This window comes from Corvus kubaryi, unplaced genomic scaffold (genome assembly GCF_017639235.1).
Source record: "Corvus kubaryi isolate FWS band 111438036 unplaced genomic scaffold, C.kubaryi_AGA036_p1.0 37334, whole genome shotgun sequence".
In the NCBI taxonomy this organism is placed as follows: Eukaryota; Metazoa; Chordata; class Aves; order Passeriformes; family Corvidae; genus Corvus; species Corvus kubaryi.
The window spans coordinates 6,882,529-6,954,617 of record NW_024581108.1 but is presented as its reverse complement, the minus strand read 5'-3'; the positions used below and the strand labels follow the sequence as shown (position 1 = coordinate 6,954,617).

The 72,089-nt window shown below is 38.2% G+C and overlaps 1 protein-coding gene across 2 annotated transcripts; it reads right to left on the bottom strand.

Moving 5' to 3' along the window:
* Positions 1-12,405: 12,405 nt before the first annotated feature.
* Positions 12,406-67,793, bottom strand: OLFM3 (olfactomedin 3). Of its 2 annotated transcripts, none has more exons than XM_042030000.1 (6): positions 67,440-67,793; positions 28,607-28,753; positions 26,026-26,181; positions 22,690-22,909; positions 15,081-15,187; positions 12,406-13,748 (listed from the first exon to the last, which is right to left on the bottom strand). In XM_042030000.1, the coding sequence occupies exons 1-6, from the start codon at positions 67,506-67,508 to the stop codon at positions 13,071-13,073; spliced, it is 1,377 nt and encodes a 458-aa protein (XP_041885934.1). In that variant the 5' UTR covers positions 67,509-67,793; the 3' UTR covers positions 12,406-13,070. The 2 variants fall into 2 exon arrangements, with proteins under 2 accessions (XP_041885934.1, XP_041885932.1); XM_042029998.1 differs by lacking the exon at positions 67,440-67,793 and adding an exon at positions 33,691-33,862.
* Between the last annotated feature and the right edge of the window lie 4,296 nt (positions 67,794-72,089).

Sequence of the window (72,089 nt, the reverse complement as noted above, 5' to 3'; positions counted from 1 at the left end):
ACATGGGATTATTTCTTTTAAGGCTTTGAATTGCCTGTTCTCCTTCATGTTACTGACTACATTTAGTACAGTCTTTGAATTTATGCTTGGTATAGTCCCAAAAGGGTAAAAATAGAATGCAATTTTCTGCAAGTGAAAATGATAAAGGTGGGTGAAATAACCAGCATGTACTGGGTACTCCTCCTCGTACAGTCTGAGCCCCCTCCATAAGATGTGTGGTTGTTATCAGCCGTGATCCTGAGAATGTCTTCCACTCTCCAGGAGTGACACATTTGACACAGCTGCTACACCCTGGTGTGACAGCACAGATAGACATTAAGCTGGAAAACTGACCATTTATATAGGTTTTTGCTTCCACAAGGTAGCTGTGAAGCTGGCAGACAATTTATTTCCCCCAAAAGGCCTCAGCCTTGTGAACAACATGACTGATACAGTCTGGCAACTTCAGCTTCCATAATGAATTATTAACATGAGAAAAGCTATTTAGTACCTCTGGAAATTGTAGCTGAATGCTAGGATAGCATCTCAGACAGTATTGTTGTAATTGATACCGATTAATGGGTTCTGTAAAATTGAAATAATGGAAGAATCTTTAGAATATTAATGCAGTAAAAGCTGTCTGTCAGATGAGTCAGTGACAGAGCAACACTTTCTTACTTAGTACAGGTTTGGAGATTCTTGGAGATGGTTTACTGAGCCAGAAGTTTGTCTAATAAAGTGACTTTTTTGTATAGATGTTTTCTATAAATTCATGGTTATCTGCTAAATTGTAGTCCATGTAATTTTGTAAAATAGTGTGAAAGGTATTTATTTCAGCCTTTTCTGCTGAAATCAGATGGATGGGCCTGGATCATTTATTCAAAAAAATATTTCCTGAAGAAGTGATAGCTATTTTAGAAAGAAGAGAACTCAGATACCACAGAAATAATCAGAAAGGCGAGGCTGGTGTCTTCATATATTCTCTTAGAAATATTTCTGTCCATAGCATTTTAATATAGTGACTTGGAAGCTGAGCAGACAAAGAAAATATTCTCATTGGACTACTATTGCATCTTCAAAGATGAAAACAAAACAAAAAACAAAACAAAACAAAAAAAACCCCAATTAAAACAATTGGGTTTCTCTCTTTGATAATGAAATTAAGTGGAAATATGGAGGCCTCTAACTCACTCTTATATATTTTTGAAATTAAAGGTGGTGGCTAGGAAAGATGGCTGTTATTTGCAAGCATCATCCAGGCACAAACCACAGTGATTCAAAAGCAAGTCGTAAATGTGTGGAAGTAAGGGTCAGGTTATCTGGTGGCTAGTATCTGCCAAGATTCTCTGGCTTGTGTTTTTTTTAATCTGTTTGGGTTTCTGTAAGCTATGCTGGGACAGGGTGAGTCCCCTGCTTGAGATTTGCTTTTTCTGTTGGATAGGCACCCGGGCAGGGCAGACCACTCAGGAGAATCACTACTGTGGGGACTGGTGGAGTTCAGACAATCCCTGTAATGCTTCTCTCCTTGCCTAAAGAGGTTTACTCAGCCTAATCTATCAGTAGCTCATCATGATCTCCTCCTACATAGCCATTGTAACATCTTTTTTTTTTTTTTTTTAAATGAAGTCAGTTTTCTTAAATTTCTCCAAAAAAAGAGAAAGTCCATTTGCTGCATCCCACTGTTGTGGTTCTTGCTTTAACATTTAAATTCCACGTGCCATGGTAACTTCACAATAGTCAAGATAGAGGCCTGGAAGAATCTATAATTCAAGGTTGCAGTCATGTCCCAAAATCTTTCTTTTCTGTTTAACTTACTTTATAGACCAAATCAATGAGTGCCACTTTTTCAAACTGCATGAGACACTTATGGCTGGTTTTGTGTCTATGTGGCAATGTCTATCTAGCTGTCTATGTTCTGTATTCCCCCCACCTTTTTTCCTGCTTAACTCTAGATTCCATTTATCAGTCACACAGCACCACAGTTCTATCAGCTCAAATAGGCTGGGAGTAGTAGCAGGGTTGGAAACAGACAGCAAAAGTAGGAAGCTGTTTAACTGGATTTACTAGTACCGAAATGAAATGCAGAACTATGCTCTTTAGAAGCTTGTGATCGCAGTCTTGATTCCTGGTAAGTCTGTAACAGTCACCAAAAAACCCAGAAATCGTTCTACAACTTTTACAAGTAAAACACTTTTCTAACATACTCCCAGTTTGATTTTTATGTTAATGGCAATTGTTAAAAATGGATTAAATGCTGGTTGACGGGTTACTTGCAGCAGCATGCTAGCCACAGAAGGAGCCTGGAGGTCTAGCTGCACTCCGGCTGGTCCACGGTGGCACACACTAAAGGGAGACTGAGAGCGAGCCCCTCACCCAAGGGAGCTACTCCTGGGCTGGATGGAGGGTGCACAGGCAGAGAAGGAGAGAGAGGGGACTCTTCGTATAGGTTCCACACAGAACGTTCACACACCCGAAAGGATGAGGACAAGAAGACCAGGATCTGAGGGTGTCCAGGGATTTTATAGTGGGGATGGAAAGGCAGGGATAAGGGACACAGCCAATGGGATATGTGACAGGAGGCAGGGTTGAGGTGGGGGGAACCAATGGGATTAACACAAAGGAAGGACTTAGGGAAGGAACCAATGGGGCTGTCGAGTATCACAGAAGCTTCTAGAACTTATACATGTTAACTTGAGGGAAATGAATATTAACTTGAGGGAAATGAATATTAACAAACTGATACATAGAACAGGGAGGGGAAAACATGAACCGACCATACGAAAGTATGCAGATGACAAAACTGGGGGATTATGGGCTCTCACCCTAACCACGAGTGTGGCGTTAAACTTCAGTGCCTGACCACCGCGGCTTGCAGCTGGTTATGTCTTCAGGGGTCAGGGTGGCTGCAGCCACCTGCACCGCCACAGCTGGCATCATACACGTTGCCTAAAGACAGTGCAAAGTAATCACTGTTTAGCATTATCTGGTTTTAAAAGCAAAAGCTCACAAATGGTTACTCATAACTTTCATGTGACTTTCTAGATCATTAATTTCCATAAGTGCAGGAAAGTCCAAATCGATGGGCCAATTTTTAAATGTTGACCTTTTTATATTTCTTGAAGCATTGCTGTGTGTTTATTCAGCCTGTATAAATCTGAATGGAAGAATGCACCCAAAAGTGCTGATAAATGCTTTAGATCTAAATCTGTCAGAGATTCATACAGTCACAGTTTAAATCTATACTGAATAATGCATTACCTAATCTGACCTTTCCTATTTCACACACCGTTACACTTCTCCAAAATTGACTCCTGTATTGGTTCTTTGTTGAGCCCGATAGTTTGGGATTGACTGAAGCAAAACGGAGGTGAAACTCCCAACCGTTCACGCATTCTCAGCATCATTGGGTACACAAATAATTCAGTCAGTTCTTTTACAGCTTTTATTGGTATAAAAATATTTTCAGATATGGTTTCTTAATGCCCCTTTTAAAGTTAATAAGACAGCATTATGTAGCAGGAAAACAGAGTATTTGTTGAACTGATATCTAATTCATTACTTGAAATGCTAAAGGCCCTTTTCTGTAACTTAGTTACACACCTTGTAAAAGGGTTCTGAAATTTTACAGTAGTGTCAGTGAAAGATAATTTAGCTGTTAGTATTGATAGGTAGATTCAGACATTTAAAATGATATCCAGGCGTGACAGTGGGGCTGATTTCTATTTCAATATATGTAAGTGTATGCTATTTTAAATGAGTTATTTGGCAGGCCAGAGGAATCTCTATTTAGTAGCAGATGAGTAAGGTATTCCAAAAGAATACAAATTAGAAAAAAATGGTAAAAAAACCCAATTAGCATTTCTAGACTTGCTGTAGCTATATGCTTATTTATCAGAATTTCTGTAATAAATCTAATAAATCTCCCCAAACATTCTCCCCTAATTCCTGGGTGGCCATGTGGTAATCATGGACAAAATGTTAATGAGTCTGTGCCACCAAGTGGACTAGCTACACAGTGGCATAAAGCTTGGCAAACTACTTAAACAGAAGGTGTTTAAACTAAGATTATTTTCTTACAAACCTGTCACACTGTACAGTTTGCTTGACTTTATGGCAAAGGTTCCTTTGATTATTCAGGTAACCATTATGTGCAACGTTAGGATTTCTCAGGACTATCTGTTGAGGGCTTTACAGTTTCCACAGGGTGAATATATTGCTGTTTGCACTGGATGGTGGCAGCTGCCCAGACACTGGGGGCTGTGGCTGTCCCAATATCTCTGGCTGGCTGCAGCCTCTGCAAGGCATGACTGATTTTGTTCCAGGTAGAAGAAATATCTCCATTTTGGGAAGTCTGGCTAACAAGGGAGAAGTTTCCTTATGTTGCATATTTGATTGTTTTCTAGCTGTTACTGCTTCAGTTAGTATGTAAGCTCTTGCCCAGACATTCTGTATTCTCTCCAGGCATGGTTATAAATACCATGTACAACCCAGGTACAGTCATGTATCTGTACTTACATCTGCATCTGACTATATTTTCTGTAAAATTGGTTTTGTGATTTTTGTAAATGCAGTTTGGAAAGGAAAACACAAAACTGAAATTTATGTAGCTCTTTCATCCATGTGTATTTGATGCACTGTATACACAGATTTCTAATTTTTATCTTTAATAGAAGTATCCCCCTACACTGTGACATAAAATATTTCTATTTCAATGTGTTTTCCTGCTCTAATTTAATATGGCATGTTCCATGCTCATAATTATAGGATTTTTTGAATTTTTTTGAGTCAGCTGAATGACATAAGTATCAATTTTTATATGGTACATAAATATCCAATTCCATAATTACCTAGGTCTGTAATGCATACTATTATTCAGTAAATACCAATAAAATCAACTGAGCTGGTATTTAGTATATTCTGTTGAAAAACTGAGTGTTATTAAGCTAGGTCATATATTGGGAAACACTTAATTGGGATAATTTTTTTTTTTTTAGTATGTTGTATTTTATAGTGTTATTGTCTTTCAGATTAGGATCCCTGCTGTGTGTCATTTTTTTGCTCTGTATCATGATATGGCATTGCTATTAGAATAACAGTATTTCAGCATTTGCCGTAAGAGTGCAGTTTAGACTTCCAGAGTGTAATTCATTCCTGGGCACAGAGCCAGGATGAGGCCTGTGAATCTCCGAAGTCCTAATTCAGCTCCCAAATAAGTGCCAAAGCATTTAAAAATTCTCATGTTTTCCTCCCTCATTTGGCCTGGTGAACAGAACTGCTTTTGAATATACTTTGATGAGATTTGTGTTGTGAAGAGAGCTAGTCCAGAAATGTAGGAACCTAAAATGTGTTTAGGTAGGCACCCACTGCTCCTCCTGAGCATGGCTGGGTTCATGGCAGAGCTCTGTGTCCAAGGTTATGCCCATCCCTGACACTGCCCTGCCATGGGAGCACCCTTTGGATTCCTCCTTCATAAAGGGAACAAAGTAACTCCATATAAAGTGACATTTTTTCCCTCAGAAATTATTGGAGGCAGTCACCCATGGCAGGCATATCATGACTGTGAATTAACCAGCCACCTTACTAATGGACACAGGCCTCCTTATTAGGCCAAAGCCAAAACAGGCAAAGCATTTAAAATCAGTGTAAGACTGTGGGACCTGAACTTTTGGATACACATATTTATCTCAGCAGAAGTGAGCTAATGAGTGATACACTGACTTGGGAACTGAAAATCTAACAGGAACTGCTGGTGAGCCAAAGAAGCTCTGCTGGGCTTAAGCTGAACACTTCTGTGTCCAAGCTGCTCAGCCTCAACAATGAGATTCATACAAATGTCCTTTCTTTCCTGACAGAGTGGGAAACGGTCTAAATTAGTGTCCGTAAATTACCTTGCAGTCCCAAGGAGGTGGTGGCTGCAGGAATGACAGGTGCTGTGTGCTCTTCCCTCAGGAATGAGCTGCTGTCAGAGCCACAGTAATGAGTTACCGCAGTCCTCCTGCGCTCTTCACCTCCAAAAGGCACCTGTCTCTCCCAGTGCTGTCCTGACAGGGACGGGCCTGAGCCCCCATGCGGGAACTCATGCCTTCTGATCAACGAAGCAATACGATTTCACAGGAGCTTCTTATTGTTTAAAACACACTCCACTCACACATCTCACAACTTTGACATCATGCCCTACTTATACACCTTGCTTAGTTATACATTCTACCTACTTACCTTATACTACTTATACATATACATATCACTCTACTTATACATTTTCTTACTTATACTTTTTACAACTTCTACATAACACTGTACTTATGCATTTTACCTACTTATACATGTTACTCTACTTATACATCTTGCAACCTTTACATGGTACTCATACATTTTACAACTTATCCATAATACAGTACGTATACATTTTGCAACTGATGTGCATGAGGTTTCACATTGCTTGATTGGTTTCTCTAGTCTGTCCATGAGCTCTGCACACACTTTTTGGATAATATGATTGGTTTTAATCTAGTGTGGCACAGTCCTTTTCATCTGTTCCTTGCTGTCTTGGTATTTAGTTTTTCAGCTTCTTCTTTCTCAATTCTTTTCCAGTTTAGCACAGTTTACCTTTCAGTCTATGATTAATTCCTGAGGGCTCTAAAAGGTGGGGCTCCTGATCCAGGCAAGCAGCGTCAAGATGATGACAGCAACAAAACCCATCCAGCGATCAGCAGCCAAGTTAGTCCAGGAAATCCAAACAACAAGACAGCAAAGGATAGAGAGCAGATATAAGCCTGTCCCTCCTCTCCCCTTGAGCCTTCAGACTGGAGCTTAAAAACCCTCTTGGGACTGATGTGCTGCAGCTGAAGGTGGAAGGCCCGGTGAAGCCAGTGAGGATAATTCCAGCGTGGTCCCACTCTGAGGGCTCTGATAAGAATAGCTAAAGATGGTTTGGCTGGGGCACACTGTCAAGGTTCAAATACCTTACAACAGCACCATCAGTCTGGTATATCCTTCAAGGTGACAGTAAGCCAAATTTACCAAGATGAGGGAAGCCTAAATGAATGGACTGTTTGCATGGTGTGACACAGACTTGGAGCTTAACTCAAAAGGCATAAGGACCTTTGACAGTGTGAATGCTCAATTATTGTGAGACCTGATTTTTCACAAGTTGGAAGTGCTGCTGACCACCTTGAGGCTGTCATCCAGAAAGGAGAAATGGATGTCTAAACCTGCTGGGGACAATGATGAATTTAATTTGAATTAATTTCTCACCATGGCAGATACAAAACAAAATATTTCCTTTAAAATAAATAAAAGGGGAGAAAGTTATCTTGAACCTGTTTTAAATTATTTCTGTAGAGCAATCCATGATATAAAATCAGTATTGCTTGTAGGCAGTTTTATGGGCATACTAGAGCTAAATTTTACGTAACTGGAAAAATAAATTTATGCCTTCTCCGGATGAAACTTGCTGTACTATAAATCCTCTGTGCAGTTTGGGTTCTATCTGAACAGCCATTCATTAAACATACTGCAAGATGAGAGGGGTTGGGGCAGGTTTAGGTGAAGATCAAGAAGATTAGAACTAACAAAAGAAGAGAAAATGCAAAGAAAAATAAGCTGGAGTGGTTTGTGCATGTGGCTGATACTGTGTGAGGGGAAAATGAGTATTTCTGGCCCAGTAGGTTCTTCCTGTTCATGTTCACCACAAGAGCTGTGTAAATAGGAATTCAAACTTCTGTACAAAAGGCACAGTAAAATAGATTATGTTTTGAGATGTCAAATCTGACCTGTTAGCTGTCATTTTAATATATCTTCATATACTTTTCTGTGCTGCTATGGTATATCAGTCACACAGTTTCTAGGGAAAATGGGACTTCTGTACAATGGATGCAAAGGTGGGGCCAGAATGCCACTGATCTAAATATTGTATTCATTTATAGTGAGCTGTGTTTAAAACTCTGCCACTTTTGAAAAAAAATCCTGAGGAAGATTTGTTTCACTTGGCCTGTTGAAATGTTTCTGCAATGTAATTATTTTAATTGAATATTCTGAAGCAGTAGATACAGGAAAACTCCACAGGCTCTTCTGCTGGTGCTCAGCTGGCAAGAAGCATATGAATTGAGTAGAAATTTCTGCTTCTCAAGAAAATGTGAATTTTCTTCAGTGTCTGGATTTCAAAGACAATATCCTTGGTCTTTCGGAGGCTGCATGCTTTTATGAAAAGCTGGTGCAACTCGTCTTTGTATTAAATCAGTAAACATGATTTGTATTTTAAGAGTAAGGATTTCCTCCAGTGGTGGTGTTGGAAGAAACAGAGTTTTGATATCTGGAGTCAATCTCTACATTTATGAATAATCCCTCCTGACTCTAATGAGAGCTGCAGAAAGGATGTATCCCTTGTGTTCATCACCCTCATGGCCTGACACAAGATGTGTTACATGTGTGAGAGGCTTCTGAGGAAAAAAGAGATGTAGGAGTGTAGAAGTTATCTTGAAATGCTTGCTAAATACAGATAAATAACAACTAGAAGTCTACAGGAGTCTAAAGATTATAAGAGTGGAAATTAATTATAATACCAGAATATTTTGGATGGTGGATGATCTGTTCGCAGTTTTGGGAAAATTCCTGCATACCTTAGTTTAGTGAATCTGTGGTCATAGCTACTGCATCAATATAGTACCTGTTTTCTAGGGCCAGGTAAAAGCCATCCTATACAAAGTAGTCATTTTTGTATAATTTCTACAACTTGGTGCTGGGTAACTGTCTTTCCTCAGTTTCCCATTAAGTCAATGTAGAAACCTTCATATCTATGCATAACCTAAATGGTCTCTTTTCTGTGGGAAAAATAACCTTATTATTCTATAATTTTAGGATTAGTTTGTAGTTAATTTATTTTTTTGCATGTTGATGTCCATGTATATGATAATCTGTTGGAGAATTAATGAGGAAAGCTCATCTTAGAAAACAGGCTTTGCTTTTAGTTCTGGCAATAAAGTGGTCTCTGCTCTTGGTGGGGAGGTGAGTTTCAGGACTTGGCTTTATGATCTATGGAAGGTAGTTTGCATACTTGAGTCCTTTTGAGTGTGAGCTGGTGGGATGCAGTTGTGACACTGTCATGGTGCAGGAGTTAGCCTCCTGGGAATTAGTGGTGTGGGGAGCGTGTCAGCACAGCAGGTTGTGATGCAACTCTGTCCCAAAGATCTGCAGTTGCAGCCCTCATTTGCCTTTTATAGAAAATATGCCTAAATGCTCAGTATTGCCTTCTGAATGTCAAGGATATGAGATTCACAGCAGGGAATGCTTGGGTGATTTATAGGAAGAGGTGCTTATCCAAATAGTTTCCACAAAATATTTTCACTGGCGCAAACATCAGTATGTATCAAGACTGTTCCCTGGCAATTCTTGAACTGGAACAGGATACAATTTACTAGATGAGTAATTTGCTGTGAATGGTTTGTTCATCTCTACTCCAGCATTTTCTAAGCAATTGATTATGACAAATTACCAGGTAACAGGTTTATTCAGGCTGTGCTTTGAAACAAATAGCCTTTGCTGTGGATCCAGCCTGCTGAGCTAAGTGACAGCTAGTCACTGAGCCCCTGAGCTTGTCTGGAAAGGAATATTCTTAGACATATGCAATCTGTGATTAAAACCTTGTATCAATCCATCTCACTCAGCTATTTTCTCTTCATTTTTCAAATTTAATACCATCTTTTGCTAGCAGTGACTACAGTGCTGAGTCACAGAGTGACCCTTCCAGTGGTCTGCCGGGCACGCTGCGACAGACGGGGCAGGCTGAACAGCCTTTGTGTGTAACAATAGACTTGGTAGTTACTCACTGGCACAAATTGCCAGAAGGGACTACAGAGGATTATTACTGTGTAGGAAGCTTTCTCTGGGGAGCTTTGTTCTGCCCATTTTGTCCTGGGGAGTAGTTGGTCCATTCCAAGGAGAGTACTATGGGCTTTGTGGTGTGCATTGTTCACATTCCTTAGGGTCCCTCAGGACAGGCATGCCTGGAGGATTGGCAGACTTGTGTTCCTGGGCTAGATTTGGGGTTGTCTGTGTCTCTTTCTGCTGCCAGCATAGCTTGGTGAAATTCATGTATTCTGCTTTGGGTGGAGGAGTGACATGATCCTTTTACATGTTTATCCCTTGAAACAGGAGGTCATTAAGATATTGAAACAGACTCTACAATTAATTTCCCCATGTTTAAGGAGATGTTTTTTCCTCCCACATACTATTGGTACCTTATTATCATAATAAACAGCATATGCTTCACCTATAAGAATAAAGCTTGTATGTTGCTGCTACATTATGAAGATTTTCTGCTTGTGCTGCTTAATTAGGAAGGCAAAGCTTGTAACAGAAATCGGGTTATATTGAGGCATGGTAATTTCAGCCTTCTGGGTATATTACTTTGGAATTCCCAATTTTGAAAAGACAGGTGATCAACACATTTGCAGAAAAACGAGTTCTCCTTAGCGGGAAGTTGTGTTACTTGATAATGTCTTGCCACATTTTGTACTGATTGTATGGAAGCTGTTATTTCAAGTCTAAATACTGGAATCCAACATGTTGTTACTAATTTAGAAGGGCAGGATTTATCTCAGTATGACAAACCACCTTACGAAGGTGCTTTTCCTACCCCTCTTATCCATCCATCTCTAGCACCCTGTAGTAGTGTTGGTTTCTTTCTTTCCTTTGACTAATAGGAGTGTGTTACCCTGTCAGTGCTATTGAAATCAGGTGAGATTAATTTTACTGTAAGAAGTGGTATCAACCTGTACTAATACATGTAGGCTAATTACACAGTATGAAATTCTTATAAAGAAATATGGTAGTAATCATTGTTTTCACATAAAGTGATCATGACTATTCTTCTAGTTTATGATGATACAGTAGAAAGATGTTTAATTTCTCAATCTAATGACTAATGTTTTTATAAATGCTGTATTGGTTGATAAAACTTCTATTTTGTTGAAGTTACTCTGTACAGGGGAAAGGCTGGGTTTTTTTAATGGCTTTTGACAAAAATCGGAACATAATCCATTTTCATAAAACATCCCTGTATGACATAAAATACCTTTTTAATGAGTAGTCATATACATTTTCACATGTCACAGAGGAGGTTTCATTGTCAATACAGGAAAGCTGGTTACAGGAGGGAAGTGATTTGTCTGTTTAGCTGAACTGAGTCTCTCCAAATTCAGTGTAACTGACTGTATGGGGTAATAGCTACCATTTCATCTAGACAGGAGAGGGAAGCAAGAAAGTAGTTTTTCTCTGGTCATGTCATAATGTGTTTTTGGTTTTTTTGTCCTTTATCAGTTCTTGAAACCTTATTAGCATTTTTTGTTTTGCAACTGGTTTGAAAAACAAGGCAATTTGTTCAGCTTCACACAGGCTTATATTATATAGCATACTTGTAAACATATATAGACACATTTATAATAAGGAAAACATTAATGAGCCTTAAGGTGGTCTCAGACGGTCCATTAGGAGAACCAGAAAATAAAATATCTGGCTTTTCAGTTTTAAAGGATATAAAGAATAGGAGCTCAGATAGTGTAAGAAACACAGCTTTCACAGAATTTTTCAGATACCTGTCCTTTTGCATTATGTTAGAGCCCAGGTGATAAAAAAGTCTGATTACTAGTGCTTAATGTTACTTTCTTTCCATTTATGCCAAGAGATAAATAGCACCTCATTCTTTTTTTCTCAGTAAAATATGCACACCTCTCCCTGCCCCCCAGTTTCTAATGAGATACTACAGCAACCCACACAGCTTTCAGAAATACTTGTTTCTTGAAGGCATCAGTTTGGGTGCAGCAATTCTGCTGCCAGAAAATCCCAAACCTCTTTGCAAGAGGTTGGCCTCAATGTTGTTTCCTAACAAGAATTATGGTGGCTACCAGGGGCCACACTGATCATCTGGGCTTTGTACCTTCCCTGTTGTATTTTCTGTGATTACTGTCATCCCAGAGAAGAGTTTTGTCAACAGACAGATGTTCTCCTGTTACAAGTAAGAAGACAGACAGATAAAGGAGAGCAGCGTGGCTTGTACCATTGCTCCTCAGTGCCCCAGAGCAGCTCAAACATGGGACTCTCGGCTGCACTCCCACGCTCGCTTGTAAAGCCCAGAGCAGGGATAGGCACAAACAGGGGCAGTCAAATGGTGGGAGGGAGGAAAGTAGGCAAAAAAGAGATTGAGACAGAGTGAAGCCTGCAACAGGCTGGACAGGGCAGACAATTGTAAAGCTGGAACTGGTGTGAAGCTTCAAAGTTGAAAATGTGCCAGTAAGCACCACTGGAGAAGGAGGGGATCTAGGAAGCAAAGCTGAGAATAGAAATTATGCATCTGAGAAGCTACTGGTCTTTCTCAGAAATAACAACCTTTTATCAGATTTTTACCACTTTCAATTGACTCATAGCCAGAACTGCAATTCAGCTTCAATATATTTTATAAAAAATAGTACTTAGTTTACTTTCACGTAAGTGAAGAGATACAATTGCACAATGGTGGTTACAATGGTAGAAATACATACTGTTGATAAAATGTTTGCAAGAGATTTAAAAACATACTGTACAGCACCACATCTGAAATTGGATGATGGCAAAATGAATCATACTCCTTGTCTAAGTAAATTAAATTCCTAAATCTTTCTTTTGGAATAAATAAAAAAATACAATGTGCAATATGTGTCTGACACTACCGAAATGTTTCCTGAAGTTAAGCAATATATTAAAAAAAAAAAAATGAGGTAAAAAAAGACATTCATGCATTTAAGCCACCATTAGTCTCTGACTCTAAAATAAGGCAGATCATAATCTTTTAAAACTGTCTTTAGCCATTTAAATCCTCTTTAGTGCTTTTCAAGACAAGGTCTTGACAGACCTTGCAGAATCATGAGTTAAGATGCTTTTTATTTCTGACAGGTCATTTTTGACAGGTTCAAGCCATATTAAAATGCATTACATAGTAGAAAATGTTGCTTTTGTTTAATGAAGAAAGAAATGTAGATTAAAAGGAACTGAGAGAGATGGATGCTTTTAGAGTTAATCACAAATGAGACTGCTTTGAGGGAGGGAGGTAAGGGAAAGAATTATGTGTCATCCTCAGTTTTAATGACGTGGAAAAGGGTGACGTTAAACAGGACTTGATGTCCATTATTCCAGGCATAGAGAGCTCTATCTCTTGCATTGTAGTCAAGCATGGATATATGAAAATACTGATTATGGAAAGGAATGTCTGTGTACTCATAAGTGGAGGTTTTTGTGGAATAGGAATAGTAGACCTTGGCTCCTGTTAAGTGCGAGTTAGTAACATACAAGGTGCCACAGATCATGAAGGATTCTCCAGCACTTCTCTTTGGGTAGCCTGTGCTCCAGCTCTTCAGCACCTCCAGTGTATCCTGGTTTAGCTGGCTGATGACAATGTTGCCTGCATTCTGGTTGGTGGCATACACAGCCCACAGCCCAATTTCATCTGCCATCAGGTCGATATCAGAGAAGCCACCCCAGGTGTAAGGGTAGACATTGTGAAAGCCAGCGTACTCCAGGCTACGCTGTGCCAGCACCCGCCCTGTGTCAAAGCTGTACTTGATGATGATGTTGCTCTGATACTTGTTGAAATAGAGGGAGCCATTGTAGACAACGTGGTTGGTTCCTGCCCATTTGAATGGAAGGTTGTATGTCCTTGATTCAGCCCCACTGACGAAGTCGGCGATTGATTTGTATTCGCGGACAATTTTATTGTTAGTGTAGCTATCCATGTACCAGACCTGGAAAGAAAACAAAGACTGGGAGTAAACATCTTGAACACAGTGTGTGGTATGTGATCATGATATGGCATGATGGAGACATTGCAGAAAAAGAAGGAAAACAAGTTTTAGATGTGCAGCAGGCTGTCAAAGTACAATATTGCCCACATTCCTGTTACAAAAGCAGGAGGAACTCTTTAATTTGTGAATCAAAACTTACCTTGACAGGTGAACTCTCAATACAACTGTTACTAACTACAGTGTCTGCATTTTCAGAGAAATTTAATTCTGGATTATTCAGTGTTTGGGCCTCTGCTATATGGTGCTTGCTTAAAGATATTTCTAGAGACTAATATTCCAAGAGAGACATGGGAAACGTCACGTGAGATAAACTTGAATTTATACTTAGGAATAAATGTGGTTAAACTTTTTTCAGCTGAATCTCTATTCAAAGAAACATAGTCTTTTCTTAGTAAAGGAAACAAAAACAATAGCAAAGAAACTAGTAGAGTTTCAAAGCCATTTTTTCCCCTTAAAGGAGAATTATTACTTCTTTTTAATGTTCTGTATGGAACTTCCATTCCTCCATTTTTCTCCTTCATGCATTTTTCCTTTTCTTCTTTTAGTTTCTAAGAGTTTGCTGCTCTCCTAAAGGTAATTGAGATTTCTGGACTAAGTAGCAAACCTGCATGGACACAGTGGGCAGAGGAGAGCTGCACATAAATCTTTATTTGTTGTCATTTTTATGTTGTCTTTTCCGTTGCCTTTGGTTTTTTTCTGTATTCAAAAAATTAATGTTGCGGGTCTCATACAAATGACACCTAGTGTTTTGACTTCCAAAGGCCTTTGATGGAGAGAGCACCTTCTCAAAACTGTTGCCAATTTGAGATACTATTGCAGATCAAACAACAAAACAATACCATAACTTGGACATGATGGAGCAAATGGTCTGACTAGAGCCTATATGGGACCTAATTCTGCCAATTTTAACTGTGCTGCATTATGGGTCCTGCTCTTGGGTAAAAGTGTTGATGTTTGTTTTAGATTACTCTGGTTCTTAAAAGACCCAAGCACACTTAAATATGTTACAAAATAAAAAAACTGTGTTGTCAGTTCAGATGTTTGTCAAGCCTGAAAAATTTGAAGGAAACAGCACAAAAGCGCTCAGTTAACTTTTGTCTTTGGATGTTTTTTCAAAAATACTGTTGCTTTTTCTCTGAAGATGTTTGAGTGTGAAAATGACTGAAGTAGAAGAAACATGCTTGCGAGTATCTTTTAAAGGGAAAGTATCTTTTAAAGGATTAAAAGAAGCCAAGTAAGACTCCAGGACACGAAGATAATGCCTTAACATACTCGGTTATTTTTCTCTGATGCCAATGGATCTGTCATCCAGGCTCCAAATCGGGTTCCAGATATCTTCACTGTAATGGGGCCTGTGATTTTCATCAATTTGCCACATGCTGAAATTAAAAAAAACAAATGCATTAATGCAAATAATTGCACAACTCTCCTTGACATCAGAGCACAAGAACAAATGCTCCAAACTTCATAGTAGCTCCAGGGGATTCAGGCTTATGTTGAAGATTGATTGTCACCTTCACTGAAGGAACCTCTTCTTATTGAAGAATAATATAAATATGTAAAAGTATACCCATAAAATTTTATTGATATATATTTTTGTATTTATATCTTTTGAAGCACAGTTATGGTTTTTGGGCATAAACTAAAATATAACCTAGTAAAATATTTTCTGAGTTGAAGAACATTTAATAATAAATGAAATGAAGACATAATCTTCCCCCCAATTCTGCCTTCAGGAAGTTCAGCACAAGGCTAGGATTGATGGATGTTTCAGTTTTCCATTTGCCAAGGTAACAAGGTGGTTAAGGGCAGACACAAAAAAAAGAGCATGTACACACAGCGTGTCTGTACTCAAAGCTTGTGCCTGACTGCCCCATGCTCACACACACATGGCTCTTTCTGTACTGGAGGCTGGCTAAAGAAAGTGAGTATGAGAATTATTTAGTAAAATTGGCTGTATTGGTTGGCTTCTAATCCATTAGGCTGTCTGGGAGGAAATAATGAAAGTCGATGCCATCTTGGATGTTGACCTTCCAAACAATTCAAAAATCTATATTTTAGGGGATATTAATAAGATATCTGTTAGTAACAAGCTCCTGGTGGAACCAAGATTTAATACCACACAGTGATGTGCATGTAATCAGGTCAAATAGCATGTTTTTAAAGAAAATAATGTAAAAAGAAGTGAAACATTTAATTAACTTTTTTAAAATTTAAACATAACCACTTTTCTGAGCTACATGGTTGTGCTATAGTGATAAACCATGTCTATCTAGGAAATGTGGAAAACAAACTCTCTGGTGTTGAGAGTGAATTGATTCACTTCAAAAGAGAGGGTCACATGAAGCCTGAATTCTATACTCTGTAACTGGAAAGGAATGTATTATGCCAGCCTATTTCAGTCACTTAGGATTGGGTTAATGCTGTGGTGAAAACTCAGAAGCTGCTTGGGTAGTTTTCATTCACAGGCGGGGAAATTGTATGGATTGAAAATGAAAATAACTGAATGCACGCTGAGATCTCAATGAGCAGGGTAGGCTGTGTCTATTTTCTGGGTCAATTAAGAGACGTTATTATTTACATATCTCAATCTATGTATGGTACAATATTTTGAAGATATTTTTGGAATTTCCCATTTTAAAGAATCTTATAGGTTTTTATACTTGGTTATCATTGTACATAATTTTTTATTCTCGATTTGTTTTTTTGTAGATGGGCTGCTATCGTGTGCTGAATTCTCTTTTTCTACAGCATGAACTGCTATTAGCTTGAAAGGTAGAGGTCTATAACCTATCAAGATGAAGGCTTTTATTTTTACATGATATATTAGTAAATAGTCTCAGAAATGGGCATGAGATAACCCTTCTGAAGGTCTGAATTTAAATTTGGAATACTTAATTTGGAATAAGTTACCAGAAAACTAATAAGCAGAAAGAAATCAGAATAAAATCCCTCCTGAACTTGTAGTTTCTAAGATAATTAAAACACAGTGAATGCATGAGTTATAAGGTATACTAATACTAATTGGTGCCTATAGAACACAGTATTGCAATTAGTGGGAAAGCACAAAAAGAATTTGGAATCTGAAGCACTGTTTCTTCTATGAAGAAAAAAAGTCGAGGAAGCTAAATGTGGACTCAAAATGAGTTGTGAGATTTTGCTTCTGAATGGATAAAACCTATGGAAGAGCCCCTGGCAGGGATTTGAGTGATCCCAGAGCCACCTTTTGTGTCAGGGGGCCCAGGCAGGGCAGGTGTGTGAGCACTCCAGGTGGGCTCAGCAGTGCCAGGGCATGGTGGGAGCAGCACCGGCACACAGCAAGCTTGAGGCCCTGGAGCTGCAGCAGGAGAGGGGTAAGAGCAGGTGGTGGTCAGAGTCCCTGTGGGGGTGTGCACTCAGCTCTGCAGCTCTTTGGGTGCTGCTCCATGTGTGAGGGGCTTTTTGAGGCTAGAGAACAATGTTCAGAGATTTGTATGCTTAAGTGTCAGTACTGTGGTTCCTCTGTTATACTACTTGTATTTATCCTGAATGTATAGCTCACTGATTACAGTTAGTTACATGTTGTTAATAATTAATTAACCTCTTCAGCCTTCATTTAGTTTAAACTATATGAACTGAGTTGTGTACCCCTGTCATGGGAGTCAGATGCTTTCAGAGAATGATCTTTCAAAACGTACTGAGATGCTGTTCAATGTGAAAAGAGATGACATTGTACTTCAGCCGCTAAATGATCAGCAGATTGAGTCAGGGTATACTTCTGATCAAATTTTTATTCCCAGGCAGCATGTAGTGATCAAGAAAGACTCTTAGGAGAGCTGCTGTATAGCTGAGGGGTAGCTGACTGAAAAAGTGACAAAGCTTCTCTTTTTGGAATACCAAAACAGAGCACTTTGTAAGAGGCATGAGGATTTTTTTCCCTCCTGCCCTGTAGTAGGTGCCATTTTTCTTTTCCTTCCTCATTAAACAGAAACCCATAGATCTGCTTATTTTATGATGTAACTTGATGGAACTGGTATTTAAAACTAAGGAATACTACAAGTATTTTTTCCACATATGATAATTCATTCCCATTGTAGTGATAATTCATATCCCATCAGCAGGCTTCTTCTGTAAATCCCAGCAGTACCTGAGGTCTGCTGACCTACTCGCTGACAGCATGGACAGTAAAAAGGAAGCAGCAGAGCTGTCAGAGCCCACCTCTGTCTTGTCATCCCAGCCTCCCCATAGCTGAGAGATCCTCGTGACTGGGTCTCTGTTTAATGAGGAAGAAAAAGAACTCAAACAAACCAGAAAGTCCTCTCAGTTCAGAAAGTATTGCTCGAAAGAACAAGGACAAGGCCCCAGAGCAAGCCTTGGCTGAACGGTCAAGTTGAATCAGCTGATGATGTTTTAAACTGCTTAAGGCTGCACAAGTAACTTTTGCAGAAGTCACGTTTAACAGCTCACTGACACAAGGTGAGTCTCCTCTTGCTTTTACGCACTTCCAAATTTGTGTTCAGTCCAAGAAATTTTCCTGGTAACAGCTTCTTCTTGTCTACAAAGAGCATTCATCTAATCCCTGCCTGTATTCTCAGCTGTGGAATGAACCTTTTAATTGTTTGGGTGGCAGTATTAAAGTTGATCTTGCATGCTGAGGTTTTTTTGCTAGGGAATGGTGATACTAACATACTGCAGGCAGGATCTTAAAATTCTTCTGGCATGAAAAGTCAGGGATTTTGAAATTAATGAAAATTCCAATTAGTTTCCAGTTGAGACATTTCTTTAGCTCATTTTGTATGTAGATAAATAGAACAGAGACAAATGTCATGTGAAAGGGGAATCACTTCTGGACTGTGAATTTTCCATAGCAGTGAGGGGGCTGACAGTTAAAACTAGCCCATGCAAATTTTTTTTCGAAGTAGCGAAAATCTTCTTCCCTGCCCACACTTTTTTTTTTCTTTTCTTTTCTCCTTTCTTTCCACTGGCAGAAGAGAACATATGAAAAGTCTTTGTTTATAGCAATATAGCAATTTGATTCCCTGATAGAAGGACCAGATGCTAGTAAAAAGTTAGGTCAAATATATCTCCATACTAAGAAATGTCAGGAAGTTCAGGTAAGAACTAAGAAAAATGTGATATTTCTAGGCTTTTTTTCTCTTCCCAAAGAGGTTCAGATAGGGTTACACAGAAAAGCAGTGGGATTTTTAGAAGCCCTCAGTCTCTTTCCCTTGGCTTTGGAAGAAGTAGCTGCCTACATTAGAAAATCCCAATCATTATTGATTGTAATAGTTGGAAAATCTCAATCATGGAGTCTTTTTACATCCTAAACTGAGCTGTACAAGAAGCATCATACCATGCACAATCCGGGTGTTTCTGGCTTGGTTCATCTCCTTTAACAATTCTGTACAGTGGACTCCTGTAAGTCTATTCATGATTTCCAGTATTTATTTATGTTAAGGAAAAAGTTGAGCATGAAGTGACCATTAAAACAGAAAATAGATGTACTTTTGTACAGCCTGTGGGCTGTGAAAGTATATGGGGCAGAATGCATCTGGAGAGCTCCAAAGTGAGCAAATACCAGGAGGAGGCTGTGATAGCCCAACTGCACAGGAGCTGTTTTGGAGATAGCTAGAAATGGGTAGATAGCCCCAGTCTCTGTGATAGGAATGAATATTGGTAGCTGCTATATAGAGCAAGTGAGTGTATAATTTGTAGAAGGACTGGTGAAGGAAATAAAATCCCAACATTCTCTTGAAGTGTTCATAAGCATCATTATTGCAGGTTTTTTTGTGGGTAATAAATAGGGGAAAATGAAGTGAGGTTTTTTTGGCACTTGCACAAATGACTTCCAAGTGTTCTACTGCTTGCACTTTTCTGCTTATGGTCAAATTTGTCATAACATACCAGCATGAGGGAATGAAGAACTAGTTCTAAATAAATATATATCTGTTTTCCTGCATAATATCAATCCAGGAAGCACTTTAGTATAGTTATTACAGTCTGCTGAGAGGAAGCCCCTGGATTTTTCTGCATGGATGCCATGACTCGGTGTGTAATCTTTGGAAAAGTCATTTATACTTCTGGGTTGGTTGTTTCATCATCTACAAAATGGGGATAAGAATCTATTTTTTTATTGCCCAGGTTTATACTAAATGATATTTGTAAAGTTCCTCAAATCCCAAAGGGAAGGATGCTTTGGAAGTACAAGTACCACTGCAATCAGTAGTCTCATGCCTGCACTAATAGCTCCTCTGCCACTGATGTAACAGCACTTCTTTGGATACATAGAATACTCTACTTTTGAACTGCTAACAAAAAAATGTCACTGTAAAATATTGTTTAGAGCCTACATTATAATCAAATGTAGCTAGACATGAATCCAATATATATCTACTCTAATTATATGTCAGGGTATTGGCTTCTATGAATGCTACCCATGTAAGTTTTTTTCCAATTTCATAAACAGGCCATGACAAGAATAGGAGGGTTCCAAGCACCGTGTGCAACCTGCAATTTCTTACAAGTACACATGACTTACAGGATTGTCAGCAAAGGACCCATACATGCATAAGTACATGTGAATTTGGGGTGTGTGTAATCACATGCACTCTATTCCTACGTGTTTACCTGCACGCACCCTTTAAAAGTTATGTCAACTAATTTCTCAGCAGTTTCATCTTCAATTTTCTCTTATTCCAAAGAGAAGTAAAATTCAGTCATCACAACTGTTGTGGTAATCATTAAACCTCAGTTTAATGATTTAACTGCTTAGTGTATGTTAACGAGTGTTGAAAGTGTTGCCAGTGCAGATGGAAGAACCCTTTTAAGTGGCCAGGACAATATAAATAATGCATTATACTGCTGAAAAACACCTGTGAGGGAGAAGAGTGGAGAACAGCTATTGCACACGCTGATTAGAAAATTGTATTGTGAAATGTAGCAAAATCTGCAAAGCTTCAAGCCAGATCCTGTGGCACACTGGGGCCATTGGCTTCTGGCTCTCAGGCTGGCACGGACAGGCACAGCTGGGTCATCTCCAGCGTGGCCAATGTGGCTGCAAAGAAGGCGTTGGCATGAAAGCTGCTTTCCCCTTATGCTTTCTGATCTGAGCACACAGTCCCAGCTTTCAGCAGTTACAGGAAGCCGAACTGAGGCTGTTTGTACTTTAAAGGGTGCACAGGGATAGGCCAGAAAAACAGCCAGTCCGTTAGTAGGGGACCATAAAAGTAATTTAAGCATCTAAGTCCAGGGAATAACGCCAATAAGGATGAATGAATCTGTGTTACATCTTGAGAAGGTCCACTCCCTTTTGATAATGGATATGCTTAATAATTTATTTTATACAAACTTTCCTCCCTACTGCCTAATATATGTAATTTCAATGTCTTTTTCATTAGGTACATCAAGAGATTAGAATTTACTGCAGGAATTCAGGATAGGATATCAATACACCTAATTCTGGTGTATAAAATATATTTCACACTGTCATTGCTTCACTAATCAGTAAAAACTGTAAAAAAAACCACCAAACCTGTAAAAGCATTGGAAAACAATACTTGTTAAACTGATGATTTTTGATATCTAATAACTTACTGGAACACTCGCTATCAGAAAATACTGTTTATTCATAGGAATTTTCTTATTTGCTGCAGTATTGCAACACAGCCATTTTCTCCTGACTGCCTTCTGTCAATGCAGTAATGCGCTATTATGTGTGTGTACTGAGGGGAAAATAGGATCATAAGAAATTTCTGTTTGAAGAAGTCTTTCATGTATTTTAGCACATCCTCACTGTGCTATTTCCAGTATAAAATAAAGAAATGGAAATAAATAATTTAAGAGGTTAACTTAACCTAGATTTTTCTCATTCTATTGCATCACAAAAATAAGGAGGCTCTGCTTATCCAGTTAAAAAGATATTTAATGTCCTGGGCAGCATTTGATAACTGAGACACCAATCACAGGCCTAAACCTTGGAATTTCAAGTTTATTCATGTTCAATGCTAAACTGCAAAGTGTTCATTTTTCATAATGGGGCTGGATTGTTTGCTGTAGTAATCCAGGTTGCAACAGTGATCCATTCAGAAATCTCCGAATGCATGGATAGACTGGGAAAAGGAGAGACTGCACTGTTTGTAAAGCAGGTTACCTATCAATGGAAGTTGTGCCTGACACTTGATATTGATCCTTCAGGCCCTTAGTTTTGGTAGCTGATACTGAGCTAGTGCTGATTTTCAGAGATGCTCAACGTGTGACTTTTTCTAACTAGTGCCAGCATGGGAGCAGCTGAGATGGAGGCAGCCTGAAGTAAACCTGGTGCAGCAATAGCAATGCATCGTTGCTGTGCATCCTGCAGAAATCACACTTTGCTCCCTTAAATTAGATGTGAGGCTTAGATTGTAATGCAAATTGGAGAATGGGATATCTCTCCTAACACTAATACAGGCTAAAGACATTGTAGTCAGTGGCCTCTCAGGTGTTATAGCAAGATGACAGGCTTATGATGTGGACATCTCAAAACTGATTAAAGTCTACTTTTCACTATTTTTCTTTTCACATTGACAGCCCAAAGATGACTCTAGTAGCAGTGTGTGTCTGAGCTTTTTTTGAAAGAATATTTGTAACTCCCCAACTGGTTTAAACCTCAGATTTTGAATTTTCCATCTGTTATATTTTTTCATCTTAATTCCTTCTGTATACAGTAGGGCAGAACATTGTCATGTACTTAGAATGATATGACTGACCTTAGGTTGAGTTACTCTTGTTTTTTATTAGGGTAACACAGATCAGAATATGATGCAGTCTTTCATCAAAGAAACAAACAAACTTTAATCTTTCTAAGGAGAGACAACTAAAAATGCATAGCAAAGGGACAAAATTTGCCATGAACTTGTTAACTTACTGAGCTTTTTCATGCAGTCACGAAGCCTGGTTTCTAAATTGATTACACGCTGGTGTAGTTCCTCATAGTCATAAGCACCAATTTCTTCCTGAATCCCAGTCAGCACAGTAGACAGATTCCTAATTTCCTCCTTGAACTGTGTGATCAACTTGGCATCAGTTTTGTATTGTTCCAGAACTGGGATCAGTGGCAGGAGCTCATCCATCTTTTCTTTCAACTCCTGTTAAAGGCAATCATATGTGCATTAGAGCAGCTTAAAGGAGTTCAATCCCCTAATTCCCTTTAATATTTATGCCTGATTATTAAAACAACTTGAAAATGATTATTTATTTTACAGATCTATTGTTAGGCTACTGTGAAAAGTCTTAGGCACCTCAGACTTAATGGTAGTAAGCAGTAGACTAAATGCATGAGAGAATAGTTATTCTATTGAAAATAAAGAGTTACCTTCAGATGATCTGAACCAAACCCACTGACTTTCCATCTAGAGGATATAAACCACCCCTAAGTGTGTCTTTCATCAGAAGATGAATGCACAGTAGTGTTCAAGATCATACCTGGTTTACAGAGCTGTCATACATAGTTGGTGGGCTGTTAATTTCTATTTCATTCCCTAGAAGTACTAAATTCTTTTTTTCCTCAATGTCTGTTGAACGGTGTTTATTCCTGTTCCAACCACAATGATATTTAACTTTTTCTTCTGAAGTAAAAAATCCATGGTTCTTAATTGTGATTTGTGCTTGTCAACTGGGTACATCACTAAATGCTTTTGAACTTGCTCAGTTGACATCTCTTCTGGAATATCACAAATGTATTTTTTTGCCACGTGCAGTTGTTGTTGCATTGCCAATCCTATTCTTAAACACTGACTGAAGAAAATAAAGCTCCACCTTGAAATCTCAGATTGCCCTTTTCTCAGATTTTTCCTGAGACTCATACTTTGAGAATTTGTCTTAATTTTTAGCATATATTGGTTACCCATCTTTCATTTCTTAATTATTCTTTTAAATGCACTAATAATAGGGGCTTTATTAAATTTAAGCCAATTTGAAGTTGTTTTTTGTTATTGTTTTGTAGAAAACCTCAAAGAATCCTTGCAGTCAAAAGATTTTGCTTTACTGAAACGTAGCCAATATGTCAGTATATATGGATTTGAGAGTACTAGTTCTGTTGATTCTGTTCTCAGGGGGTCTTCCAATTCCATTATGGTAGCAGAGTTACCAAAATGGACACAAAGAAGTGAAGTCCTTTTGTTTACAGTTAAAGCTATTTTTATTTGGCTGTTTTTATTAAAATCTTAACTTAAACCTACTTTATGCCTGTTAAAATGAATAGTAATTTTTTCCTTGATGACAAGGGAAGTAGGCTTTGTGACAGAGAGAGAATAGCTCCAGAAACCATAGTTTTTGTTACTTCATTTTGAAATGGTGAACTTAGGCTTCAGTTCTGTGGGGTGGTGAATGGCCAAAAACCATGGATAAGCTGTAATGGGAAAAAACGCAAAGCTTGTAAAAACTCAGGAAGATAAAAAGTGTTTGAATTAGTGGAGGTAATGTATTGCTGGTAGGATTTATGCCAGATGATGTATCATTTGAGCAAACTTGCTGTAACTTTTTATGGCAATCAGGTACTTCCTGCTTGGCATAAAGCATGGACTAACTGTATGCTCAAGTGTGATCTGGACCAACTCCTTGGTTCTGATCAGCATGAAAACACAGATTTAGAATATCTCGCTTCAGTAAATCATATAAAGTTGATTTTGGTATTTTCATGATTTAAAAAAAAAAAAAAAAATTTTCTTCAGCTGACACTCCAGAGTTTGTTGCTGTGATGAGTGGTAAGAAAACTAATTTGTATTGCAACACAGATAGGTGGTAGATGTGTTCTGGCACTTTAAGCCAGTTGATATGAAGGGTAATGTTATATCCAACATGAATTTTTCTGTCTCAGGAAAGATAAAGCACTGGAATTTTTGGTAGACTATATTTCAGAAGAGCATATTGTATTATGTTGACCTTTTAAATTATTTTATAGTTTGATTGGCTGGAACTCTGTTTTATACTCCTGGCAAACCGTCAGACTGAAAGTAAATGACCGGCCAATAGAAATATTGGGTATTTAAAGGGTTAGAGTACTGGAGTATTGTGCTATCTCTGACATTGTGTGTCAGACATTCACATTTTGATATTTTGCTTCCAAGGAAAACTAAAATGAGAATACCGAATATATAATGGCATTATGCAAATGTGTTGTTATTGTAGCAATATGGGATAAAAGGAAAAAAGGTGGAGATGTTTCTTATTAACCAAAAAACCTGGAAGTATGTGCTCAAACAGCTGTAAACTAAGAACAATGACTTAATTTATAAAGCTTGGTAGTCAGATCATTAGTGTACTTACTTCCTGATATTATTAAGACCCACTGGATATTCAGTGTCACTGATAAAAAAACCCTAGACCTCTTGGCAATGTAATTATTTAGGTATCTAACTCTAGCACCAATTAGAAAATTTTCATTTTATGGGAACTTTCAGAAACACTTCAAAAAATATATACTTGCTTAACATAATGTAATCCTCAGAATGTATTTTCTAGAATCTGTTTTGTGTTCTCAAAGCCTTGAAAGATCAATTTATCAGATTTGATATTTAAAGAACTTAAATATGCTCCTGAAGTATTTTTTTCCTGAAGGATACTTCAGGTAGCTTTTTCAGAATACACAATGATATCTTGTAATATCTGCAACCCTTCTTCTTCACAAAAGGATTGGCTTGTGGTTTTTGTTGTCATTAAAATTCGGTGGAAGTCTTTTTTTAATCACGCAAATGTGACTGGGAGTGATTGCCCTCCTCCCCATCTCAAATTCAAAACAGCAGACCTTCAGACATGAAATTAGATCTTAATTGTACTGGATAAAAATTACAATAAACTGATTTATTTCAGCCTTTCTTCCCTTCAACTGCAGTAAATGTCAGGCAACACTACAAGCACAGAACTCTACTTGTTTGCTATTAATTCCACTGGATCTCCCTCTTTATCATTGGAGCTTGAATGAATATAAATTTCTCAGTATGACATGCACACTGATACAGAAAAAACAGGAATCTGTTTATAAGTGACATTTCTCTAATGACTTAATAATTAATAGTTCCTCCCTATTACAATTAAATTGAACAGAGCAAGAGATTATCATCATAAAGGAATATTTATTATGCTTTTCTTTTTGATGGTGCTTAATGGTACAAGCACTTCAAGCTGAGACCTTAGCAGTCCATGCATTGCTACTTTGTACATTGTTTCCAGCAGGCTTGAGAGTCATTGTTAAAACTGAACCTACTTGAAAATGTTTTGTCATTAATGTCTTCCGATCATCTTCGATTTGCCGAAACTTGGCCTTCAGCCCTTTCATCTGCGTTTCCATTTTTAAAACGTACTGGAAATCCCTCTGAGTCCGTAGGTTTAGAACTTCAATCGACTGGGACATATTCTGAACCTGTTAAAGAAGAACAGTCTCTAAAAGCACTTTTTGTTGCTTTACCTTTTTTCCTGGTTAAATGTCAGGCCTTGAAATGCACTTCTGTGAATTGTTGTGAGTCATTTCTACCACAGTATGATTCTACATTCCGTAACTGCGTGACAGTACAAATCCTGGGGAACAGGGCAAGACCTTCAAGCCATAAATTATTTGCACTACTTAGAGGTAAAGAGAGAGAGATCCTTTAAGCATCATTAACAATGGGCTCAGGAAAGGCTGTCAGGCAATGGAGTCAACTTTGAGACCTGTAGTAGATATGACTGTGGTTCAGAAGGTGCTAATACAATGTATATTTCCTTCCAGGCACTTTGGGAGGCACAGGACTGAAATTTGGAGATTTTGGTCAGCATGAAGAGCATGACTTCCATTGTTAGTAGGCATTTATATAATCATTCAATATAAGGCATTCATAAGACTACCCAGAGATAAGCTGGGGTGTGTCAATCACCACAGAGGTGTTTGCTCATAATTCTGTAAGTAAATGTAAAATGAAAAATTTTATCCAGTGGTCTCAGCGTTAGAAAACCACAATTTTATTTTTTTTTTTAATAGATGAAAAGTAGTGAATGTTTAGGTAACTTTTGTTACCCAAAAGAGCAAGTGATTTTGTAGCTATAGTGAGGACTTTTATTACAGTGAGGCAACAGTAACTGTCATCCAGAGTAAATTATACATACTTCTAAAAGTTTCTGTTATGAAAGCAATGCTTTTGCCAGCCATAAAAATGACACATTTTCCAAGTGCAGTTATTCTATTTCAGTAAGTGTTTTGTTTTCCCAAAACATGAGAAAACCAAATTGCTGTAAATGTATTACGCACCTTATTGAAGTTTTGGCTCAAACAGAAAAAAAATTGTACCTTCCTAAGAAAAAACAAACCCAGCAGTACTCCTGTGGTTTGCAAGAATATGCAATGTTTGAATGGGTATTCATGTTTGGAACTAACTCATTATGATCTACTGAATGTGTGGATTCCGAAAGTACTCTTAAAAATAGTATACATTAGTTATTGCACAGTTGCCATTAGTAGTTCTGAGAAAGGATTTTTAATGAAAAAAGCAGACTTTTTTTTTTTTCCCCTATCTAATTGTTGAAAGCAGGCAAATAAAGTCCTTCGGGTGCTGGAAGAACTTTGAGCATTTCCATTTGCCAGAAAACACATTCGTATAGAGGTTCTAATTAAAGGACTGCATGGACTCAGTGAAGTAGTAATACAACATTACATATCCGTGATTGCCACAGTTCTAATCATAAGAAAATGGCTTTTAGAGGCTAATGATTTGGGTTCATTTCTGTGGCAGCTTAAAAACTATGCTGTGATCTTAACAAACCCCTCCAGCCCCCACCTCAAAAGAAAGTAATTTTTTTTTTTTTTTGCAGTAATATTTTAGTATTTGGGAAATATGCTGGAGCAAAGACTGAAGTCTTCCTTTCTTTAGTGAACAGACAGCATGAGGGGAGGCAGCTCCTTTTGTCTCTGCTGGTCCATCAATGTCCTCTCCCTGCATCTCATGTTATGGGTTCTATCACGACTTGACACTAAGTCCCTTCTTAAGTTCATGGAAGCACAGGGAACAAAAATCTATGGGGATCTGGTTCTATATTAGCACTGGAATGATTTTTCTATAGCTAGAATAATACTAACAATTGTGTGCTAAAAATGTATTTTAAGGTCTACATTTTATGTTGATTTTTGCTACTGTTCAAACACTCAGGCCTAAGGTTCTGTACCCCTGGCTGTGATACAGTAACTATAACCTTGGTTACTTATACAGGGAATGCAGAATGTTTGTGTTATAGTTGCAGCATTTTTTCTGTTGATGCAAAACAAGACTTCGCTGGTTTCACTATATGTGCAATAGTGGATAATACTGGAATTAAGAATTGCACTGTTGGGGAAAATTTGCACCACCGAAAATGAATAAATAAACTTGAGGAAAGAAACAATGAAAAAATTAGAACTGTTTATCCTCTGTACAGTTTGCTTTCAAGATGCTGTTGTGTCTCTCTCATTACTTTTTGATAAAAGAAATGACCTTCAGCAGTCTCGTATGATTGAAGCAGAAGTTGTAGTTTAAATCACAAAGCATTTGAGGTGGGATTTGTAACGGGTTTTACACAGAAAAATCTGTCTTGTGTGTAAGGAAGAATTTGGGAGGAGCGAATAAGAGAGAAGATGCAACTTGGGTTGGGAAAGGTGTGATATAAGGAAAACAGACAAATAATCATCAGAGATGAGAACACAGGTAGGGGATATACCCTGAACAACAATTTTTATCAGGTACCTCTTCAGTAGTTCATTACGTATTAACTTAGAGGGAAAGCAGTAGATATCCATAGGAAGTTTAATGATCAAGAGGAGGAATTTTTTTGGGAAGACTTACCTTCTCTAGTAGTTGTCTCAGTTGCCTGCTTTTGGCATCTCTTGAGCATAGGTTTTGTTCAGGTGCAACAACAGTGCAAATGCAGCGGCCATCGGGATCCTGGGCTGAACTATAAACTTGCCACCCTTCCTTGGGGCTAATCTGAGTCTGTAACAACAAAATCATAACAATGAAAGGAACTGATTTTTTATTGTTTGAAAAAAACACTACAGCAGAATATTTTTATTTTTGCAGTACATGTTTGCAATGAGGTTCCTACTAGTCAGCAATTATTAATCTGAACTAATTAGTTTGGTAGTTTCCCAGTTTTGCCACATCTCACACCTTTGCAATGGTTCTCTAGAAGAGTTTAGCACACGGTTTCCAGGGTGGAGCAGTATTCTGCTTGTGATTCAGCACAAACCAGGTGATTTAATTCTTCGCAAAGGGACATTACAGTTTTTCATCAGCAGAGAACAAACATGTCCTTTCAGCCTGAATGACTTTTACTTTAGACTAATGGAAACAACAAAGACAGGAAAGAGCAAATACATGAGCCCAGGGAGAGCACAGTGTGTGACTCACGGGTAGGAACTGGCTCAGCAGCAGTTTGGACGTGGGGGAGGAAAAGGTTTGCTCTTGAAGCTGCAGCTCACAGGAACTGTTCTCCAGGGGCTTCCACTGCACTTAGCCAAGGGAACAGGGGCTTGCTCAGGGCAGGATGGAAAAGTGTCTGGTTAGGCCAGGGGAATGGGGCTCATGGCAAGCAAGGCACGGGGTGATAAAGACACTGCATGTCTTTCACTGGGACAGCAGAAATCTGGAAGTTCCTAACCTGTTCTTTTGTACAGCAACCACGACCAAGAAAGAAAGGCAAAAAAAAAAAAAAACCCACATTTGCTTGCAGAGCAGGGTAACACTGAACTGCATTTAATGTTTGTGTGGGACTTGGTATCTCTTTAATGGGATGTACAGAAACAGCACAGGAATGAGAGAAAACAACATAATGAGAAGACTGAAAGGACTCAGGTGATGGAACTTAATAGATACAAGCAGCAGTTTTTAAACTTTCTTTTAAAATTGTAATTTAAAGTTAATATTGTGCTTTACTCTTTGCTAATATTGTACTGAGTGATGAATTTCATAGTACAGATGCTAACGGATATCATTGAAGTAATTTTGGTCTGGACACAGTTGGAATCAGTTGCTACTTATATTATAAAATTGTATTCAGTGCCAGCAGAGAAAGTGATTCTTTAAACTGGGCAGATTTGATATTGATGCTTTCCTGGCAGCTTAGTGCAGAATGAGTTGCAGAGTTCCTCATTTCTTCAGAGCTGCCAGTATCTCTGTGGATTGAGGTAAGAAAAAGAGCACAGTCTTTTCACAACAGTGACTCCCCTGAAGAAGTCATGGAAGATGGCAGTGACCTTCTACTGCAGAGTTAATAGGAAAATCAAAATCGTGTTGTAACCATGTTTTGCAAGGAAAAACAAAGTGCTATAATGTAGATGACTTGAAGGGCTGAGAGAGCTTGGCCTGTTGAGCTTTGAGAAGAGATGACTGAGAGGGGACCTCATCAGTGGCTGTCAGTGTCTGCAGGGAGGTGTCAGAGGATGGACCAGCCCCTGCTGGGTGGTGCCGAGCAATAGGACAAGAGGCAATGGGCAGAAATTCATGCACAGGGAGCTCCACCTCAATATGAGGATGAACTTCTTTACTGTGTGAGTGACTGCACTGGAACAGATTGACCAGAGAGGGTGTGGAGTGTCCCTCACTGGAGATATTCCAGAAACATCTGGACACAATCCTGTGCCATGTGCTCTAGGATCACTTTGAGCAGGGAGGTTGGACCAGAGGACCCACTGTGGTCCTTTCCAACCTTGCCCATTTTCTCTCTCTTGACTGTAGAAAGATGATCTTGCCTTAGGTTTTGCTAGGAAGACATATCCAGAGTTCAGTGCTAAATTACACTGGTTCTATGGCATTATCTGCACCTTAATTTTTAGAGCAAAAGGAATTTAGCTTAAGACATGGAGAACAATAAAAACTAAACAAAATTACATCTGCAGAGACAATTTAAATTAGTTTTGAGAAGCTACTAAAATTGCAAGCTTGAACAAGTGCAGCCTTTCAAGGCTGTAACCCTTGAAAAGTGTAAGCTCCATTTACCCCAGTAGTTTCTATGTTTGTCAGTAGAACTTATGGCCAAACAGTGTGGTCATGCAACAGCAAGAAAACAAATGTTTTTGTGGAAGTTCAGGAACATGTTCAGGAACCTAGAGCTTCTGATTATAATTCCTTTAGGAATTAATATAAGTTTATGAAAAATTATTATATTTGAGCCTTATGGCTGCTACATTTAGACTGGGTTCAACTAAGTTTTCTGCACTGGACAATGTATGAGACTCCAGGATCATGCAGTCTATAGTAAAGCTGTATAATCCTGGCTGTTATCAAAGGTACTTATTTATGCCAGAGAAATTGTAAGTGTCTCTCTAGGCTTTATCTAAGGAAATAAAAAACACTTTAGTGATTAAATTAGCAGGTACTCTCTTATGGTGTCTAAAATACATCTGATTAAAAAAGGTAACTTCTATTTGGGAAAATATTTCTCACAGTGAGAGACTGGTTAACCAAGAGCATGGTTATTGACTGCCCATGAATTAATAAGCACCCACATAGTACCAAAATTTTTAGGCTTCCTTCATTAATTAGGATGGGTAATGTAAGTGATGGCAGAGAAAAACATGCATGTGTGCAAAGGTGCACCTTGCTTCATTTCTCTGTTATTGTTTTAGTTTGACATTTAATCCCTACCTCAAGCAGAAATTGCTGTGCAGAGAAAGAGCTAGAAGGCATCAAAACCTTACAGAAGCTACTGCATCAACTCTTCAAATGCAGGCTTACTGCTGACAGGTAATAAAGTAAACAAGCAAGAAAAGAAATAACAAGTGGAAAACAACAATAATAAGTTATGCTAGTTCTTGAAAATCTTGGGAAAACAGAGGAGTCCCTATAAAGCCCAATATTAACCACTGCCATGGCAGGCTGCTGTATTACAGACTTATTTCACTTGTAAAAGATTTATTTTTTCACTTGCACTTTTATATATTCTGATAAAACTGTTACAGCTACCTCTGTTGTTACTATAGTGACAGGTCAAATGACAGTACCTTACTTAGGAGTTTGCTTCAACATAAACAGTATTTTCTGGCTTGTCTTGCAATTTCAACACTGGTACTGAAACAGAGCTCAAAAGAGGAGGCCCTTTACCTGACCCCACATCCTTGTACAGTTCTTCCAGCTGCAGGCAGGAAATTGGGAGGTTTTGTTCTTTTTTTACCTCGTACAATATACACAATTTATGAGCTGTGTATGTGCTAGGAGAGAAATTCTGGAGAAGTGCTCATGCTGCAGAGTTCACTGGAGAAGCTGCCAGTCGGGAACTCTGATGGCAGCTAAAAATCACTCAGTGATGACCTCGGTATTACTGAGCACTTGCAGCATAAACTCTTTCATAAAGTCCAACATCTAAAGTTTTGAGAAAGGTACCAGATTTGTGGTGCTTGGTTTTGTGCAGAAAGAACCCTACACGATTGCAATTCATGTTTTTTTTTATTTGGCAGATGTTGCCAAACTCAGATAATCAAGTTTTTATTATCATTTTCTCAGCTCTACTGGCACTCCTGTTACCCTTATCAAAACAAAAAATATGCATATAGCTCAACTCAAGTAGTGAAAAGAACGTTCTTGAAATAATACTTAGAAGGCATTTCTATCAGCAGTGCCCTGTTGTAGCCAAGGGGAGCATGACAGTTTTGTATTACTTGGAATGTGAACATATCAGTGTAAACACATATGCATGTGTGTGTATATAAATCTCTCTATATATTATAATAACTAGTGTGCATCTTGTAGTTACTCAGTTGCAACTTTAAACTTGGATGTAAATACGATAGGGAACTTCTATGTATAATGTATAGCCACAAGAACTAGAAACATATACTGTAACTCAGTGAGATGAAGTTACATTTAAGGAAAATAAAATAGAGCTTTTCTTGGTATTCTCATCTTGCTGCTCTAAAAGACAACAGAATTTTTCTTACAACATAGTTAATTTTAAAGTAGTAATATTTACAGACTAAATATGGTGATTTTCTGCAGTAGTATTTTTCCTGCATGCATATATTCAATTATTACACGTTGGTTAGTAAATAAATAATTTTTAGTTACAAAAATTCTGAGTTCTGAGAATTGTGAACTACAATACAAATAGTTAAATTAATATTTTACATAACCTCCTATTATGTAAACATCTGATTGCAGTTACACAAAAAGATACATAGACAAGAGTGTTTTACTAAACATTTAGGAAAACGATGTTCTAATTTAATTTATGAATACCAGGACAGTGTTCCCTCTCATCCAAATAAACTGTTACTTGACTTTTTAGGCTTTTCATGAGTTCATATTCACAGCTTTCCTGTAGGTTTTCACCAACTGAGGCTGCTGTATATGAGCGTCAATGATACAAAGTGATATTTGTGTCATTTGTATTATTCCCATTATCAGCCTTTCTAAAATTCTGGTACCCAACCTCCTAGCAGCAATTTTATTTTGTTTCTAACAGCTATTTATTTGTTTAACTGTACTCCAATAAAGAAAAATAGGAAGGAATCAGACCCTTTGCACGTTGTAGTGAATAGTTACTACGTAACATTATCCAGTTTTCAAAAAGAAACCTACTGCCAGATATAATTTTTCTATGCAATGCATTTTTCTGGAGCAGTAAAGATAGGAAGAACAGTCTAGACAAATGAAAAGCCACTGCTGTACTCTTTTTAGCATTCTATATTCAAGATGAAGGTATTTGTTCTTAAATATTTAAGGACACTATTTTGAAATCTTCCCTTTCATAGTAAGACCACAACCTGCTCACCAGTGTGGTTTTATGACGCCCAAAAAGAAGCATGCATTAAGACATGATAGGAAGATTAGTAGCTTAAAAAGAGATTTATAAAGAGGCACCAAACTAAAGCTTTTGCTGGCACTTAAATACTAATTCAGCATTAAATGGCTTGCAACATGTAACAGCTACTTACTAGAGTATCTGAAGTGGTTATTCTGGTGGTATTTAGTCCTACCAGAGAAGGGAGAGTTTGGGACATCCAGTTAGAGATCATTGCCATGGTACTAAGAACAGCACCAAGCTTCAGCAGCGGAGGACTCATTGCTGTGGAGCTAATGAGTTTTCATAGTGAGTGATTATCATCCCAGTGCAGGCTGGCAGTGAGAGGCGTGACTGCAGCACACAACATCCACAGCATGAAAGGAGATCAAGGTACCCAGATTTAATCATCCATTAAAAACATCCATATCCTCATTTGCCCTCTGTCTTTCTGCTCTTACTAGCAAATACTTATGACTGTCTTATGCTGACCACTAAATAAACAATCCTTTCTATGCTAATAGTCATTGCAGTTTCCAGTGGGAGATGGTGTGGGTGAATTATCTCTTTATAGGTGCTAGACAGTCAATTAGCCCTTAATTAGTTCCGTCCTAGCAGAGCAGCGTGCTCCTGTCTAAAATGCAAAAGCCTGAGCACAAATAACCCCCCAGTCCTCATCAGTGCTTTGGCAGAAATATGCTCAGGTCTGTTTGTAAATGTGGTACTGCACCTGTCCATGGGAAGGGGCAGAACTGTCAGCCTGCTCATCAAAGCATCTTTCTGGACCTGCCTTGATTTGCTGCTCTCATAAATTACAAACATCGGTGACTTTATTATTTGCACAGGTTGTTATTAACATCTTTATTGTTCATGAAAGAACACTGAGGCAGCGAAGAGTCATATTTCTCAGTGTTCTTGTTAGTTTACAAGTTTTTGTACCAAGAGTTATTGCATTACTTCCAGGGTTGGCAGACTCACTATGTCTTCATTGGTGCCTGGATGGGAACAGAAGATAAATTTGGGATAGCACATTTTGAGACTTCTTTTGGCTCTGCTGCTAAATCTACTGTTCTCTAGTGCTGTAGCATGAGCTCCAGGTTCTGTAGCAATTTATCTTATTCATATATTTAGTGAGTGTAGGGGGGAAAGAAAAGCAGAAAAAACAGTCTAGAAATCATTGTGCCATAGGGGCAGTTCTACTTTTTAAGAATTATTTGTAAAAGAAGTGCTGAGTGAGGACTTCTAATGGCAATTATTTAAGAGAAACATGCATAAAGTTTTCTGGGAGACAGGCTACTGCATTTTCCCGAGGGCAGTTATGAACTTAGTTTCTGAATTTGCTTTAGAAAAGAAAATTATTTTTTCTTAAGGACTTTTGGCAGTTATATGAGGGAACCCTGTGTGCAATGAAACCGAAGGGATGCATTTTTATAGGTGTGTGTCATCATGAATGTATTTATTAAAGCTACTGTAACCCTGCAAATAGTTTTTCAGATCCTCAGAGCTTGTACACCAATTCAGGCTAGACATTTCTCTTCCAGTATTCACTCAGAATTATTTACATAAATCTCTGCAGTTTAAGGAAAATACATGTAAACCTTTTTTTTTTTTTTTTAAAAAGAAATTGAAGAAACCATTGAGAGCTATTATAGAAACTTAAGGAGTCTCCCAGCAATAGAAAATCTGTGTATCCAAGTATTAAATATCTTGTGGTAGTTACACAGTAAGGTGAGCTCTGAAATGTTTCAAATACTCAAAAACTTAATTCACTGAAGAGATATTTGAATACAGTGAAAGAATATGAGTTTGCTTCTGCACAGAAAAATAAGCTTTTTGCTAGCCTCTCTGTATATATAAACATTGCAGTAGAAGACCTAAATATGAAAATAATTAAATACTAAACATTTTTTAGTTTTATTTACCTGTAGCATACTGAATGCACACACTGGTTTGCCTGCTTTTTGACTTATTTCACACACTTTGTCCAGAAGTCCTTGGAACAAACTAACACACAAGGGCTGTTTTCTCCAGAGAACTAGAATTGCTTTTAAACTATTAACTGATAGTTGCTGATGTCTGAACAAGAAAACACGATTTTTTTTGCTGATTTACAAGAAAAGTATCCCAGTGAAAAAAAGCTGCACTGCATCAGTCTCCCTGATCCATTTAGCTCCTTTGTCCATAATGGTCAGCTGTAGGTGCTTAAAAGCAAAATGCAAGGAGAGAACAGACGTACAGTGATACTTGCCTTGTTGTAACCTTCCAGCAAACTGTGACACTTACTGGGCCAGAAGTTGCAATTTTGTGTTTATGATGCTGCCTTCTGAATTTTTCAAGTAATTTTTAAAGTCATCTGTACTTTCAGGAGGCACAACGTTCACCTGCATGGAGTTCCACAATTTAATGATGTCTTTTGTGAAGAATGTAGTTGCTAGAAGTGGTGTATAGATTGCAACTTTGAGAAATGCTATGCAATCACCGAAGTTTTACTTGGAGTATTTTCTGTATTTCAGAAGATAAAGTTCATATAAGCTTGGATTGCCTGATGGTGGTCATTATGCACATTTCTCTTTAGAGTCTCTGTGGCCTATTCTTGATATTGTGATTTTAAGACTGAGAGATGAGTCAGGCCTTTACCTCAGCCTGATGAAGGGCTTAGCAGGTAAAGGCATTTGAGGCTTTCCAGGAGTTAGTGTTTCTGTGGAGAGGGGCTTAAAGTTGTCCTCTGAACAGATGTACACACTGAATTGTCCAGACTGACATCAAGAATGAGGCTTTTTGCTGAACTGTCACATTTCATTGGCAATTTGTAAATTTCCCAAGGACCTCCACTGATTACTTCCAATATGGATAAGGTAACACTTGATAATGTTGGATAATTTTCCAGTTTTATTAGGTCATTCTGAAGTATCTCAGCACACTCTCTAGACTGAATACAAAAAAAATTCTATGCATCAGTTTTATCACCTTTTTTTATTCCTGTCCTCTTTCAGAAGTTTAATAAGCACACTAATTCCCTTAGTTCCAAGACATTTCCTGAATGTAATGATAGTTGTTTTTTTACCACATTGAATTGCAGCTTTTAACATTTTCGGTTTTCTTCTCTTCAACATTTGCTGTTTCACAGAAGAATGTAACTGGTTTCCTCCTGAATTTTAACATTTGACAAGATACATTCAAAAGGCAAAGAAAGACTTTTCTGATGCCCAGATTAATAATTACTTCTGATTATCCTTCATCCAGGGTATTTTCAATTCCTGGAAAGAATGCTGTTTGTTGGGTTATTATGATTATTCCTAACAGATGACATGCTGCTTGGTTCTTGTGACAGAATATTCATTAATGCAGTTTAGCACTTTATTTTCTTCCAACTGGTTTAACTGCGGAAGAGAAAGCTTGCTGCCATGTAATTCCCAGTATTGCTGCTAGATACATCTTTAAAAAACTCAGCAGGAGATGATGCTCTAGTCCTCTTGGCTAGTTATATAATTTAACATTACCAGAACGCTGGCACCCCCATGGTGCTGAAGTCAGATCTGCTGTAGCTGCACTGGGGCTTTAAAGCCCCTTTGTGCTGCAGTGCAGGGACGAGGGCAGGTTGTACAAGTGTCTGGGAGCCTCCTCAGGCTGCCCTGGCCCAGGGCCTGCAGAAGTGAGGCTCACCCTGGAAAGCTGGAAACCCGTTCTGCTAGGGCTGCAAATAGGTGGCAGCTGCATCCTGGGCTGCTGCAAAGGCAATGCCAGCCCCAGATGTGCTTAGACAGGGACAGCACTTGCTCTGTGTAATTGTCCATATTCTGTGTGTCTGGTATTTCCCATTCTCTGCACCCATTTGTCAAGTATTGCTTCAGAGCACTATTGCTAGAGAAGGTGTACATGGGAACAGTCTTAAAAATATCTTTCCTGAACAGTGGAATACTCAATGAAACTATATTTTGTTTGTGTTTTTACCAGAACTGTGTAAGTGTCCAAACCCCCTTTTTGTTAAGGAAATAGAATGTTAAAATAATTTTAGCTGTACTTTACTATAAATAATTGGGTAAATTAAAAAATGGCAAGCAAAAAGTAGAAAATTTTTGTACCACATCTGAGGTAACATACACAAAGATCATACCTGAAGCCACAGAATAACTGAAGAGTTATTCTCATCTTGCTAGGAAATAGAAACAAAACCTTATGATCTGTGTTTCATTTCAGCTCTGTATTTTCTGTTTTTTTTAAAAGCTGCAATTCTAGTTTATGATTAACTGCTATGAATTAGTTTTCTGAACAAAAGCTAGAATGCAACAGCAATTCTAAAATCTGAACAATATTCTTTATTACCCTAAATTTCTGTTGGTATGATAACTTCCTCTTTTAATTAACTTCTAAAGTCAGCAAAAACGGAAGCATCTATACAGAATAACTTCAGATGCCATATTTTGATCTTACATAAAAATCTGTCAATCTGTAGCAATTTCAATGTTGTTAATGTTATTGTATGCTAGTTCTGTAGTATTCAATTAATATATTACAAATTACTAGGGTTATTAAAAGTATTATTTAAGGCCTTTATTTAATAAGAAGTCTGAAGGCTCTTCCTGTCTCTGATATTTACTTTCACTTTGAGATCCTGTTCCATTTTGATAGGGATTGAGTCTACTGAAAATGAGAATACATCCCAACATTATCTTATTACAACTGAGGTAGTAGGATCTCTGTACAATATAAAGTAATTAACATCAATTCGGAAAAGCAACAAAGCAAATGTCCTGAGTCAGCAACATGTGAAAATATACCCAGGCACCCACCCCAGAAACTGTCTAATTACCTCCTGGCCAGAGGAAAATACGGATTTGCAAGAAAGGAAACAGTGAAGTTCAGCAGCAGTCACTTAACCCTGATGTCACTTACGTAATATATGTAAAAAAGCAATGCTACCTTAAATAATTCTTGCAATTCAAAATTGCATTCATGGGTAAATGCTATAATGTAAATACCTGAAACCTTGCATTTTATGTAGAAGTGATTGCATACTCATGGCTCAGCTGGCTTAACTAGATTCCTTTGAAGCAGAGCAAAATCAGGAATCTTACATCTCAGTAGGTTTCTACTTTGACAGGTTAGGTTTAGAAAGTAAACTCAAGAAGAAAAGTCAAGGCTTCCCTCATGGCAGTGTTCTATAGTGTATGTAGTTCTTTATCTTCATGTGACATATTCTTGTACTCAGTAGTACACTGGTTTAAAAAATGGCAGTACATTAGTCATTAGTCGTGTTCCTGCACATGATTATTTATTCACATTACGTTAATGCATGTACAAAGCAAAGTTCTCAGAACTGGAATGGCAATTAAAATTCATAGAGCTGCAGATGGACTGAGAAAGCACAGATTTGTGCTATCAGTTCAACTGCAGTTCTCTGAATTTAGAGAACTGTGCCTTCTTCATCTTACTGTTTTTGTTCTACAAAACCCTGTGGCTTTGCAGTGCTACTTGTGAGCAGCGATATCCAGGTTCTTTGTAAGGGCAGTTTGAGAGGTATGTGCCCTTTCTAGAACATATCTTCTCACAGCTCATCAGTGCATATACAGTGACATTCTGCAGTCAAGCGACACTTAGAGAAGTATTTAGCAAGGGATTTTTAGTCTGGTGTCTATTACATGCTTCTGTACCAATGCTTTGGAGGTGATCTTTCTGAAGTGGTCTTAGCTATCTGCTGGTTCATTTTTCAGGCTTCAGGGAGCTTTTTTTGAGTGAAGACATTAGAGAACATTTTCATGTTTTTTTCACACTTATTGTCTTGTGTTCTGCTGTTAGCAAATCCCAAGTTTTTTTTTTTTGCTTTTGTTAGCAAATCCCAAGTGTACAGAATAACAAAGTAGTGTCTCCACAGAAGAATTATGAGAATTGACTGAAACAGGAAGCAGGATGGGCAGTCTGGTTTAGGAAAATCTGCAGTTAATTGAAACAACTGGGAAAAACAAATGGATGGGGAAGGACTAAGTGAAATGAAAAGCTTCTTCTCTTGATTTCCTGCTATTTTAATTTTCAATAACATTTATATCAGGTACTCATAAAACCACATAAGCTTTTCCCTCAAATGTGTGATATGATGGATCTAATGGGAGAAAGAGCATATTTTCTAAAATATATGGAGACATCTATTTAGTAGATAATGACTAAAGATTGTGCAGGCAGTCCTTTTTCCTTTAACAGAGGCTGGAAATCTGGACGTTTTTCAAGGATTCTGTGATCCCTTGTCTTGCTCTGAGCATCTACAGAATGGCAGGGTGCAATGTTGGACAGTTCTGGGTCTGGAATTTGTTGCAGTTTTGCTTTCCTTTGAAAACTGTACCGATTGGATATGAGAATTTATACAGAAGTCCTCCTGGAGTAATTCTCATGCTTAATGTACAATTTTCCATCCTCAAAATACATATTATTCTGTTGAGGATGGGTGTGAGGTAGGTGAGCTGGCTTTCATTGAGAGTAAATTTTAAGATATTAAAGGAGCTGAAACTGAAGTTAGATCATATATAATCCTGGAGAGAGCCTGAGCCATGAAAATCAGTAAACTCTGTAGTAATTGAATAAGTGGTTCCAGCTGGCTCTGATTGCGACTAGATGTTAGAAAACAGAGACTTGAGCTACTTAGAGCCAAAGTGCCTTTAGACTGTGAGAATGGGCAGTATAACTGGCCCTTCCTCTGGTTAATGCAAGCTTACAGCTTTGCAGTCAGCACTTACAGACCCTTGAACGGGAGCTTGCCTGTGGACTGTCATTTTTAATCGATACAGGTAAATTTGTTCATGCCTTTTTAAAATCTCCTTGAATCTTTGCAAGTGAGAAGAACACAGAAATGAAGAAAGTGGAAAGGGTTTGCAAAGTAAAATACCCTCTCAAAAGGAAATTTTGTCTTTGGGAAAAGGGTATGTCTCGTAGGGTATGTCTGCACTTATAAATACAAGAGGTTGGGGGGGGTATGGGGTTGAATGCTGGCCCATAGCAAACCATAGTGTTTGTTAGTACCACACACCCTAATTACCTTTTCCTTTTATGCCTGGGCATGCTTCAGTTAGATGGTTTGGACACGGATGCAGCATTTCAAGAGGGAAAGAGTAATTTTGCTGTGTGGAAAGCAGCTGTCCCTCAGAGCCCAGAAATCAGCTCATCTCCTTTTTATTTAGTAGCATGGCTGTGTCTGCATTTGGCCAAGTGCTGTCTTTGGAACTGAGAGCAAAGGAACCATCTACTGTTTGATTTCTGCTGCATTCTGACAAGCAAGTCTTTGTTCTTTGTAAATGTACAGCTTTGCACTACAGAAACACTTGGCTGTATTCTCCTGTATTTCCCAATGCAGATAATTGTCAAGACTGAGTAATGAAAAAGCAAGGTGGCAAGGGTTATCCTGCTGACTTGCCCTTCATCCCACCATGTTGCCATACATTCTTTTGGCAAGTCTCTTAAACTGTCACATCATGCTGATACCCTTTTCTAACATATCCCTGTCGTATCCTCTGTAGGGATGGTATAGGGAAAAATTCTTCAGAAGTCTAAACTTGAGCTTATTCCCAGTGGTCTGGCACCCCAGAGGCTACAGCACATGTAGGTACTAAGCAGAAGTTTATAGGTTTAATGAGCATGGCACCGATAAAGGCATTTAAAGGCTGTAGCATCTTCCTGTTTGCATTTTCTAACAACGGTGGCATTAAAATTTCCCTCCTGAGATACAAAAATCTTTTTCTGTAGGCAGAAAGACTGAGAAAGAAAATTACATTTCTGTTCAGAAAGCACCATGTTTCCTGCAAAATCTTCAAATAAAAATATTTTTTGAATGTGTCTCATTGCAAGCAAATCTGTTTTTAATGTATGCTGCTTCTCGACACCATCCTGGAAGGCCTAGTTTACTTTTAAACAGGGATGAAAGCTTACAAGTAGTTTAAGTGAATATTGAGAAAATTCCATGGGATATCTTGTCTGCAAGACAGAGGTGTTAATCTGAATGCTGTGGCCAAATTCCAGTAGTTAGCTGTGTTCTGTCTAGCAAAATGCTTCTTGCTGTTTCAGTTGGATACTTAATCTGTTCTAAATGCTGTGTAGTGCTTTGAATATGATGAGCCAGGTGCTGTGTTTCAGCTCAGTAAAACATGCTGCATTTCAGCAGTGGGTAAAACAATGTATGGATATGCTACAAAGCATAATCCCAGATCAAAGATGCTGTAAAATACCCTTATGTTTAAATAAGGGTATAGAAAGCAAACACTTGCTATTTTCTAAGGCTGTAACAATCCTGGAAGTTTCTGAATTGAATAATGCTGAGAAGAACTGAAGGTATTTATCTGGGAAAGAATCAAAATTGTATTACTTGAAGAAAAATAACAGAGTATCCCATAAGCCTTACTGAAGTTATGACATACTGTTTTCTAGCTGCCTTTTTAATGCCCTATTTACACTTTCCAGAACAGAAATAAAAGTTTTAAATCATATTTCACTTTAAGGGATTTTAATTGCTCATTTTAATTTATCTTCCCCTTTATCCTATTTTTTCTTTTTTTACTGAAATAATTTAAACGGGTGTGTGACCCTGAGTGGTTGAGTTAGATCCATCCTTGTAAGGAATGGGTGCTGCCCTCCATAGGGCTGCTGAGGGCCCAAATACTATTAGCAACTGCAGCTTCTCCTGGGTGAGGAATTTGAGTGTCAAATTTGAAGGTCCAAAGTTCTGTTCCCAGCCCCCTGTGAGCAAAAAGAGAAATTTATTAGATTGGTGCTGTTGTCTGAAGATAGTACTGTGGGAAATGAACTTCTGTAATGCACAGCAATGAACAACACCAAATATAAATATTAAAAAAAAGCCCCACAAATGTGTCTCATATCTTCTAAAGATAAGTGTTTTTATCTCTTAGGCAGTACAAGTGGCTTGTATAAATAAATAAAACCTAAATAATGTGTGGTTTAATCTTGGCTACCATTTCCCTGAAATGAAAAAATGCCAATTTTTTAAGTTTTGGTATGGATGATTGAGATTTCTGCATGTGGGTGAGAAGGGAGATTGTAAAAGCTACTCTGAACATGAAAAGTTTACAGTAACTTGTAAAACTCTTACGAGGAAGGAAAAGAAAGCTGCAGGAAGGAAGAGATGGGGAAAAAATGGCTCTGAAAAAACTGAGACATACTTAGTGGTGAGCTATTAGGGATTTCTGCCTCTTTGCTTCTACCTTGCAACTTGAGTATACCAAAAGAAAGATGCCTAAAAGACAATTCAAAGCACCTTTTTTCATAAATTTAGTATTTATGCATGGGCACAGTGGCAGTCATGGTAGTGTGCCCATCCTCAGCCTGGTCATTCCATCACCTCAGGCACACTGCCTGCTGTGTGAAGGTTGAGATCCTTCCTTGAGAATTAAAATCCTGAACTGGTTAATATTCTTAGTATTGAATGTTGCCTCTTGTTAGGGACAAATAAGGTTACTGTAGTTCATACAGCTCATGATATTCCAGGATCCCAGGCTCAGTAGATGTGCTGGCTAACCAGAGATCTTTACACTGATTTGAAAGAATCGATTTGAATCCTGACTTCCCTTCCTCCATTTCTACCAGGGGTTTGACTCAGGTGTGATTGCCACACCACTCTGTAGACTTTCAGTATGAGCACAATGCTCAGAAAAATCCATATGGGCAGAAGCTAGCAACTATTAGGAGAGGCCACATTCTTTTGATTACAAGAGAGTGGTGTCCATTGAAAGATCTCATAAAACTAGCACAGAAAATTGTGGGCCAATGTAAACACTGACATAAACATAGGTATTTTTTCAAACTTGTGGAAAAGGAAAACTGGAGACATAGTCTAAACAACTATGTTCACAATGTAAGTATGTAGCTTGCATGGTGATATTTAAAAGTTAATAATTTCAACACTTGTGATTCTTCACCTTGTCACGTGCTACCCTTTATCTCTTCTCTTGTGTCTCTAAGAGAGGCACTGAATCCTATTCTCTGAGTTGGGAAGTTGTGTCCTTGGACTAATAGTGGGTGGTTTTTCAGCTACTACAGACCATGATTGCAGCAGCTGAGGAGATGGTGGGAAATGGCTGGGCTTTGTGTTGCTTTGCAGTTGTACAGAGCAGTGTCTGATACTACAGGCTGTGACAGTGGAAGAGAACAAAGCTGTTACAGCACAGTAAGCAGTTCTGACATCAAACTGATCAATGACTTATCCCACACAAAAATTTCACATTTCATCTTCCAAATGAAGGTGAAAATGTATACTAAAAAAACATAATGACACATCATGTCACATTATAGTCATTCTTTTACAGTTGCATTTTATGACCAAAGGAAACAAGGTCATTCCTAGTTTAGGACATGACTGGAATTTTGCAGTTTTGTGGGATTTAGTGAGCTGACAACAGTGGAGTATAAATGATGAAGACTCAGCCGATATCCCATCAGAAGCCTTCTGTTTACTGACACTCTCCATAACCTGTATTTTTAAAAAGTCTCTTCAGCACTTTACGGCTATTCTTTTATCATCTCCCACACTTAATCCCCATGTGCAGTCATAATCCTCTGTTTACAGTATCAAAATTAAAACACCACTATTATCTCATAGGAGAAATATATGAAATGTGTGAGGAGTGAGCATAAATGAATAGCTAAGAAGCAAAGATTTGATTTAGAGAGAAAAAGGTTTCTGTCCACAAGCAGTTCAATGCAGGCATTCTTTCTAGCTTTAATGAGGGGGAATTCAACAACTAGGAATCACAAAGTCAGTGAGTCTTTAAAGGACTGCTTAGCAATATGAGTGTGAGAATAAAATTCATGGGCAATGCTGGTGAAGTTTTACATAAACTTTTAGATCTAATTAGTAAAAAAGGGCCAAGATTTTGATTAATGAAGGCATTTACATAACCTTCAAGATTTGATATTAATTTTACAGGGAGATTTAACTAACTTATTAGCAAATGACAGAGAAATTTAATAAAATATTTCTACTAAATCTTGTAATTAGTTCCTGCAGCTTGGCCAACAGTGCTACAGAAAGTAGAACTGTTTGCAAAAGGGCAAAAAATAACTTTGGGCACACAACTTGTTCTGGAGCTCCTGAGAGTGTTTTCAATCCAAAAAGACGATTTTAAAAACATGCACAAACTCGTATCAAGGATCATAAAACAAGAAAAGGAAATTTCAATCAAAGCTACTGTACAGTTCAGACTACACAGTTCTTATCTGTATTTTATAGCCCTCCGTCCTGACCAAGAAAAAATTCTGTTCTGAGTTTTTGTCTTCCATTAGTGTATTCCTAGCCAAGATTCACAGCTCCTGCTTCTAAAAAAGCACCAAGAGATTAAACAATAACAGTAAAAGCTACTAATGTGAAACTTGAAAAAAATTTGTTAGCCGATTTGTCAAAGTGCTGGTGGTGTTAAGGCAATTAAATAGCAATAAAAAAGCACTAAGGCCCATAATTGTTAGCTTTGAAAATCCATTTTAGATTTATAACTAGAATAAAATGATTTAAAATCTATATAAAAAGAGATGATTTGACAGAAATAGGAAGATGCTGAAGATAATATTGTGGAACTCAAAAGTGGGAAACTGAAGAAACTGCATTTCAAACATACTTCTTTTTTATTGACTTTTTGCTTTTGATGGACTAACAAATTATTGCTTATTTGTTTTCTTATGAATACAACAGAGTCAATCTGTCACAAATAAGGAGAAAAGTGATTCCAGATGGAATCTATCTCAGCCATTGCTTAGGGAAAATATTTGTCTTCTTTGGGGCCAGATGGCATGCCATAGGGCTATTTGCAAGAATTAGTTTTTAGTGTTTGTTTTTTTTTTTTCAGCGTAGCATATAATGAAGAAAAAAGGAGGTGAAAATACATTCTCTAGTATGAAAATATGGCTGCTGCAGGGAAGCACCTCCTGCCTGTGTTCTTACTTCTCCTAAGCTCTCTTGAGGTCAAGGGGGAAGGAAGGCAGGTACATTAGTGTAGGATTTTAGCAGGGGCCTGTCAGGAATAACAGGAAAACTTGCCTAATAAAGGGCAGTAACAGTTTCAAAGACACTGGCTTTTTCGGTAGAAATAAAGCCCAAGAAACCAAGTGTTAGCTTGTTGCAGCTTCTCATCTACTTTAGACTGTTTAGGAAACAGACTTCTGCAGGTCTTGTATCTGATGCAAGGGATGACAACTTGAGCCTGAAGGCTGTTAATAGTACTTTCCTAAATTATGCCTGTTGGGAGCTCTTTTTGTTTTATTACCACACACATGTTTTACAGGTAATACAAGTCATTTCCTGAAGGGCACTTCAACAAAACCCAACTTGAATTTATACCACATTTTCCTGGAAGGATTTAAGGGGAGTTTTAAAATAAAGAGCTAAGTTTTAGCTGTGGAGTAACTTAATTAAATGACAGTCACTTTGCAGACAGTTTTTGCTCATTATAGTCAAATAATCAAAATCAGTTTAAAGGCCAAGCATGAATTGCATGATTTACACAAGAGATATATCACAATCCTCTTGGTTTGGATAGATTATCTTTGCTGACATTGTTAAGCTCTGCTCTGGATGGTGAGATTTTTAATATATTGTTTAGCAAACTAAGGATACAGATAAGTTCATGAGTTAAAGGAAAACTCAGTGGATAAAGTTCATGACATGCGCATTTTTCATCCAGAGTATGAATTAAAAATATTCTGATGAATTTAAAATATTAAATTTATCATTGGAGATTTTATTATATGACTGATATAAAAAGAAATGTTTTCAAAAACTTCCTTTTAGAGGTGAAAGAGACAAGTCCTTAGGTTGTAAATGACTTTTTCATCCTCAGAAACTTGTCAATCAAGTCATTTCACATAAATTCAATGGCTTATTGGTAACAAGAATGGGTATTTTTGGCTAAGCAACAAATTCTTATTTCAAAGTGTTTAGAATAAATATCAGCTTATGCACTTTATTTCTTTTGAAAATTTGATAGACCTGAAACACGTTTATTTTGTTGCTTGGTGAGTTACTTATCCCCACAGCTTATGGGAGTGCTCCAGTGCCTGGAAAGCAGGCTACAAAACCACACCTAAATGGGGACATTCAAGCAATCTTGCTTTATCCTGAATTCTGCCCTCATGTTTTGCTTCTGGAAGTCTTTCATTCTTGTACATTTTTAAGTTCCATGTCTGAGCTGTTTTTAGCCCTTGTGTATTTTTGATTATTCATAACTCCTGGTTATGGTTTCTTAAGCCATTTAAATTGCTGATTTTTTTCCCTTAGCAAACCATTTTCTCTATCTGTTGGTTCAATAAATGATAAAACTTCCTAAAAATTTTACCTGGCTCATATATGTATATGAACCTACAACGCTCCCTTAACGTGTATGAGTTTTCTGTGCTACAGTTTGCTTTCTGGGGTTAGAACAATTGAGTTCAGATGAGATTCACAGATGTGGATCTTTTCAGAAGAACTCTGTAATCTGGCTCCAGATTTTCCATCCTTCCTTGCAGGGTCAAAGACTCTCCTAGAAGTTATAGCTTAAGGGTACCTGTATTAAGTAACTGAGACATGAGACTGTAGACTTAGCTTTGCTAAATCTTTCTAGTATATGATAAAGCCTTCCTTATGTAGTATAGACTTTCCTCATTGTTCCTTGAGGGCATAATGAATTACCTATAAATAAATTTTGGACTGTGCACTATATGTAGACCAGATAGCAAAGCACAAATTAATCTCTCAATCAGTGTTCCTTGAAGACTTTCATTTCTGCTATGAATTCCTAGATGTACAGGAAATGTCACATCTATAAATCCCTTGAGCTGATCAGCAGTCTCAGAGACAGAATATATTGGATTTGTAAATATTTTTCTCAAAACGTAACAAGATCAGGTAACACACCACAGCAAGAAGGCAGAGTGGAGGAGATGAAAAATCCTGGTTTACAGGGCAGATGAGACGCTTCAGCTCTTACCTCAGTAGCACTGTGCTCTAGAGATAAAGCTGGAAAGCCAAGGTTGAATGTATAATGCAAATGCTATCTAGATACAAATGTCATTTATTGTTTTTACTCTTTCTCTTTGCACTTTGAGTCTTGGAGGAATTACTGTTTAATTCAGAAGATATTGTTCCTGCACTGCTGCAAATTTATGTTGTCCTGAACTTGGCAAGGATACTAGAATCTAATTAAACCAATAAAGGAATGAAGGTTGGGAATCAGTAGGAGCAAGAGAGTCACAGAAAAAAAGGTAAAATCTCTTGCTTTGACTCAAAAGTGAGGTTTTAGAAGTCAGACACATTAAGCAGGGAGCAAATGAAATCTCTAGTGCAGCTTGCTTGGCAGTCAGAAGAATGTTATTATAATAGCTTTTTAGTGGAGTGGAAACATCCAATTTCCCCAAAGACCAATCTGGCTTAGCAGTGCAGACTTTCTGACTTCATATTCTAATGCTTACTTCACAAGATGCCTCATTTCTCCTTATGTAATGAATTGAAAACAACATTGTTTCAGAGCACGAAGTGCAAGTGCTGCTCCATTAGACAAAAGAATTCTCAAGGAACTTTCCAAAAAATAAAAAAGAGAAAACTGGCCCTACAATCTTCATGTGAAAATTTTCAAATTTTAAATACTAGATGCCTGTAGAGAAGATAATCAAATATTATTTATCTCTAAGACAATCAGAGGAAAATAGTGGAGCTGATATGACAATATAGACCCTTTAAAAATGCAATAGAAACTGAAAGGGCTGACAGTCAGGAATATCAGTATCTTGGAAAAGGAAAGCACCCCTAAACATGAATGTGCTTTAGCAGATGTTGAAGGACAGATTATAATTCCAAATTACTTAAAGCTGTTACTCATGCCAAAGGCATATGAACTGCAGTGCAGCTGTAACACAGTACGCTGTTTTATGTGTTCCGAATGTAACCATTAGGATAAAAGCCTTCCAGCACTCTATACAGCCAGTAACATTGCTGCACAAAGTCAGTCTTCAGTAATTACAAAGAATCTAAGGCAATTCACAGTCGGTATTCATACTGTAAATTTAAGCCTTCTGGGTTGGCAAACAGTTGTCTGCAATCTATTGTAGAAGAGGAAAAAAAAGAAAAAAATTACTTCACATGCTAATGTAAGATAAAAGAAGACAGCAGGGAAGAGGAATACAAATAAAAATAACTCAACAAGGTAATATTCTTTATTCCTCATTCTATAATGATCCTTTCAAAAGACTTTTCCTCAGTCTAGTATGGTGTTCCTACTGGGTAATACACTAACAGTCTGCCAAAGAAAATTACTGCAGCTGAAAACTGAGCTGTTTCACAGGGAAAGCAGGACAGAAGTGTAAGAGTGAAGGCTGACATAAATCAAGAACCAGGAGCTTTCTGGTTTGTGTTAGGACGCATTGGGACCTTCTAGCTGTCCTGCACTGGCTGAGAAAAGATGTCTGAGCATGAAGAGCTCTCCGGATTACATGACTCTCTTGTGCACTGTCTTTCTTCCTGGACTTCTGAGACATTTGTTGGCATCATAGGCTGCACTCAGCTCTGGGTTATGCCGTGATAAGCAGGGACTCCTGGCAACTCGAAGGCTGCAGCAGCAAGAGATTTATAACCATGTCAGTCCTTCTCGGGTGTTTTTACTGGATACATGTCAGAGGTTCCTGAAAGGCAAACCTGTAATCTCTAGGAAAATGCAGCACAAATGCCAGGTGCTAGTACTGACATACAAATTTAAGAGAAAAGGACTGGTGTGTTACTGTTTCTCCTGAGTTCCTTATCAGTAGTAAAGGAGTGCGCATATATCACTGAAAATCTTATGTACAGTGGTGCTTTTGGATGGTTTTTATTCCATGCATGGAAGAATTACACTACCCTAGACTGATTTAGTTTTACTGAAGCACAAAGGAATGTAAGTATGAATAAAAAATTTTATGACCCAGCAAAATATCTTTTGTTCTAATCAACAACTGGAGAGAATTTTCTGTATGAATTGATTATTTAATCCCTGAAATTATGAGAGAAAACCTCGTATTTCACTTTATGGAACCTTACTGATTGTTATTTCAGCACTTATTTTTGCCTACTCATGATACAGATTCATGGATATGCTATACCTAAAGGATTATGCGTAAGACTCTGAACACAAGTTCTGCCTCTGCTCTTGAAGTAGTATGTAAATTATTGATTACTCACTGAAAAGGGCACTTAGATTTGAGGAATCTGTACTGCAACTTTTTAAAGAGTTTTATAAAATATAATATGAATTCATAAAAATGTCGTATTTTCCATCAATCAGTACACTGCTACTTGCAATGACCAAGTATCATTGACTTCACAGATATCGGTGTTTTAGTGGGTTTCTGAAATAGGAGCACTGAGCTAAACCTTTCCAGGCAAGTGTGTCCTGTCCTATACTAAAGAGAAGAGCACTTCCAGATGACAGCAACACCCCCACTTTCTGAACCCAGACCTTGACCAGTGCTGAAGGAGGGAGGCTCAGGCTGTTGTAATACAAGCACCATCCTGTCAGCTGAAACAGAAGGGCTCTAAGAAACCTTCCAAGGAATCCAGGGGAAAGTCCTTCTTTGGACCATGCTTTTAAAAGACACAATATAAGCTACCATCTTTTATAACTGAGACAACACTAACAAAGGAGTTAATGAACTGGAAGTGATATAAAGCCTAAAGGGGAACATAAGGTATGCCAGTTATCTTTAGAATAACATTCTTGAACTACAGGCCACATATAACTTGTTGATCAAGCACTAACTTGATCAACTGTTTTCTTTCTTTTCCATAGCACAGTATTTAGATCTGCTTAATCACACCTGCACATTCCAACAGCCAGCTCAATGCATAGTTAAAAATTAGGAGGACTGAGAACTCTGTAATGCTCAGATGATAAATTCACTGATTTTGAAGACTTTAGAGCAAAAGGGAAGAGCTGCATGGCCTGAATTCTTAGTTTGAGATAAATGTATTCACTTCACTTTTCAGAAAATGCTCTTATGACACCATCTGTCAGCATAAAGCACTCAAATTTCAGTTGTATTTCTAGGATGATGCAGGGCTAAGAGTTTATGATGCAAGTATGTTAAATTGTTCTGTTTTGGAGGAATGCATTAAACACATTTTCAAGCTTCTGTTTCTAGTTTATCTTCTATGATTTTGTGAGTGTTCTGATGAAGGTAGGTAGCACAAGATTTGTTTCTGGGTGGAGGGAGTGAACTGGGAAGGAGAAAAAATTCTGAAGTACTTGAGAGACTTTTTTGCTTTTCATTTGAGATTAAAGTGGGGGGATAGGATCCCTCAAAATACTGTTTAAATGAAGGATGTTTTTAGAGGGCAGCAGAAGGACAGAAAACAAGCTCTTCTGAGCTGATAAGAAAGCAAGGTTACTGTCAGAAACTATTGATTAGGCTCTGGTCCAATAAAACCAGTCAGACACAACAATGGTGGGACCTTAGCATAGATAAGGTAGCTGTGCCTCCTTAAATCAGTAGTTTGTTTCATAAGTTTGGAATCTTTTTTAAGACGCTGTTTCATTTATAGCTTTCCTTTGTGTTTGTATGTGAGCTCAGACTATGAAGTGAGGAGAAGGCATAATGAAGGTTAATGGAGCTCTCGGGTTCATGCAACTCATATGAATTAGAAATAATTTACTAAGAGGAGGCTCACCAAAATCAAATCTAAAAATACTTCATGCAGAGTTCATAATAGATTAAATATCACTTCCAGACAGCTGCAATGTAATTTTGCCAAAATGAGATAAAATAAATGCCAAATAAGTGTCAAAGTGAACAAAGGAAGGGTCCCTCCTGTGTCCCTTTACAAATACTTTTTCTTCTACATTATTCCTTTTGTAAACGGGGAAGGAGTAAGAATGGAAAGAGCAAGAAACATTAAAACCAAACTGAGCTCTGGATCAGTCCTTCCCTCCTCTCATTGGTACAGGAGTATATATTCCTGAAATTGCATAATCTGAAGTTAAACACAACAAACAGCATTCTCTCTTTTGTTTTGGTAAACACTTGGAAGCATTATGAACTCAGCATCATATTGTGAGATCAGCTGTGTGACTGCTGAGGAAGAATGAGTCCTCTTCTTTTGTTCTTCCCACAGGGAGCTACACAGAATTTCAGAATAGGGAGGAATACAAAAACAATTCTCTTCCCAAGATAATCAGCCATTGCAAATGAGGCAGTGTGACAAGAATAGTAAATACTTTCTTTTATTAATAGCAATAATTAACATCTTTGGATTAAAGGGGGAAACAATTCTTTCTTTGTGCTGTTCATATAATAGTAAACCAATCTAATGATCACTGCGAATTGTATCCCCAGGGCATAATTTGGAGGTAGATGACCTATATAGGTTCCAAAGGCTTTCTTTACAATTTTATAAAGAGGGAAAGAATGGTCTCACTTCATCTGGGAATGAGTTGTACTCTGCATGCTAGAAAAGCTTGAAGGTTTTGGAACACAATTTTTATTAAGGACAAGGGATCAATTTGTGTCACTTGGCAAATAATTCTACTGCACTTTCATCTTTGGAGGTTCAGTCAGTAAGGAGTAGACTGATCGTACAGTGATGGTTTCCTGATAGGCATGCTGTGGAAACTCCATGGAGGGGAAGCTGTCCCAGCAGTGCAGTTAATCAGCCATCTCCTAAGTGCCATGGGAGCTTTTCAGAGGGACTCTACAACACTGCTTCACATGGGTTAATTGTAGGTTATCCAAGCTTGGGTTCTTTGGTCAACCGAAGAATTCTTTCTGAATTCACAGAAAGACATTAAGTATTTAAGTTTGGAACAAGTCTGACTGAATTATTTTCCATTTCATTGTGTTTCAAATTTCTCCTTAATTTATCTTTGATAATAAAAATGATTTTAATTTAGAGAGGGAATTTAATCTAAGGATGTCATAATATTTTAATGTGTTCAGTCCAGCCTAGCAACAAAGAGGAGTTCTAAAATCCTGTTACTTTCTATGTGATAAGAAGAATGTGTGTTCTTGTCACAGATATGAACCTACAGTTAAATTGCTACAACCCTGGAGTGACAGCAAGGGAGGCAGAACTGGAAGTTACATCTACTGATTGTAATTGAATAGCTGGTGCTGAAATCTAGCCCGTGAGCTGCAGATTTGGTATAATTAAAAGATAATTTGTGTATGAGGAAATAGCACATTTATATGCTATTTCACAATGTATGGAGAATATAAATACATGTGTGAGACAACATCACATAAATGCACTTTGTTTCTAGATTGTGTACAATAAACTCCAAACACGGGGTAACAACATATTCTCTCACCATTACACAGGGTAAAGGTAATCATATACTAATAATGTGAAGCAACTGTTATGCAGAGCTAAATCCCTAAATTCTTACTCAGACAGGATAAGGATTAAGAATTTTGCTCCATATTGCCTCTTTACCAAACATAATTACTTGGTTACAAGTGTTCATAGTAAAAGAAATTCTCTGTCACTATGCACAGAAAGAATAGAACCATTCCCTTTTTCACACTCTGCTATTGCACTGTTCTCAAATTAATCCCTGAAAATTGAGCTTTAAAAACCCCCAGAAGTGTGAATTCAAACCACCATATCTGTGTTTTATAGGTATCCAGTCCTGGTGTTAGCAGAAAATGAAACAGTGTCTGCATGATAACGAATAGAAAAACGATGAGCAAAATACTTACTGAATATAAATAACGTTTAGTTCCATAAGCATTTCTGTGCATGAAATGCAGTTCTGAGTGTACCTTAAGGTGGTTGCTAGTGATGACTCTTAAGCATTAAATGTCACTGTATTATGCAACTGCATCTGTCTTCTCAAAAATTACAGAGGCACACTGTGTCTTGTGATATCTAGGACTAACCCTAAAGTGACTGTCCTCAGTACAGTACCTAGTTTACACCACTAAGGATGTAAAGGATGTCACAATTTCATTCTCTGGACATTGCCTTTGCTCACTGGTTCACCAGACAAATAGAAGGAAGCCACTCAGGATGATTTTTTTTTTCCAAACATAATAAACAAATAACTATTGTTTAGGGGGGAATAGAAATCTTTATATGTGCCCAATCAACTCAGAGTAATCTGTAATAACGAACATGTTTGCTGGAGTATGTTGGTTTATTTGAATATTAAGGTTTTACCAGAATGAAATATTTATGGAGTTTTATTTAGCTAATGATGAACAAGGAGTAAATAGCAGCATGAGTTTCTTTGTTAAAAAGCTTTCAAGGAGAGGAAAAAAGGCAATTGAGAATTCCACTACATAGAAAATAGTCTTCTTACTGGCACTAGAATGGGTCCTCACTCACCCTGACTTCTCTGAGAACCTTTGGTGACAGAAATGATGCAAAAAATTTGTTATTTCAGTTTAGGATTCCTTTAGTGAGGAGGAGAGAAGAAAGAAAATGGGGGCAAGGATATTAAATAATGGTGGCCAGATTTTGGCTTATCTCTCTAACTTTTTAGTGCTGTGCAGATGTCAGGCCCAGGCATAGCCAGTAATTACTGGCCTGGGGATGGCAGGATCACTCTAGACGCAGCAACACCACAAAATTACAACTAGAAATTTAGTTAGGGTCAGATCCTCAACTGCTGTAACTTTTCTGACTTCTGACAGTGCTCAGGGGCTGCAGCATTTCTCAGAGACCAGAGATATGGCCATAAGTCAGTCCTCAGTCTTTGCCACTGCTTCGCTGCTGCAGTGCAGATAGTGTTTGCAACTCCATGGGTCCTTGTGCAGAAACACTGGCCTAGGGCTCCTGAGGCATTTTAGTTGTACCTCAGACTCCAACATATTCTCTTTCTAGCTACAGAATAAGGAAATCTATTGTCTTGAGATTGTACTATACAAATCCCATGTGAATCCCATAATAGCAGTCATGTTGTTTGCTCTGCTTACTCTTTCTCATATGGAAGATATCTGTTATTTCTTCTGCAGTAGTGTATGATGTCCTCAAAAGACAAAACTCTGGATGGAAACAGAACAGGATGGCTTAGCAGTTCCCAGAAACACAATAAAAGACAGTACAGTTCAAAGCAAATTCACACTCTGAATCCATTCATAATTGCATATTCACAGCAGGCCTCCAGAACAGCAGCAGTGAAATGTGTTAGGCTTTATCTCACTCTTCTGAGAAGTGCTGAGGGCCCCACTGAATAGCTAAAAATAGACTGCACTGTATACTCAATAATAAGGCTAAGCAGATAATTTGATCCAAACAATTTAACAAAATTAGCTTTCTCTTTTACTAGAATCAGTTTACAAAGAGTGCTATTTTCAGCAACATTTCTATAAATAATTTCTACTGCACAGCTATTTTATGAATAATTCACAAATCTGAATGCTAAAATTTGAGCAACTTTGGATTGATAAGCCATAAATGTACTGGTATTTCTTAAGTGAGCACACAAAATTTGTTATCTTATATAAATGCAAGTATAAATTATAAATGTGTATTCAAAATTATAGTATTCACCTAACATTCTGCTTCGCCACTGATTTTGCTTGATAGGAAAGTAGTACAAACAATTTTGGACCTACGTTTGTTTAAAAATTGGAACAACTATTTGTGGAAGATTTTACTTCTGTTTTCTTTCCCATCTACTGAGGGCAGTGTGTTAAGAAATATGAATATTGAAAAATTTGCTTTTTCATCCTCACTTTCTTCATATGCATCTTGCACTGATGTGCTTGTTCACAATAATCTTCTGTCCATGTGACCTTTGATGGGCACAGGCCTGCTGACCAAAGGTATGGTAACATTCTAATTCACAACTGATGGATGGGCAGAGGAAGGTATAGTCACAGGGCTTTCTTTAGGCACTCAGCAGTGTATTTTTTAATGAAATATATCCCAGTCTCAATCTACTTGGGTACTGTTAGTCTTATTTTTATTAATAGGTCAGTGCCTTTATGAAAGATAAAATAGTCTTTAGATGTTAGCAAGTTTTTTCAGGTATTTCCATTTTCAGTGTTTTCAGGCTGTTCCCAGTACAATTATTTATTCTAATCTCCCATTGTATAATTTGGATTTCTTATCTTCCCTTTCTAAGCCTGTTCTTTGCATTTTTCAGAGTACCTAGTACATTTTTCACAATATGTACATTTTTCACAATATGTCCACTATTTAGCTTATTGCTTTCGTTCTTCTTTTTATCACAAACTCTGTTTCACAGCCTGTTCATTTGAGACAGATTTTGCATTTTATCCTGTAAGGCTTGTATCTTGTGCATTTATATAATTTATGTATTGTTTCACACGACACAATTCAAACAATTTTGGTGCCATGTGACAACAGAAGTTGTTGTCTCAAGGCAAACAGTGCAGGTGGTCTTGCATACAGCTTTGAGTTGGATTTCGAGCTCACTTTTAAGAGTCAGCAGTGGCATAGCCTGCATTTAGAGTCAGGCATTTAAGGGTTTGTTCTGAAGTTCCTATTACCTCCAGTGCTATCTTTGGTCTTTCAGCCAGTTACTGTTCAAGTTGATCTCCACATGGCACTCACTTATACTGTGGAATCACCCTTGTGATTTTGTCAGGCAAGAATCCCTTCAGCATCAGTGCCTGTGGGTCTGAGTATGCTGGTCCTAATGAAAATGGAAGTGCAAAGCCCTACTGACCGGAAAAGGGGAGGACATGCTCTGTTTGGTGTGAACATGTCTCTAACAGGATGTTGCCAATCTTAAAATGTTCTGAATTCAAAGAATTCAGTGGAAAATGCAGAGACTCTGAAGTAATATGACTGATCACCAAATGTGAATGGTCTGACGGGATATTATTTTTCAAAAAGATTAAAATAACCAAGTAGATTATTTAAAATATTTCTTCACCTAATGTCTAAGTTGATGGTGGTAGGCGTGATGATCATTAGTTCCTCATGTTACAGTCAATACTTTGTTCCAACAGACTTGTGTTATAAAAGGCCTTCCCAAAACAGTAAATATATAAAAAATGGCTCCTTCAGGCTGTGGTAGATTCTTTGACCTCCCTGCCTCCACGCCCTGCCCTGCCCAATGCCTGACGTGAAGCATTTTAATTAAACTGATACTAATGGGAATAACTGATCCAGAACTTGGATATATGCCCTTGGAAGGATAGCTGAAAGTCTTCCCAGTCCAATGAACAAGTTACAAGATCAGTCTGTTACAGACTCTTAAGTAAAATCAAACATATATGAGGCATGAACCACAATCATGTGAATTGATCTAAGTCTGGGATATTTTTCCTAGGTAAACAGAGAATTTGGCTTGACATGCTCTTATTTGTAGCTCAGAGGAATTAATTTCAATTATTAGTAAAGAAAATAGAAATAACAAAATTTAGCATATGAAATAATACAGAAGGAAACTTAGCAAAACTCTTAATCTCTCAAAACCAAAAAATATCAAAAAGATTGCAGGTAAAAGAAGGCATCCTCTAAAGAAAACTGAATGCCAAACACAAATCCCTGCCTGTTAGGGGAATCTCTAAGGGACGTAGCCAGTCAGAAAGCATTCCAAGATTGCAAACAAGAAGTGTGTGGGTACAGGATAACAATCAGCATTTTGGAGAGAGAAGAAAGCAGAAGCCTAAGGACCTTGGTATTAAATTAGCTAATGATAGCAGATTTTTTACAGAGGAAGCAGATGTGCTAGAAAAGAAAAATATCCCATTTATTAGTTTCATAAAATCTGCATCATTGGTTTGGGAAAACACAGATGATATGATACAGTAAATTATTATAACTGCAAGAAATTTATGACAATGGATAAAAAAAGAGTGATAATTCAACACAAAAATATTTGCCTAAAAAAGTTTCTGAAGGTAGGGGCCCAGAGGGGCTAGAAAGTGAAAAGGTAATATTGGTCATTCTTAAGTAAAAGAGGCTATTAAAACCAGAAAATCACAAAATACATATAGCATATATCCAAGAATGCTAATGAGGATAGGAATGTCAGTGTTGGATGATATCTAATTGCATGTGGTTTGGGAAAATTTTGGAGGAAAGATGCAATCTTGTGTCTATTTACCAGAAGAACTGGGCAGTTAGGGCTTATCAGGCATATTTTTCAGTAACTACCATCACTCTTACCATCTTTTAAAAAGTGATTTGGGGAATCATATGAGAAAACATGAACTGGTCATGTCCTTTGCACAGACAATGGACCCACTGGCCTAACCAGTCTTGACCTTACTTAATTTCTGTGCTATTTCTAAATGGGAGAGAGCTATTAGTACGAGCAAATTATTTTATTCCTGAAAGACACTGGTGAATATAATATGAATGCCAATAGGATCTGGGTAAATTTTTCTTCTGTACAAGCAACAGTGGTGACCTTAGCCATTCATGTAGCTTTTTTACTCGACAAATCTAGAACTGGGCAAATTTGAATACTTCAACTACTGCCAGTATTGCATCAAAATCCCTTTTCCTTCATTTTCTCAAAAAATTAAAATTTGAGGCTCTATGTATTGCCTGGTGGCTTCTTGTACAGCAGCCTTATCAGAGACATCAGGGGAGCCATGTCATTCTGTCTTCTTTTGGTTTCGAAATCTCCAAAGGAAGAATGTTTCTTCACCACTCGCTCAGGCTGGAAGAAACTCAAATTGAGCCAACACGTTCCTTCTCCTTGTGAATCACAGCCACCAGCATAATTTCATTGTCTAGTCTGACAAGTAGAGGAACAGATCTGCTTGTACATCCCTCCACACACAGACGATGTTGAAGTAGTTGGAAGAACAGATGAGTGGCATTTGTGGTCATCCTCATGTGCTGCCCTCTGAAGCTCAGAGTGGGAGAAGGAAGAGGGGGAAAGCTAGCACTGACTGAAGTATAAAGAAGGGTATTTTGGGGATGAGAAACTACTTCCCTGCCTGCTCTAAAATTCCACAATCTAATCCCTGGTGGTGCTCACAAAATCAAGTTATTGCTTCATGAAATACTTTTAATGATGACTGAGTGTTTTAGCCAATAGAGGTTTTTCTTCTGCTTGAGACGAAAAAGACCACCTTAGAGAGGGAGAACTTTGTCTCTAAAAAAGATAAATACCATGGTCTAAATAAATGGGGCATTCTGAGAACATTGATTCAGTAAATATTTCCATTCAAAATTTTCTTCAAATGCATGCTCTTTTTCATTGACAAATAAGAGGGGAACTATATCTATATCTATCTACACACACACATATGTCTGTAGGCTAAAGTTGTATTTTGGTGTTTTAAAGGACGGACCGAACATTGCTGGTGTTGTGAGATGTCACATGTAAATGCAAGGTCAGTACCCAGAACTCTGGATACACTTATTTTACTCTATCACTGCAGTGAAGATATTCACGTTCATTGACTTGAACTTGAGCAGCAGATGTGTGTGGCTTTATGAGAAAGCAAGTCCAGAGGGCAAAGATCAGCAAAAGACAACTACAGCACAGAAATCTGAGCTTCTTGAATTGTGCTGGACAGATTGCTGATCACAGCAAGATGTATGGAAAGAAAACAAGGTAGAAATATATATCTGCATCATCTACTAATATGGAAGTATTTATTTTAGCAGTGTCTGCAGAACGAGTATAGCAGGTCATTAAAAATTATTTTAACCTTCCTATTGAAAAGGATTAGAATGCAAACCAGGTATTTAACCTTGTATGAGACACAGCTGACAGATTTCTTGATGTCATAAGTGAACCTGTTACATCAAAGAACGTAGAATTATGTGGTGCATATGTAACTTCAGGAGTTTTACATGAAAATTCAGTAAAAAGGTAAAGACATAGCCACTCCTACTATTTACATACCCTCCTACCTTAGAGGAACTTCTTTTATTCTTTGCATCTGGTTTCAGTGTATTTTTCAGGGCCAGGAGACTTCTGTAAGACTGGAAACTAATTTTTGTGTGACATAGTATGGAATAGCTTCCAGTTTACTCATTTGCCTTTCAGCTACATTTTTGCATATCTAGTTTAATTGTAGATGTTATTACACATACATACTGTTGAGCTTGTTGAATAGTAAAGTCCATATCATTTTAATACCAACATATTAACCACAAAGAAAAGCAAGAGCGCTTGTGAAGTTTTTGTTGGAGACTGAGGAGGTATCTGGAAGTCAGTGAATTCCTGCCTGTTACATGGCAGGCAGAGGTGGCAGTAGGATTAGCCTCTAGGTTAAAGAGTCAGAAGGGAACTTGAGGCTTTAAAAACTCAGAAATGCAGGAGACCATCCTCTCTGCTTGAGGCTACAGCTGATTCTCACGGGAGATTGCTAACACATATGGTTTTGGTGTTTTGATAATTGTGCATGTATTCAGAGACAGGACAGAAAACAGGTCAGCAGCAATTTTTGCATTTAGGCTACTCTGCCTGATATATATCTCTGTATTCTTTATGCAGGTGCCTAGAAACACCTGTGATGATAGCAAAAAATATTGATCTGAGATCTCATTATAAATTCAAACCTATCACACACTGGCTTTCAGAACTGAGAACTGAGTGCTTGTATCTACAGCTGGATCTACCTTTTTTGTACCATCATCTATTCTATGTACTGTTGGTTACTCAGTACAATATTTTGTTACAACTACACTGACTTCTCCATATTTTCTTGCGAAAAACATCCCAATACCATATATTGAAAATGCACAGTCTTATTTAAGAAAGTAAAACAGTTCAAATAAGATGTAGGAGTTTATACAAAAAGAATAGGAAAAAAAATAATTGTAGTAGGGAGGCTGAGACTGAACATCCCCATTTAATATGAGTAAGGAAGTGTGTGATAGGTTTGTGTTTATAATGAGATCTCAGATCAATAATATTTGCTGTCACCACAAGTATTACTGTATTCTAAATGCTGAAGTTCATATTTTTGTAAATCTAATTTTAAATCTGAAGTCCAAACTCAAGTAGTTTTATAATTTCATACCTGGAAAAATACTTACGTGCTTAGTTGTCTCCTTGAGATGGATACACTGAAACACAATTTGAAGTATATTCCTATAGCTGTGGTTCTAAGAAAGGAAGCCCATGCAGATCTCTATAAACTCTTTTTTAATAATATGCCACAATAATTTAAGAATAATATTCACCATATTATGATTGGCTCTTAATAAGAGTTCCCTCACTTGTCACTCAGAATGGAGTTAGTTTTTTCCAATTGTTCTGGCTGCCCCCTTAGGGGTTACTTTATAGCTTGAGGAGGATGCAAACACTGTTTCCCAAAACCACAGCAGTGAAGAGGGCTGCTTGTTTCCAGAATTTGCTTAAGCTGCTGTTATGCTGACTGATACATGCTTTTCAGTGAAATAAGTAAACAGAATCATTAAATCATAGTTACAAGGATTTGTTTGGTTAGAAGGCAGCGCAGCAGACAGATGACTGCTCTTCAGGGGAATGCAGGATGAAAACCACTGCATTTGTGTTATCTGGGGCTGCTTTAGGTTAGTTACTTAAGTGATTTAAAAGTCTGAAACAGAGGTCAGAATATTAAAGTTTCTTTAATTCCTCCTGAGGAAAAAAATGTTTTAAATAAAGAGGGCTGCATATTTTATGAGTAATTACATAAAATGTTTTTCTTTCTTGTGAAAAGACATAGCTACAGAAGCAGCTGGGTAAGAATTCACACAACTCCATATCCATAGGCCTGGTATTCAATCTACTTTGGGCTATAACTCAAATTCCAATTCGAGATTGTTTACTGACTTATGAAAAATATAGCTGGTTGTTTCTTTAGCTTTTCTGATCTGTAAACCTCTGTCATGAACCTTTCAGTAAGCAATTCTTGTGTACACTCCTGTATCCATTGAGACAGTTACTTCTCAATGTCAACTGCTTTTATCGCCAATATTTTGTGCTCTGTTTCCTTCCCTAAGCAGGCACACATTTTGTGGTGTATTCAGTTAATTGGTATGAAACAGTCCTGCTGTCAGAAAAAGTAGTTATTAGGAAACCATCTCTAGAAGCTGGCCAGTAAAGATGAAGACTAGACATCATCTAGTTTTAGACAACACGTGCCTAAGTAGACAAAGAATACGAACTTTTTTTATCTGATACATCAGTTATTTCCTTATTTACAAAAAAATATGTTAGTCCTATTCCGAAAGGGATGGAATGGAGATAAACTAATCCATACAGTGTGCCTTGTTATTTTGCATTTTGCTGTCTTGATGTCTCTTTAAGACAGAAATACAAATTCTTCGATTTCAAATAAAACCAAGTCTAGCCTTTAAAGCCCCTTAATGTCAGGAATTAAAACAAAGACAATAAAAATAGTAATGTTTTTGAAATAGTTTCAAGTGTTCTAGTAGATTATGCTGCTGATAGAAGGTCAGTTTTCTTTGAGTCACTAAGGAAAAAATCAGAAGCTGCAGTCCATGCTTAAAAGTGTCACTGAATCTTGGAAGTAATGCTGTGACATAGACTAAGGTCATGTCCAAGATAGATTTGAAAGCACTTTTAAGAGAAATATGTATTGCTATTGCATTTCTGGTTTTTTACTGACTTAGAGGACTAAGAATTCTGCTGGCTAGGTTCTTAGGTGGAATGATTAACGTGGATAGAACCATGTGCTTGGGTCACATATTTTGGTTTAAAAACACGTGAGCAACAGATGTGGTCTGGAATTCTGAGGTAAATCCAAGAATTTCTGAAACTCTGAAAGTAAGGTAACTGTTACACTGTTTCTGAATTCTCACTCATTAAAAGAATTCTATACTCAATCCTAGGCACACAGAGTCCTTGCTTTCTCTAGGTTTGGTCTCAGGCAAGAACTCTACTGCCTTGTGGAGTGAAGCAGTAGGATAGATTGGTGTTCTTGTGAAAGATGGTCCTTGAGAGGACTTTTCCCAGACTACTGCTGCATAGATTTACAGAATGCTTTTGAATTTTCCCTGGCTTTTCATTCAAGGTTCACTAAGAATGCCTAAGTGATGCCCTGAAGCATTTTTGTCATACTGCAGTTTTGAAAAAGGGGATTTCAGTGCCCCAAATAGACTGGGCCCTCTCTAGACTCCCTGTTCATTTCTCAATAGGTCCCTTATGAATTTCACATATTTGAACTTGAAATTTTAACACAACTGTTAAATCTGCAGCCAACCAGAAACACAATTTTTTAGAGTTGATGTTGTTTTAATAGCTTTAATACTGCATTTCCTGTTCCTGATAGTTGCCTTCTCTGCTTCAGCTTTTTCTTCTTTGCAGACTTTGTGAATTGATTCTCTTTCACTGGCTTATGACTTGGCCAAACATAGAAGAAAGGTGGAAGCTTGGTTACCTGAAGGCAATATGCCTCTACTGGAAAAATAATTTTTTCCTGTGAGGATAAGTCTGTGTATATGTATACATACAAAACTATTTTTGAGATTTTGTATAACATATATAATTGGTTTTGAGTGCATTCAAATGAGTAGAAGTCATAATACTCATGAGCAACAAAGGAATCGGATTTTAGCCAGAGGAAAAAAAGACCTCTTCCCATAGCATCACGAGTTTTAAAAAGCCCTTAAAGACCACGTGATATCTGATAGATACAGGGGAGTTAGCACTCATCCAGTTGTCACTCACGTGTGTGTTTTTGCATATTCTCTTCCAATATCTTAATATATGTGACTTACAATGATGTAATGAGTACCTTTCAGTGATTTTATATAATGTAATGATGGAGGGATGTCTTTGTGTGTACATAAATAGGAAATACATCTTTTTTCCCAGGACTGGAAGGCTAGAAAGGCACTGTATTGATTACTGCAGGAAGAGCAAGCAGTGTTAACTACAATCTTGGGTCTTTACATATTGACTGAAGTTACTAGAGTGAGAGTAAAATAACTGGAATGACACCTGGGAGAGAGCCCAGGGCATATTGACAGTAACAGGATGTTCCTCAACGGCTGTTGAGTCATGATCCTCAGAAACGGGAGAGTAGACACCAAGTGAGAGTTGACCACATTCAGCAATTAATGATTTAGAACATTCTTAAACCTTGGGGGTTAAATAATTAGGAATGGTTTTCATATTGACTAAGTACTAATACCGTAGGAAACAGAGTAAATTAATTTCCAAGCAGGTAATGAGATATAATTTTGCAGTGTACTGTAGTCCTATGAGTCTTTTTCAGTACAATAGTGTATTGTGGTAAGCCTTTGCTGTACATAGGATTCTTGTAAATTCCTGCAATATGGATCAATTAATTTGTATTGCTAAGCAGCACTAAAGTAGTGCACCCTGCCTACTGACAAGTTCTTGAAATCTGGGAAAAATAAAGATTTTAGTGGCTATTTGTATAGTCTGATTGTGTGAAAATCATAGATTTTTAAAATCTAGAAACACAGCCATTCCAAAGATGCAAAGTTTAAGCATTCCAAAATAGATGACTGATTTCAAATCAGCTTTTATTTTTTAGTGTTAATATTCCCAACCATCCTCTTATCCTGTACAATGAATATAAATCACAGTTCCTTTCTGTAACTGTCCTTAATAATACTGCACTTAGTTTTTGTCTGGGATTGCACTTGGCGTATTTTTTCTCAAAATTCAAATAATGGAAAACAAACGGCATATACATATCCTATATGAAGGATATAAAGCCATTATAAAATTTAAAGGCCTAAAGGTCATTAACTGCATTGAAACATGAACATATTTATCAGATCTATTTAGATTTCAAAAACTAAACTTACAAAATGCCATCTATACTTGGAAAAATGCTGAGCTTGATTTCTATGTGGAACAGCTTTATCACACTATAAAATGCTTACTTGGTCATACCACTGTGATTATCAAGTGATGGTCAGCAAAGCAACCCTTACAAAAGAAGTCCACTTTACATACTGTGAAGGTCATTACAGAAAAATCCAGGTGGAGAAAAGCAGTACAGAGATGCCATCTAGCAGTAACTCTTAGAAATTTCCTAATATTGGATACTTCCTTCTTTCAAGATACTGCACTTATGACCAGGAGAAAGGAAAATTTTACATCCAAGTCCTATCACTGTATCTGGCTTCCTGATGAATGTCTAGGCACCCTGTTGGAAATAAATCTTTAATGAAATATATTATCATGGATAATGAAAAAAAAAATCCTATGTAAATACAGATAAAAAATAGAATAAAGTAAAAAAATATAGCATTTAATAAGTATCTTAAATTGATATTCAGTAATTAGCACTGTGTTATAATTTATCATTAGTGAGCTGCCTTCCATTTATTAAGGAAGAATTTTTTCAGTTGATCAATAATTTATACTGAGCTTAAAATGAAAGAATTCAAAAGCACGGGCAGTAAACTGCTGTGGTTGAAATAAAATCCTAATGTTTCAGAGTTTGGGGAATAAACCATATATAAATTTTTGTTACATATTTTACCATAAGATGGCGATACTTAAACACTTTACTATCAGTAAATAACTGAGTAAATTCAGCACAATATCTGTGTCATAATAAGAGTGCCTGTGGACAGCAGTCTTGAGTCAATGATAGCCTAGTATTATTTTTTTTACTGCCCAAGGCATTATTTTAAAATAGTTGATCAATAAAATAAATTATTACCTGAAAATTATGTAGGCCATGACTAGAAATTGTATTGTGTATACTGGAAATATCTCTTGTGATTCATTTCCCTAAGCTAGTAAGTTTGTGAGTGGCAAGGGCACGTAAAAGTTGTCTTTCTAGGCATGAGCATACTGCACAATTCTTTCTGGAAAAGAAAGAATTTCCCATCCCGTTGTTTCCTACAATTAGTTTCATGTCATAGATTTGCTTCCCAACCTGTAGGGCAGAAAATTAATATTCTATTTCAATTTAGCATAAAGCAAGATAAATAATAAAGCACTAATTCCATTTCTGAAGTGAGTCTGCAGTCAGAACTTGCACTTTTTTGCTAGAAAAATGTTGTAAAAATTTTTTACATATGTAATTTTCCACAGAAATATGAGATGTATTGCTCACAGTCAACAAAATTTAATTACTATTTTCCATGTTACACCTTTTTATATTTAATGGGGTGTAGGATCCATTTGATCTCACTTTTTTTAATTTATGAAAATCCAGTTAGATCCAATAAAAAACAGATTTTGACTAAGGGCTCTAATTTTAATCTAATCTTAAAGACTTCCGTGATTTTTTATTCCTGACCCTTGACAAAGTCAAAAGAGCCTGGAAAGAACATCTGAATATCTCTGGAAATGTCACAAGGAGTGATGAATAAAAGGCCATTTTCATGCCCTCTGCACAGCCTGCCACAGCAAAAAGGGCTAGAAGCAAAGTTTCCAAAGTTCATTTGTGCCATTTCTTTCCAGTGCCTCATCCTGGTTTTCAGTGCTGGATGGTGACAGAGACATAAGATGGAACATTTTTTCCCAGTGTTATTTTGGGGCCTGAACTAAAAAGAATTTTTCTGCCAGCTCTTTTGCTTCATTAGTGGTTTTACTCTTCTGTGGACAGAGAATGATACAAATTTGCTTTTCCTGCTTTTATGCAGCCTCTTTGACAGATCTTGCTAAGGGTAACAGAAGACAGAAAGAAAATGAGTGTGTGGAAACCTGTAGTTATAATGAGACCATGTGCTGCTATTCACACAGATGTGAAACTCCTGTGTGTGCATTGCCTGATATGTCCCCTTACCGGCACAGCAATACCTGATACTTTCAAATAGCTCTTATTTAATAGAACTGATATAACTAATTTCTTAGATAATGTTATTAATCCACTATCCCCTTTGCTTTTTTGTTACTGTATCTTACTGACTGAAAAGCAGTCAGAATACTGCAGCTGTAAATCAGATTTCCACTGAATTGCTTTTTAGGTTCTGTTTTTGTTTTTAATGAGGAGCATCCATTCCATATTGTTGGACATTCAGTACATATTTTTATATGATTAATACCTTTATTTTAAATGAAAAACCTGCCAGAAGAGCTGAACATTGCCTCACATGGTTGTCTGGTACCTAACTGGTATCATTAAAATGACATTCACCAACATGCAATACCAATTGTGGCAACATGGCACGGACTGCTACTGGTAATGGACTGCAATACTATAGCAATGTTTTCTCTTGTCACGTTTCTATAATGCTCACAGTTTCAAGACTGTATGCCACAAAAAACGACAAATGAGACAAGCTCTACATCTATAAAATACAGCTCTAGAGACATCTGCAGACCTGTTCAGTCATTATTGTAAGTGGTAGAGTGCAATTCCGATTTTCCAAATTACTTAATCTGAAATCCCCTTCACAAGCCAGGCTGTATGGCTAAAACCTATTGTTTACTTTTATCATTATTTCAATATCAGCTGCGATCTCTTGGTGACTTGACCACGTTTGTAAATAACAAAACTCTGCAGCAGCCCGGAGTGTGGCTATAGTACTAAATTCAGTGTCTTCACGTGACGCCTCCAGTTTCACTCTAAACAATTTTATTTCCAGTCGGAGGCTGCCGATCCCTGCTTCCAGCGCCTCGCTGCTTCCCCAGAACTGGTGCAGTCACCCAGCGCTATAAGTGCCTCCTTGCCTGGAGCGGGATGGATCGCCGCTGGTTTGCGCTGGACAGCCACCGGCCTTGGACAGCTACCGGGCTGGGGCCGCGGCAGCCCGCACGGCAGCCCCGTCCCTCTGCGGCGGACACAGCTCCTGCGAGCGAGCGGTGCTGCCGGGGCCCCGGGCAGCTGCGGGGTGCGGCGGTGCCCTGCCCTGCGCGCCGGGGCCCAGGGCCGCGCTGCATGGCGCCCGCACCCCGCTGACGGCGGGCACCGCGCCCCCCGCCCCGGCCGCCACGCCGGGAACCGGGGCCAGCCGCTCCCGACACGAGCTCTCCCGCCTGGCCGCTCGGACAGCCAAGGACACGCGCCCGCTTCTCCCCGGAGCTATCCGGCGCTTCGCCCGCTACCGCATACGCCGTGTGCGGGCCGGGTCCGCCGCTGCGAACTTGCCGCCCGGTCGGCTCCTACCTTGGAGGGATCGAGGCCGGCCAGCAAGGACAGCAGCAGGAGGTTGAGGATGCTGGCGGGCGCCCGCATCCTGATCCCGGGGCTGCCTCTCCGCGCCGCTCCTCTCGGTCATTCACTCCGCTCCCGCCGCAGCGACCGCGCCGGCAGCCGCGCTCTCTGCCCGCCCGCCGGAGCCCGAGTGGAGGCGGCAGCGGCAGCCGCCCGGGGGACGCTCATTCCGCAGGCAGCCTCGGCGCGGGGAGGGGGGGCGAGGACGGCGCTGCTCGAGCTGGCGGAGCAGCTCCGCGGCCCCGTCCCACCCCGCCCCTCCCCCCGGCCAGCCCACCGCAAAAGTTTGGGCCCGGGAGACGGCGGAGCCAGCGCGGCTGGACGGGCGCGGGAGCGGGCGGCGGATGTGACATCAGCGCCGCCGGGAGGGAGCGCGGGCAGGGGGCGCGGGGGCGGCGCGGGGGCTCCGGGCAGCAGCCGCGGGCTGAGGGGAGGCGCGGCCGGGCCGCTGCGGGGCGCGGTGCCCCCATGAGGGGCGGCCCCACCGACGCCGCACCCGGCCGTGGGTTAGCGCCCGGCCCCGCACCCAACTGCGGGTTACCGCCCCCGGCAGGGCCGGCGGAGGCCCGCTCCTCTGTGGAGTGCAGCTGTAGGCGGGGAGGAGCCGCTCTCCCGAAAAAACCCCTGGCACCGTGGCAAGGGTGGGTTGATGTAGGGAGCTGCGAGGACGGGGTTTTCCTCAGTGGAATCCCTTTCGCACCTCCATCTAGAAAGTTAAGTCAGGGCTTGACTGAGCCCTGGTGAGGGTAAAGCCACCTGTGCTCTCCAGCTGGCCCATGGGCAGCAAGGGACTATCGTGTCCCCTTCGTTTGACCTGTGAGCTGAGGTGGGAAAGCCTGTGCACATGCAGGCGGGTGAAGGTCATTTGCTGAGAGGAGCCCTTGAAAACCTTCTCAAGGGCAACCAGGAGTTTCTTTTTGCCTACATCAGCCAGCGTCTTTGCAGTCAGACGACGCTGCTTTGCCAGCCTGGGCTCTGGCTTGGCTCCTGTCCGCCTGTGCAGGTCGGTTTCGCAGGTCGGTTTCACAGGACAGGCAGCAATGGGATTTGGCTTCCTCAGGGACGCGCGTTCAGCAGCTGAACATGGCTCAAGCGAATATAACAGCACTATCCTGTTAACATGGACGAAGCGTCTTAATGGCTCAATTACTTTCCCTTAGAAGACTCAAACTCTAAATGTATGGGCAGGGTAGTCTTATTTATGTCACAGTCAAGGTTATTATAAATGTGTTTTTCAGTCTTGTGTGGTAAAAATAGCTTTATAGTTGGCTGTTTTTTGGTCTTAACTAGATTCTCTGAGGGCTATACTGTGTGCTTTTTCAATATCTAGCACAGAAAGGCCAACACTGTTGTGCCTTTTTTTTTAGGAGCTGTATAATCTTAACTAAGAGGAAAATGGGCTAAAAACTTTCTTAAAAAAGCAAAACTTCAGTGTAAAAATACCAAACTCCAGACAAAACAAAACCCCATGCTTGGGAGGGTGCTAGGATTAGTGTGAACAGGCATGATTTTCTAACTGTCTCCAAGTCTACAAGATTGGTGTCTTTGCTTTCAAGAGCTAAGACTACTGCTGAAAGACAAATGGAGCAGAAACTGTTGTGCTTTCAGGCTATCTGAAAAGATTGTGTATCCTTGGCATAGTGTTCCCAGTTCAAAAATGCTGACTTTCTTGTGTTTTCCAGTGTTTTATTACATTTCTGATTTCTTCTGGGATTACAATAACTAGATTTTCTTTTGTGAGTGAATTAAAATTTATGTTTTATGTTAAGATGTCTTAGACATCCCCTTTTCATCAGCAGTATCTTTTACAGAGATACAATTTTTCATTTCCTTGGAAGGTAGATCTACAAATTATGTTTCCTTATGTCATGGAAAGGAAATTATGAATTAGATTTCATTGACATGCTAGGGTCAACAATGGAAAGAGAATCCCCTCTGATACAGACACTATTGAATTACCTTCTGCAAGGAAAATATAAAGGATACAGAAAGGAGATTAGGTTTTTTTTTTCTCTGTAGAAAGTAGGTAAAAGCCTTATTTTCTATTAAGTAGCACTAAAAATATATATATATATATAAAAGGGGATAGTCACATATATTCCTATGAATTCAGTAGAGAGTAAGGTACTCACACCAAAGCACTGGAAACCTTAGGCTCTCCAAAGGACAAAGTGAATGGTGCTTTCAGCAGAAACAATTTCATATGAAAAAAGAACATAGATTCAAAGCCACAAAGGCAAGATGGAAGGTATTTAAATCATTTCTAGAGCACCTCAGTGACCAGTTCTCTAATTTTCCCTAGCTTTGTTGTCCCCACGCTTTTCTCTCCTTCTTTTTTTTCAGTCTATCATAGATAAACCTGGCAAAGTGTATGAACTATTAAATTAATCATAGAATGTAAACTTTTTAAGGAGCTTCAGTGATGCAGTATGTTTTTCCACTTCCTGATGATGCTTGGAATATCTGTCTTTGAAATCAGTAAAATATTGAAGAGTAAAGTTAAAAATAAAACCAGTGGTTCCCCAGGCCCCCGAAAACATAAGCCTTCAGAACTCCTGAACTCCTCAGATACTTTTGTGTGTTACAATCTAATAATTTTTTTGATATATGAAAAGGTACCAAAACATATTTCAAAAGGATAGCATAAAATGACCCATTTTTTTTCTGTCTGATTTTAACAATCCATTTGGAAGAAAATTAAAATGGGTAATAGACTTATTCCTCCACCCTCCAGCAAGCCGACAAGTAATATTTTTTTGCCAGGAAAGACTGTATGAAAACTGGTGAGAATCATTAGCAATTAGTACCTGAAATAATTGTGTTTGTTAAACTGTATCTGAAAAATTAAACGAATTGAAGCCCTCATGAGAAATTTTTATTTCTGCCTCATGCCCTGAAGTGGCAAGGGAATACCTGATTGTGAAGATCTCTCTCTAGCAAAGCTTTTAATCATCCTTAAAAACCTGTGAAATTCTATGTGAATGACATTTCTTCTTGAGGTCTTAGTATAGAGACTGGCTGCTGCAGTCAGTGTGAAATACATGATTGTGAGAGAAATGAAAGAGATACCAAAAGCTTTCCTGCAGGCATCAAGGGACAGAGTATGGGCAGAATGGAGGCACACTGTGAATACAGCTTGTCTAGACGGGGAAGGATGTTCTCAGTGTGCGCTTAAAGTTATAACAACTTTTCTTCACACCATATTGTAAGATGCATTGCTGGCAGTTGGAATAAGACAGACACTTGTTCACTTGGGTGCACGGAAAGTGAAGATAAATTGGGTGTAGGTGCCAAATTATACATAAATAAATTCAGAGTTCTGCAATCTGAGTTTGAGAACTTGAAAGTAGTGATGGGGGTTATGAAAAAGGACACCGTACATGTGCATCTGTGGAAAGACAATCTTTATTTGTAGCAGGTAACATCTGAAAACTTTTGAATTGCAGTGCTAACAAATATTTTTTCCAAACAAGAAAATTCTTCATGAAACTGGTCGTACACTTAGTATTTCATGGGTGTTGCATTTTCTACTAAGTTAGAAAGGTGGTCCAGATTTCAAATTTTAGGCATTCTCCTGATTATGAGAATGAAAAGTTTAGGGAGTTGGAAAGAAGGGTTGAATACTGACCCTTGTTGATGTTAACTGGTCTGAAATGTCCTTGAAGAGGACAAATTTGTTCTTCACTACAGGAAAGATTTTTATGCCTCACAGAAGCAAAAGAGAAAAAGGTACAACCAAAATTAAGCTATCAATGGTATAGAAGTGAAACTTTTTGACACATTATATTTGTTTATATTTGTAAAGAACACGACAGAAACAGGACACTTGAAGTGTTTTTAAATCAGATGATTAGAAATATTAGGAAAATATTAATTTAATTTAGCCAGTGAAGAGTACATAGATGTTAAATAAAATACAAAAATACTGCACATGTGGGATAAAATTCAGGTCTACTTTCAATGATTGAATTTGCTAATATTTGGATAGTTTTTACTATCAGACTGAAATACGGTTTATAATCATCAGTTGTATTAGCAGAGTAAATTTTGGAATCTGTCAATACTATGACCTTGCTTCCTAATCCACCCATCTGTATTAGTTAAATATCAAAGTGAGGCTTCAGAAGCATGTTTTGTCAGTGTAACAGTCCTAGTGATGATTACTTTTCTAAATAGAGATTTTTTTTAAGTCCTACTAATACCTGAAAAATGTATTTTGATTTTTCTTGAATGTTATCAAAATTAAAAGGTGACTAAATAATTATTGAAAGTAAGTTTAGGAGTTGATGTTTTTCCTACTCCCTGCTTTCTTGAAGTGAATCTTTCAAAAGAATTTTTGTTACTCAGAGTTGTTTTAGGAACTTTTCTGTGAACATTACCTTTCTTTGTATATCTCTGTAAGGGTGCACTGAAAATAGTTAAAATTCAAGTTTCTGCAGAAGTGCAGTGCTATTATTTCCCGATGTGCCGGTGCCAGTGTGAGGTGTGCTGTGATGCGAGGAGCTGTGAGTCAGCATAAGTGTTGCTGCCTCCCTTGACAAATACCAAGTTGCACCTGACAGATGGACAGAAATATTTAGGTACTGGATACTGTGGACAGGT

Bases quoted from the DNA above. Each gene is read 5' to 3' on its own strand.
- OLFM3 (XM_042029998.1), bottom strand. From the start codon at position 33,819: ATGAGTCCTCCGCTGCTGAAGCTTGGTGCTGTTCTTAGTACCATGGCA. The intron at 26,182-28,606 runs GTAAGTCTTCCC...CTTCTTTAACAG, and splicing joins TGAGACAACTACTAGAGAAG to GTTCAGAATATGTCCCAGTC. The intron at 13,749-15,080 runs GTATGTTAAGGC...TTTTCTTTCCAG, and splicing joins CATCAGAGAAAAATAACCGA to GTCTGGTACATGGATAGCTA.